General features: G+C 39.4%; 1 long non-coding RNA gene across 2 annotated transcripts; it reads left to right on the forward strand.

Annotated features, from left to right (window-relative positions):
* The first annotated feature begins 20,903 nt into the window (after positions 1-20,903).
* Positions 20,904-46,404, forward strand: LOC122434066. Of its 2 annotated transcripts, none has more exons than XR_006267234.1 (3): positions 20,904-20,972; positions 40,360-40,440; positions 46,142-46,404. It is a non-coding gene; the product is annotated as an uncharacterized LOC122434066 (long non-coding RNA). The 2 variants fall into 2 exon arrangements; XR_006267235.1 differs by lacking the exon at positions 20,904-20,972 and adding an exon at positions 24,898-25,032.
* Positions 46,405-72,089: the final 25,685 nt, after the last annotated feature.

Raw genomic sequence — 72,089 nt, forward strand, 5'->3', positions numbered from 1 at the left:
CAGGTGTGTATGCTTGATCACTCAATTGTATCTGACTCTTTGTGACCTCTTGGAATGTAACCCACCAGGCTCCTCTGTTCATGCGATTTTTCAGGCAAGAATATTAGTGTGGGTTGCCATTTCCTCCTTCAGGGCATCTTCTTAACCCAGGGACTGGACCCACGAGTCCTGCGTTGCAGGTGGATTCTTTATCTGCTGAGCCATCAGGGAAGCCCCTATAAGAATGTCACAGCTGGATTGAAAGATTTCTTTTACATATCTTTCTCTTGGAAGTCAACTCCCAACATACATATAATGATGATGTGCCTAAAGAGCACCAAAGGCATAAAGATTTTCAATGGGTTTAACTAAATAAAAGATTCAAAATGTTCACATTTAAGGACATTCATTCCTGTCCCTGGCCAACATTTCATGCTGATTTGAAATTGTTAAACTACTGCAGAAGTGATGCAATATTGTAATTACTCTGTGGGGCTTGGGTACATTATTTTTGTAATTTCCTTTATGTCATGGAATTATTTTCTTTCCAGGAGTATATAAACACCCAAAGAAAGGCAAGGTCAGGTTGACAGACTGTGGGATTTATTTTGGTACCTAAGCTAATTAAAGTCAAAACTCACTGTAATCTTGAATGTTTGTGTTACTGACCAGGGTTCTTGGACTCTTTAATCAATAGAATTAGTTAAGAGGCCAGATGAAGAATTCAAGCAAGGCTTTATTGGGACTTAGGCTGTAGCAGGAGGGAGCGAGAACAAGCATCAGGTGTCCTTGCTCACAGCTTGAGGTAGGGAGGAGCTGCTTCCTTTAATGTGGTGAGGGTAGGGAGTGGATCAGTGAGTGGGGCCAAAGGGGTCCCAGGTCCCAGCCTGTCTCAGTGGTACCTGTTGTGGACTAAGTCGATGTCCTTAGGCACCTTACAAAGCTCAGTTTGTGGACAAGTGAGAAGAGGAAAGAGGGTGGGAAGATCATTCCTGTACCACCCCACTCGGTCCCTTCTCCATCTCCCCAAAGGGCCACCCATGCTATTCTATTTACATCAATAGCAAAGACACAAGGGTCACCTTCCACTCTTCAGCTACAAATGAAGAAGTGACCTCTGAAACCCACAGGTATGACTGGCACTTAAATACTGACACAATATACAGGCTCTTAGAGTTTAGTCCACATTCTGTGCTACTGCTGATGGTGTGAATTAGAGAGCTGTTCTCCCATGCTGGCCTTTCTCCATGGTAGATGCTATTCTTTGGCTTGAGTGTTTCCCCTTTTGAAATACATGCAGCACTTGCTGCCTCTATTAAGAATCTTGGCATTGTTGCAAATTCTGGAATAAGGCAAAGCATCAAAAATAATGCTTCATTAAAATGATCTCCCTTTTATATTGGATTATAATCAGGTTCACTGGATTTCTAAAACAGGGATGGAAGGGAAGGGTGGGCTGGAGGGAAGTGAGAGGGTGCTGGAAGGAGAGGATATGGGTAAAAATTAGCACAGGGGAGGATTATACTCCCTTCCCCCAAAAGAGCTTTCTTGTCATCTTGCAAGGATTATACAAAACTTGTAAGTTACCATTAAAGTATATAAAATATTTAATTTAGTTAACAAGAAAATGTGCATCCTTCATATGATTATCATATGTCACTGCCAGTCACTGCAGGTGGAGCTAGGGATTTAGAGAGAGAACTGGGTTTCAGGTGCAGCCTCCCAGAGCTACAGTTAGCATTAGAGGCAAAATGAAAGTACTCACTGTTTCTGCTTGTGTTTGCATAAAGGGGACAAGTCATGGTCTCCAAAGTAACTGGAACAATATAAAAAGTTGTTTTTTTTTTTAAAAAAAGAATGATATAACTTGCTGATCATCTTATTGGTTATTTCACTTAAACATATCTACCTCTTCAGGTTACAATTTTAAACTCAAAATCAGGAGGACTGCCTACTACTGCCAGTTTTGCCATTGATCTGGTTAAGATCTTGCCATTTCTTTCCTTCATATTTTTGCTTTCTGATCAGGTTAAAAATCTGTATCTACTTTCTAATTTGTAATATAAAACTTAGATATCTATTTCAACCCTTCTGGAGGAAGTCTGTGGTAAATCATAAAGTGTTCTTTTACTGTAGAATGAACTGCATGTATGCCAATAGAGAATTAATAAAGAGTAGTGATTAATGCCTACCAAAATTTTCAGGGAGCTGGTCTTGTCTAGTTATTTCACCATGCCTGAGCAGAATCACTGAACTGAACTGAGCAGAATCATGATAAAGAGAAGAGAAGAGAAGATAGAGATGGAGCCTGGGTAGATGGGATATAAGATCAAGTTAGCAGGTTCATAGAGGTCACTGACACTTCAAAAGACTGAAAGGCTTTGAAATTTCATGAAGAATTGTCTCAGGTTTGGCAGATACGAAATTGTTGAATATTATCAGAGGAAAATGTAGAAAGGTAGAACTTTGTCTATCCTATCCAAGTTACTCTTTTGAATTACATGGCTTGAGATATTTTGGAAATCATATTAAATCTATCAGTTTAAACCTGTTTTATGTAATGCTTGATATTAAACTAAGCACATGAAATCATGCACATTCAAAAGATTTTTAAAGAAGTTACTGGTTTTATTCTGGGGTAGTATTGGTTCTATGGGCTTCCCTCATAGCTCAGCTGGTAAATCATCTACCTGCAACGCAGGAGACCCAGGTTCCTGGGTTGGGAAGATCCCCTGGAGAAGGAAATGGCAACCCACTCCAGTATGCTTCCTAGAGAATCCCATGGACAGGGGAGCCTGGCAGGCTACAGTCCATGGGATTGCAAGAGTTGGACACGACTTAGCCACTAAACGACTACCACCAATGGTTCCATACAAAAAAAGAAACTATACAAAAAAGAACTTCATGATCCAGAGGAACACGATGGTGTGATCACTTACCTAGAGCCAGATATCCTGGAATGTGAAGTCAAGTGGGCCTTAGGAGGCATCACTATGAACAAAGTTTGTGGAGGTGATGGAATTCCTGTTGAGCTATTTCAACTCCTCAAAGATGATGCTGTAAAAGTGCTGCACTCAATACACCAGCAAAGTTGGAAAACTCAGCAGTGGCCACAGGACTGGAAAAGGTCAGTTTTCATTCCAATCCCAAAGAAAGGTAATGTCAAAGAATGTTAAAACTACTGCACAATTGCACTCATCTCACACACTAGCAACGTATTGCCCAAAATGCTCCAAGACAGGCTTCAACAATACGTGAACCATGAACTTTCGTATATTCAGGCAGGATTGAGAAAAGGCAGAGGAACCAGAGATCAAATTGCCAACATCCGTTGGATCATCAAAAAAGCAAAGGAGTTCCAGAAAAACATCTACTTCTGCTTTATTAACTATGCCAAATCCTTTGACTGTGTGGATCACAATAAACTGTGGAAAATTCTGAAAGAGGTGGGAATACTAGACCACCTGACCTGCCTCCTGAGAAATCTGTATGCAGGTCAAGAAGCAACAGTTAGAACCAGACATGGAACAACAGACTGGTTCCGAGTCGGGAAAGGAGTACGTCAAGGCTGTATATTATCACCCTGCTTTTTTAACCTATATGCAGAGTACATTATGCGAAATGCTGGGCTAGATGAAGCACAGGCTGGAATTAAGATTGCTGGCAGAAATATCAATAACCTCAGATGTGCAGATGACACCACCCTTATGGCAAAAAGTGAAGAGGAACCAAAGAGCCTCATGATGAAAGCGGAAGAGGAGAGTGAAAAAATTGGCTTAAAACTCAACATTCAGAAAACTAAGATCATGGTATCCGGTCCCTTCACTTCATGGCAAATAGATGGAGAAACAATGGAAATAGTGACAGACTTTATTTTGGGGGGTCTCCAAAATCACTGCAGATGGTAACCGCAGCTATGAAATTTAAAGACACTTGCTCCTTGGAATAAAAGCTATGACCAACCTTGACAGCTTATTAAAAAGCAGAGACATTACTTTGCCAATAAAGGTCCATCTAGTCAAAGCTCAGTGGTCATGTAGGATGTGAGAATTGGGCTATAAAGAAAGCTGAGCACAGAAGAATTGATGCTTTTGAACTGTGGTGTTGGAGGACTCTTGAGGGTCCCTTGGACTGCAAGGAGATCCAGTCAGTCCATCCTAAAGGAAATCAGTCCTGAATATTCATTGGAAGGACTGATGTTGAGGCTGAAACTCCAATACATTGGCCAACTGATGCCAAGAACTGACTGATTGGAAAAGGACCTGATTCTGGGAAAGATTGAGGGCAGGAGGAGAAGGGGACAACAGAGGATGAGATGGTTGGATGGCATCACCAACTCGATGGTCAGAAGTTTGAGCAAGCTCCAGGATTTGGTGATGGACAGGGAAGTCTGGTGTGCTGCAGTCGATGGGGTTGCAAAGAGTCAGACGCAGCTGAGCAACTGAACTGAACTGAACTGAACTGAACTGAACTGAGTAATGGTTCAGTGAGGTATTGAGGGAAAAAGATTGGAAGAGGAACAACACTAGAGAATATAGTCTGGTATTTGGGAGCCACTTTCCCCTGAAATGATTGCCAATTTCATTAACAGATAAGCCCTTATAGAGGCTCAAAACCATGTTTGAATCATTCTAATCCATATTTACAATATTTTCAGATAGCAAGTACCTCAAGTTTAGCTACTTGCTAGAAGCAACAGTAAATCATCCTTACATAAAGATGATATCATTAAGAGCATAAAATTACTTCTAAATTTCTTCATACAAAATGTCCAGAACTGGGACTTCCCTGATAGTTCAGGGTTAAGAAACTTCTTTCCAATGTAGGGGGCATGGGTTCAATTCCTGGTCAGGGAACTAAGATCCCATATGGGTGGGGCATGACCAAAAAATTAATAAAATAAAATAGAATTCTTTAAAAAATTTCCAGAACCCAGTCAAAAGTAACAAAGCATTAAAGGAGATCATATGACCAAAAACCAAAGTAAAGAACATTTCATAAACGCAGACTCATATAGATATTGATATGGGCAATGCACCTATCATTCATTTATTTTTAAATACTCCACTTAATATGTCTAAGGAATTAAAAGGCAGGGCTGAAAATTTTGGTAAAGGATGAGAAGAGGATCGGAAGAGAAGCAAATGGAAATTTTAGAACTGAAAACTACAATATCTGAAATTAGAAATCAAAGGATGGATATACAAGATCTTTCCAGGGAAAAACTTACAGTCTGGTCCCAACATTTCAAAAAATTATGGTTCCAATTGTGTTGAAAGCATTTCAGGAAAAGTGTTCAGAGAGTTTCATTTTTCTACAGCTGACTGAATGAAGAATACATGCATTTAACTATATAATTCAACAGAAACAATTTAAGTATTTCAAGGTAGATACAGAAGACACCTATTTGACATGTATCTCTCACCAATGCCTCATTCCAAGTCAATAAATAATTCACGTTATTTTTATCCTACTCAACTCTGGCTTAATGTAACTTTCCTGTCCCTGAGCCCAAAGCTTAGGAATCCTCAAAACTTGGATTTACTTCCCTCTTATCAGGCCAAATGCACCAAAGAAAATACTTGATTAGTATTTAGAAATCTAGGCTGTATGCTTATCTTCACCACTATTTCTGACTGACATTTCCTTTTTTGGCTCTCTTTTCTTCCTTTGAAACATGAAAGATGGCACAGTCTCTTTTAGCTATAAAAGTCATGATGATGATGGTGATAGTGATTTTTAGGTTCTTTAAGGAAGGGAGAGTGTGTATTTTCACAAAAAGAAAGAGAAGACAAGCAAAGCAAAAATTTCAGAAATAAAGGGTAAAACATATGCCTTACCATGGGAGAAAGTTACAGTACACTCAGATTAACTGTGGGAAAAGAAAAAAGTCAGATACTGACCAATTTTTTAATGTTTTCTAGAAGGAGAAAATACCACATTTTACACTACGATTTTTTAAAAAGTCAACCCTGGAAATTTCTGTAGGTAAAAACCTAATACATAATAATAATTATCTCACTTGATATCTGTATGCTGCTTTCAGTTTACAAATTCTCTGTATGTTTCATCTTTTCTGATCTTCATAAGAAATCTATTAGATAGGTTGAACCCTGCTAAACTATGAGGCTAACAAAAACTTTTTGCCCTTTTGTTCAGACCCTCAAGATGGTGTTCCACATTGAGGATGGATTTCTGCTGGATTTACTCTCTCTCATTTATCTCTCTCAGTTCAGTTCAGTTCAGTCGCTCAGCTGTGTCCGACTCTTTGCGACCCCATGAACCGCAGCACGCCAGGCCTCCCTGTCTATCACCAACTCCCGGAGTCCACCCAAACCCATGTCCATCGAGTCAGTGACGCCATCCAACCATCTCATCCTCTGTTGTCCCCATCTCCTCCTGCCCTCAATCTTTCCAAGCATCAGGGCTTTTCCAATGAGTCAGCTCGTTGCATCAGTATTGGAGTTTCCGCTGGCCAAAGTATTGGAGTTGCAGCTTCAGCATCAGTCCTTCCAATGAACATTCAGGACTGATCTCCTTTAGGATGGACTGGTTGGATCTCCTTGCAGTCCAAGGGACTCTCAAGAGTCGTCTCCAGCACCACACTTTGAAAGCATCAATTCTTCTCTGCTCAGCTTTCTTTATAGTCCAACTATCACATCCACACATGACCACTGGAAAAACCATAGCCTTGACTAGATGGACCTTTGTTGGCAAAGTAGTGTCTCTGCTTTTTAATATACTGTCTAGGTTGGTCATAACTTTCCTTCCAAGGAGTAAGTGTCTTTTAATTTCATGGCTGCAGTCACCATCTGCAGTGATTTTGGAGCCCAGAAAAATAAAGTCAGTCACTGCTTCCACTGTTTCCCCATCTATTTGCCATGAAATGATGGGACCAGATGCCATGATCTTAGTTTTCTGAATATTGAGATTTAAGCCAACTTTTTCACTCTCCTCTTTCACTTTTCATCAAGTGAAGAAGTTCCTCTTCACTTTCTGCCATAAGGGTGGTGTCATCTGCATATCTAAGGTTATTGATATTTCTCCTGGAAATCTTGATTCCAGCTTGTGCTTCCTTCAGCCCAGCATTTCTCATGATGTACTCTGCATATAAGTTAAACAAGCAGGGTGACAATATACAGCCTTGACGTACTCCTTTTCCTATTTGGAACCAGTCTGTTGTTCCATGTCCAGTTCTAACTGTTGCTTCCTGACCTGCATACAGGTTTCTCAAGAGGCAGGTCAGGTGGTCTGGTATTCCCACCTCTTTCAGAATTTTCCACAGTTTATTGTGATCCAGACAGTCAAAGGCTTTGGCATAATCAATAAAGCAGAAATAGATGTTTTTCTGGAACTCTCTTGCTTTTTCAATGATCCAGCAGATGTTGGTAATTTGATCTCTGGTTCCTCTGCTTTTCTAAAGCTGGCTTGAACATCTGGAAGTTCATGGTTCACGTATTGCTGAAGCCTGGCTTAGAGAATTTTCATCATTACTTTACTAGCGTGTGAGATAAGTGCAATTGTGCGATAGTTTAAGCATTCTTTGGCATTGCTTTTCTTAGGGATTGGAATGAAAACTGACCTTTTCCAGTCCTGTGGCCACTGCTGAGTTTTCCAAATTTGCTGGCATATTGAGTGCAGCACTTTCACAGCATCGTCTTTTAGGATGAAATAGCTCAACTATAATTCCATCACCTCCACTAGCTTTGTTTGTAGTGATGCTTCCTAAGGCCCACTTGACTTCACATTCCAGGATGTCTGGCTCTAGGTGAGTGATCTCACCATCGTGAGTATCTGGGTCGTGAAGATCTTTTTTGTACAGTTCTTCTTTGTATTCTTGCTCTCTAGTGATCAAAATATTTAAGAATTGTTATTGTCAGGAATGTATAATGGAGACATTTACTTTATTAGAGTCAACTGGGTTATATTCTAAACCATCTGGATTTTTCCACCTTGGATTAAATATTAGATCATAGCTCAAAATATTTCTTAGCATAGTGCTGATGTTAAAAAAAAAATAGAAGGTTATTTTGTGTTCCCTGTTAATACTTGCAGTTGTATCTTCAATGTCTTGCCCAGGACCTTGCATATAGTAGGTGCTCAATACGTATTTACTGAAATAGACTCTTGAACTAAATTGGCATTCTGTGAACATGAAAACAAACCCACCAGGTAAGTTGAAAACAAACATTCAAAGAATTTGTGATTTACTGTCTGTTGTTGTGTTTTACTCACTAAATTATGTCCGACCCCATGGACTGTAGCTTACCAGGCTCCTCTGTCCACAGGATTTCCCAGGTAAGAACACTGTAGTAGGTTGCCATTCCTTTCTCCAGGGAGTTTAATGTCTGTTGCTGCTGCTGCTAAGTCGCTTCACTCGTGTCCGACTCTGTGCGACCCCATAGATGGCAGCCCACCAGGCTCCCCCGTCCCTGGGATTCTCCAGGCAAGAACACTGGAGTGGGCTGCCATTTCCTTCTCCAATGCATGAAAGTGAAAAGGGAAAGTGAAGTCGCTCAGTCATGTCTGACTCTTAGCGACCCCATGGATTGCAGTCTACCAGGCTCCTCCGTCCATGGGATTTTCCAGGCAAGAGTACTGGAGTGGGGTGCCATTGCGTTCTCCACTAAATGTCTAGATATCTCTAAATTTTTAAAAAATTGAATTCGTTCATATTAGGTTTTGCCTAATGTTTTTGTATATACAATGTCACTCGGTAATAGTCTCATGATTCTAAACTTATTGGCTTAGTTTTGCTAGATGTAGTTTAAGCAGAAATTCTCTGAATTTTCTTCGACTTTTGGCTTGTCCCACTGAACTTCAAGGATTGATAACAGCAGAAAAGTAACTGAACTTATTGTAGGTGTTTCTGATTCTATGTAGCACTTACCAAATACATGAGATGAGAAAGAAAGAATTACCTTTTTTTCCTCTGAGAGTGTTTGTGAGTGGTGATAACATTTAGGAGGAAGATGTGAGAATTTTTTTTTGTTGGTGAAAGGAATTTCTATTCAGTAGAGAGAATAGGTGAGAATGGAAATTTAAGAGAAAAAACAAGGCTATTTTTGCAAGAAATATGATATCTGAGCTTCATACTGAAAGCCCATATTTGTTTTTTTTTTTCTTGCACTTATTTTCATTGTTCATTAATTACATGGGAAAATAGTACTCCTATGAAACTTGTAAGTACTTTTTAATGAATAAGAATAATATTATATCTGCACTATTTAGTATGACTTAGATCTAAATAATGTAGACTTTTTGCTATATGGACTAGTTTTTGTTCAATCCAATTCCAATGGTAACTGCTATGCATGTCTATGTGTAGTCTCTGACTGTATGAACTGATTAACACAATAAATCTCTTTTAATAGAGAGCTTTCATTTTTTAAAAAATCATAAATTACCTGGTGGCCAGGGGTCAATGAAGTGTAGTCACCCTGGCACTGATCCAGGTACTGTTTGTCTTATCTTCTCTGGTGAGACTCCTAGCAGAAGTGGTTTGTATCAGGAAAAAGAAAATAAAATTACAATCAGATCACATGAAAATAAAACCTATATGCAAGAACCTAGCTGAATGTTCTGAACACTGGAGGCACTCAGCCAATACTGAAGTCTTGAATTAAAAATTCAAATTTTACCATTTGCAGTAACATGAATGGACCTAGAGATTGTCATACTAAATGAAGTAAGTCAGAAAGAGAAAGGCAAGTATCATATGATATCACTTACAGGTGGAATCTGAAATCGACACCAATGCACTTACCTATGAAGCAGAAACAGACTCGCAGACATTGAGAACAGACCTATAGCTGCCAAGGGAGCGGGTGGAGGAGGGATAGATTGGAACTTTGGAATTAGCTGATGTGAACTGTTTTACGTAGAATGAATCAACCACAAGATCCTATGGTATAGCACAGGAAATTATATTCAATATTCTGTAATAAACTATAATGAAAAAACTTGGATGCGAATCTGAGGCATTTTGCTGTGCAACAGAAATTAACACAACAATGTAAATCAACTATACATTAAGAAATTAAGTTAAAAAATTAATCCAGTTTTTGGTTCTATTTTTATGAAACAAATGAAACAAGAAGCAAGCACCCTTCTATATACTTGTCCAATTTGGGGTTAATTAGTTCATTTTTGCTTACTTGTTTTCAGTCTCTAAATGTTTTAGTTCCTTTATAAGCTGATACTTTCCCCGTGATCTTTCTGCTCTTCTTGGAAATAGCTCTCCTAAGACATTTTCATTGTTAACACACAATCAATACATCCTTACCAGTTACACCGGAGGTTGACTTGCATGAAAAACAATAGTCCTATTTTGGGAGTTCCCTGGTGGCCTAGTCGTTAGGATTCCAGCCTTTCACTGCCATGGCCCAGGTTCAGTCCCTGAATCCCTGGTTGCAGGAACTGAGATTCCGAGAGTTGCAGACAAAACAAAGCAAAACAGAGCAAAAAAAAAACAATAGTGTTATTTCTTCTCCTGCCCCTAACCAGGTACCAACTCCTAGCAGCCTGGCTGGAACCACAGCTGCTGTCCTGACCTGTGGCCTCCACTCCTCAGGGTCAGAGGAGAGCCGGAGGAGGGAAAGGCTGGAGTTAGCTCCTTCTAAATCATGAGAGCTGGTTGTGTGCATCTTTATCCAGCTCTAGGTTCAGTAACCTCAGGTGGGTATAGTCAGTAATCAATAAGCAATCAATAATAAGAACAGAAACGTTTAATTTGTGCCAAATTGAAGACTAGCTCAGAAACCTGCTTCCCAGATTACTCTGAGAAGCTGTTCCGGAAATGCAGGGTTTTTCAGCACAGTTTTATATCTTGTCAAGAATATTAAACAAGTCAGGAATACGCGTCTTCAAGTTAACACACACACACACACACACAGATCAGCATGTACACAGCAAGTCAGCATGGCCTCGGCATCAGGGAGGGGAGTTTTATCATCTAAGGAGTACCAGCATTGGCATCCCAGGAAGGGAGGTGTTTCATCTTTATTTTTAACATGGACATTCTTTACTTCTGGTCAATGTACCCTTTTCTCTGATAATCAAAGCAGATGTACAGTGTATGTCTGATAGGCCACAAACATGCTGTTTGGGTTAGCATAAAATTTAAGTTAACTCTGGGACTTCACTGGTGGTGCAATGGATAAGAATCTGCCTGCCAATGCAGGGGACATGGGTTTGATCCCTGGTCAAAGAAGATTCCGCATGATGTGTGTGTGGAACTAAACTCCTGTACCACGACTACTAAGCCCACACTCTAGAGCCTTAGAGCCACAACAACCAAGTCTGCTTGCTGCAACTTCTGAACCCCACGTACCTAGAGCCTGTGCTTTGCAACAAGATAAGCCACTGCAATGAGAAGCCTGTGCATCACAGTGAAGAGGAGACCCCGCTCACTGCAACTAGAGAAAAGCCCAAGCAAAGCAATGAAGACCCAGCACAGCCAAAAATAAAAATAAAATTTAAGTTAACTCACGTAGAAGCCAGAATAACTTTCCTATGTCTCAATACGTGAACATTTCTTTCATCAGTATCTTGTAATTGGCTGTGCTAGAAGTCTACACCATGGAAACCAGTATTTGTTGCAAATCAGGGCTTCCCTCTCTCCTCCCTCCATCTGGAGAGCCAGTAGTTAAATGTTTACCAGCACACCACTGCCTCATAGGAAGTAGAAAGAGAAGCTGAAGATAGGTAGCCAAAGGGATCACAAAAGACCTAGCTTCCATAGTAAAACAAGAGAGTGAACCAAAGAGACTCCATGTTCTCCGGCCCTCACCAACACCAGCTGGTCTCATGGACAGATGGCGCTTCTCTGGAGTCAGAGGAATGGTGCAGAGGAGCACCAGCCTGGGGATTCAGGGATCTGGGCTCTAGTCCTGGTGCTGCTGCTCACTCCGTGCCTGTGTGACCTGGGCAACTCATTTGACCTCTCTGGGTCTCGGCTGTCACACCTAGAGTACAGAGGTGGCCAGTGGCCTGAAGGCCCCTCACTCACAGTGTGGTTGACGGACATCCGCACGCACATCATCTAGGAGCTTATTAGAGAAACAGCATCTCAGACCACCTGGAGACCTGCTGAAATCCTAACTACCTTCTAACCTGCTCCCAAGCTGGGTGCTGTGCACATTTGGAGAAGTCCTGAGATAGATTAGCACTTCCCAACTTGCCTGGGAAGTATTTGGAAAGATTTTTTTGAAAGGTATTTCTGGCCTTCATTCCTGATCCACTGGATCAGGGTTTCTGGGGATGAATCTCAGAAATTTTATCTTTAAAAAGATGATTTTGAAGATCAACCAGTGATGGGATCCATTAGCCCTTATAGTCCCTTCCAATTTTTATAGCCTGTGGAAAATTGCTGCTTTTAAGATATGCTATCCTTTATCCCTGCTGACAGTTACTAAAATTGGTGAAAAAGTAACTCTCGAAGGGCTTGGAGACTATGCATTCTTTAGCCACTTTTATTTTATGAAATATGAGAAGGCCCTGTAAAAAGATTAGATTTTTGGAGCAGATACAACAATCTTCCAAATATGAAAAAAAAAAATGCTAGCAGATACATATTACTTCGTGGACTTGAGAGAGAAACTAAAGGAAAATAAATGACGCTGTAAAAGGATCTATCCCTTGAAATCCTAGCTGACATTAAATTCACGGTCACACAGAAGGGCTTAGACATGCTCATCTGAGCTAGTGAGGCTTAATGGACTAAATGTGGCTGAAGCTCAGGAAATCTGCTTTTAGCTACAATTATGAAATGGATGTATATATAGAGAGAATTATTTAAGTGCTATTCTTCAACTGAATAAACTTGCAAGCTTTAAAACATTCACTTTTTCATGAAATAAAGTTATGATCATGTGCATCTTTAAGATTTCTTTTACCCAGTACAACTAAAATCTGGGCAATGTCTTCCTGACCAAAAATCCACCTAAGAATATCAAGTAGGAATATGCTAGGCTACAAAAAATAGAAAATGTGCCTTATAACCAAGAGGGGTTATTTTCCCCATGTACAGAGGAGCCAGAGGTGTCAAGTCCAGCGTCTCTGATTCTCTGGCCTTTCCTTCATGTTGGAGGCAAGCAGCTGCAGCTTCACAGATCAAGCTCATTGTATCTTTCCAGGCAGGAATGAGAGGAAAGAAGTTTGTAGCTGCTGTGTCTGCCACTGCATAGAAAAAAGTAAAGCCTTGTCACTCAGGCACCCAGCAGAATTCAGTTAACTTTTTGGCCAGAACTAGGTCATGTGGCCACCTTTAACTAGAAGAGATTTGTGGAGTAGAAAACATTTAAATTTCAGGTTACATTGCTAGGACTTTTGCCTCTCTCTATTCTTTTAATCCAACTCTTCTGCTATAGATCAGAAGCAATTCTCTCTCTACTTTGCCCAACTCAATCTTATCATTCTTACAATGGTCAGCTGAATAATTAACTCTGTAATGAAGTCTGCTCAGATTATTTCCACCTAATGATTTCCTCATTTTCTAAGCATTTGTATACACATGTTATGCCACCACAGCATGTACTTGTGAGTCTATTGTTCTATCATGAGCTTATTTATTTTTTCTTAGTCCTTTTCCTGTGCTTTTCAAGAACAAGTGATTCCTACAAGCCCCTCGGTGCCTAGAACGGGACTGTGCCTAGTAAAGTTCTCTTAGCTGAACTGAGGAAGAACAGGCTGGGCAACTCTTCGTCTCCACTACACAGGATAATGTGCATCATGGTCTTCAGGCAGCAAAAGCCCTCAGTATCTTTGGTGACTTTGTGTATGCAGTGAACTCTTTCTGACACTCTGGAGGCTTATTGTTAATACAAATCACAAGGACCACAAATACAAATCATAATGGTAGACTTGAAAATTTCAGTTATCCCTAGTGAAAGATTAGAACTGAGTGGTTTGTACAGCGTCCAAGAGATTTTCCCAAGGAACCTTATGATTAGAATGAGGCTCCAACTTTCCATCTCTTAGAAGAGTTGCCAGGAAAGGAACACGCTGGATGCATGAATGATCAATGACTGACAAGCCTGAACCCCGAGAGTCAGTGGCCTGGAACTCCACCGGTGGATGCTAAAAATGCGGGCACTAGACAAACCCCGTAGCAGGCAGTGACATGTGGGTTAGTTTATGAGGGGAAAAATCAGCAAACTACTTATTATGTACATTTCCTCTCCTTCCCACTCCTCAGCCTTCTGTTTCAAGTTATTTCTGTACTCATCTCACACTTTCTGTATTTTTTCAGACATGCATTAGCAAATTAGAGAGACGATTTTTACTGGCACTTGCAATTTTCTCCTGATGGATATATCCCTGGAACGTATGTGTGAAACACATTAGTTTGAAAACAATCACAAGTGGTGAAATGGTGATTCAGGAATTATGGGGTCAAAATTGAAGAAAACAAGAAAGGAACAGGGAGGAACACTGAGAAACCTATAGGGAAAAAGCTATGATGACATACATGGAAAGTAAGAAATGCAAATTGTAACTGTTAACTAGAAAAGTCAAAAATATAGCCTGCCTCTTTTTTTGTGGCATAATTTATCAATGTAGCACGTTTCTGAGCACACATTCTGTTCTTCAAATTGTGGTCATGTCTACAAACAAAATAAATTTGAAGGGGGAAGACTACCAAAAATAACTCTGGGTTATCATTTTTAAAAGACTTGATGCTTTGTGGCTGAATTTTTCACTTTCAACTAGTTGGGGTGTAGTCAGGTCAGCTGTCTACAGGGATAAAAAATATGACACATATCTTATTAACCAAGATGGGGTGCTTGCATGGTCACTCAGTTGTGTCTGACTCTTTTTGGCCCTTTGGACTGTAGCCCGCCAGGCTCTTCTGCCAATGGGATTTTTCAGCAAGAAGACTGGAGTGGGTTGCCATTTTCTGCTCCAGGTAATCTTCCCAACCCAGGAATGGAACCCACATTTCCAGTGTGTCTTCTGTATTCCATGCAGATTCTTTGCCCACTGAGCCATCAGGGAAACCCTATCTATGTTTCTATATTTCCCCATTCTTGACCCTATTTAGAAGGAGTGAAGGATCCTTTTGGAGAAAAAAGTGTTCACCCACACCTGCTAAGTTCCTATGCTCATCTTCCAAGATTTTGGTTTTCATGATCTGTGGTTCTAAGAGGAGAGTCACAAAGAACTGAAGTAGAGCACAGTGCCATGTTTCTACTTTGAACCTTTTAAATATTCCTAGGTTTTGTACATTTTAGAAAGAAGGATTCCTAAGTACACATTTTGTTTTTGAAAAGGCCTTTACAGTGAACAAGCTGGGAGAAGCACCACAGTTAATATGATCTGCTGGTTGTATGACTTTGTGAATACAATAAGGAAGACTGAATTTTACACTTTAAAAGGGCGAATTTGATGGCATTTGAATTATATTTCAATAAAAATAATAAAAGACATATCCTTGGCATCAAATGACTTTTTTAAAAAAAATACATATTTATTCGGCTGGGCAAGGTCTTCAGTTCAGTCGCTCAGTCAGGTCCAACTCTTTGTGACCCCATGAACTGCAGCACTCTAGGCCTCCCGGAGCATACTCCACTGAGTTGGCGATGCCATCCAACCATCTCATCCTCTGTCGTCCCCTTCTCCTCCCGCCTTCAATCTTTTCCAGCATCAGGGCCTTTTCCAATCAGTCAGTTCTTTGCATCAGGTGGCCAAAGTATTAGAGTTTCAGCTTCAGCATCAGTCCTTCCAATGAATATTCGGGACTGATTTCCTTTAGGATGGACTGGTTTAATTTCCTTGCTGTCCAAGAGTCTTCTCTAACACCACGGTTCAAAAGCATCAATTCTTCAGTGCTCAGCTTTCTTTATAGTCCAACTCTGACATCCATCCATGACCACTGGAAAAACCAGACCTTTGACTAGATGGACATTTGTTGGCAAAGTAATGTTTCTGCTTTTTAATATGCTGTCTAGGTTGGTCATAACTTTTTCTTAGTTGTGACACTTGGGATCCTCGATTTTTCTTGCAGTATATGGGATTGTTTTTTTGGTTGTGGCATGTGGGATCTAGTTTCCTGGCAAGGAATTGAATTCAGGCTGCCTGCATTGCAAGCATGGACTCTTAGCCAACTGACCACCAGGGAAAGGGAAGTCCCCAAATGGCTTTTAACCTGCAAGTCACATTACCACATAGATGACTCTGAGATGTATCTCCCAAATACTGCATGAGAAGAATAGGACCACGCAAGTTCTAGAAGCAGGCTGGGACATTTATAAAGTTTCGAGCTTCAGGATATCCAAAACATGTTCTAGAAGAAAGTATATTGGCTCCAGGTGGGCATGTCACTTGGCTGCGTAGTCTTCTTGCCTCTTAAAGTATGGGCCTCAGGCTTGGGTCTTATCTCCCTGGGTCTAAGGGATTCCCTGGTGGCTCAGAAAGTAAAGAGCCTGCCTGCAATACAGACCCAGGTTCAATCCCTGGGTCAAGAAGATCCCCTGGAGAAGAAAATGGCAACCCACTCTAGTATTCTTGCCTGGAAAATCCCATGGACAGAGGAGCCTGGCGGGCTACAGTCCACGGAGTCACAGAGTTGGCCATGACTGAAGTGACTTCATTTCACTTCTTTTTTTTTTCTAGGACAGGAGTACCTGCAGACTCCACCCCAACTCCCCAAACATACCTAGCTACAGAGATAAACAAGAATCTTACCTCTGACAGGAAGCTGAGCTTAGGCCATCAACCACTTCCTACCTACACCCTTTTCTCCATAATACAGGACACACAAGCATACAAATCAGTAAGAGGATCCTGGCTCATTCATTTGCTAGAGGAAAGGAAGGAGCCCATGTGACTTGAAGTAAACTAGGTCAAGGTCTAGGTCTTAAAAAGACCTCCTTAAACACATACTCCTTCTTCCCCATGTAATGACTAAGCTCCTGTTCTCTCTCATCAGGACACTCAGCAGGACTCAGGAGCTTAATGGATTTCTCTCACTTTATTGAGCAGCTAAAGTGGTTTTGAACTCTATGGGGTAATTTAGAAATTATTGTGAAATGTAATTGACTTTTATAAATATGCATATATTTTGCACTAATAAGCATTTGCATTGCAATTTGTTTGTGCATGTGTGTCCTTAACCTTCCAGAATGCTAACGAACAGACTGATCGCATGCTTTCAAAAAAGCTCAATTTACTATTTTTAATTTTTAAAAATGAACTGTTTTCTGAAGAGGAAAATAATAGAACTTGCTGGAAAGATTTCTAGGAAGAAAGGTGAACTCAACCCCCTTTTATGATTGTGCTTTTTTCTTCCCAGGATTGTTTTGCAAAAGCCTAAGCAGTTGTCTGTTAGACTCCCAATACTTTCTCTAATTAGTTTTAATTAGAAAAAGTATTAGAATATATATATTATATATATAATACATATTAGAATATATAGATTACATATATTTAGAGAGAGAGAGGTTGAGAGAGAGAAAGAGGATTAGAATGATCGTTTGTACAGCATTTTGTTGTTCAGTCACTCAGTCATGTCCGATTCTTGCAAGCCCATGAACTGCAGCACACCAGGCTTCCCTGTCCTTCACCACCTCTCAGAGCTTTCTCAAACTCATGTCCATTGAGTCGGTGATGCCATCCAACCACCTCATCCTCTGTCGTCCCCTTCACCCCTGCCTTCAATCTTTCCCAGCATCAGGATCTTTTCTAATGAGTCAGCTCTTCACATCAGGTGGCCAAAGTACTCCAGTTTCAGCTTCAGCATCAGTCCTTCCAATGAATATTCAGGACTGATTTCCTTTAGGAGTGACTGGTTTGATCTTGCAGTCCAAGGGACTCTCAAGAGTCTTCTCCAACACCACAGTTCAAAAACATCAGTCCTTCTGTGCTCAGCCTTCTTTATGGTCCAACTGTCACTTCCATACATGACTACTGGAAAATGAACAGCATATATTGATAATTAAGCAGGACTGTGTTCTGGTCTCTAGTCACTAGAGATTCCCTTTAAAGAAAATTATTTAACTACACAATTTGCTGTAAAATGTGATCCTTTCAAGGGATACACCATTCCCGGGTAAATTAGTGTTTTCAGACAGATAAGAAATACTCATTAAGGGAAGAACCTCTTCCAATAAGTCCTCCCGTTTTATTAATATGTGTCCCTTGCTGAAAGGTCTTTAACCGCAAGTTGCTGTGATCAGTTGGGATGGAGGAGCATTTTCCATGAGACTGTCTCCTGTAGGTACTCCTATCACTTACCTGCTAGTGCCAATCACAGGGGACTCGAAGGGTCTGGCCAAGAATTCAGTTGTAATGTTTACAACCATTGTGATTTGTTTTTACACCATTGCTCTGACTTCAGAAAGTACCACGCCTATACCACCCCTGAAAAATGGGCTACTCTCCTATTATAAAAGAGCTTCATGAATGCTCAGCAACTTCTGTGCCAGATTAGCATCCTCTGGCTTCTTTCTTTCTGTCCTCAGTCATCATCAAGGACACAGAGTCACCAGTATGCTGAGCCGCCTGCATTGCCTAATGGATGGCAGATTGCATCTGTATCCACTGGGCAGAGCCCAGGGACTGGAGAAGAGCAGGAATGATTTCCAACCTTATTCTGAATTTATCTTGGCCCACACTCCTCAAGCAGACTTAAATGTCTTCCCTTTTGAGACACAAGTATATTTGCTTTGTGCATTCATGTGTTTACTTTTTATTTTTTTTACTTTATTTATTTTTGGCTGTGCTGGGTCTTCATTGCTGTGTGGGGGCTTTCTCTAGTTGCAGAAAGTGGAGGGGCTCCTCTCTAGTTGTGGTGTTCCAGCTTCTCGTTGCCGTGGCATCGCTTGTTGTAGAGCTTGAGCTTCAGTAGTTGTGGCACATGGCTTAGCTGTCCTGGAATGTGCGGAATCTCCCCAAACCAGGGTTTGAACCCATGTCCCCTGCATTGGCAGGCAGATTCTTAATCCCTGGACCACCAGGGAAGTCTATCAATGTCTTGATTTTCTTATGTTTAAAATTTTTTGTTCATATGTGTCTACATCAGAGTTTTCTTTCCTTAAGTATAAATATGAAGTCCTCATTCCGTAGATCAACGATGCACACACTAAAATGTGGTTTTAGAAATAATACTCATTTTCTCATTGAAGTTACACACATTATGGGAAATGTGGAAAATTTAGAACAAGAAGGCAATAAACAACCAGCAGAATTGCTGTTTTACCATCCAGAGATAATTATTTAGCATTTTAGCGCATGTATTTTTGGTCATCTTTATACGGACATGTGCATGGTTCCTATATTATTGAGATACTGTAAATATTTGCTTTGTAATGCTTTACTCACTCAGTAATATACCACAAATACTTGCCATGTTATTAAGTATTAATTTGAAACACTATTTTCAAACTTCTGTGTGCATCAAGAGTTACCTGGGAGTACATGGAAAGGAAAAATTCTCAGGTTCCTCACTCACAGATTCTAACTCGTAAATCTGAGATAAAGACCAGAGATCTGCATTTTGAAAGGCCTCCCAGGTGATTCTGGTCTAGTTGATTTTCAGCCCTTGCTCTGATAAACACGATATATGATATGATTTTTAATTGCTACACTATTGTTATATTACCTAGACATGCCATAATTTATTAAATCCATCCCATAGTGTTTAGTTAACTCTAGTTTCCAAATTTTTACTACATGACTAATTCCTCTATGAATAACCAACTACATATTTTTTTCTGAACATCTCTGATTATTTCCTGAGGAAAATTCCACAAAGTGAAATTATTGGGTCAAAAGAAATGAAGATCTGAGCAAAGTATTAATAGATGGTATTTTGGGCAGAAAAGTAACTCTGTAAGCTATAATTGTTTAGGCGCTAATTGTGTCTGACTCTTTTGCAACCCCATGGACTGTAGCCCGCCAGGTTACTCTTCCCATGGGATTTCCCAGGCAAGAATACTGGAGTGGGTTGCCATTTCCTTCTCCAGGGAATCTTCCTGACCCAGGGATTGAACTTGCGTCTTCTGCATTGGCAGGCAGATTTTTTACCACTGAGCTATGAGAAAAGCCCTTGATGTAAAGTACTGGACTAATATGAAGTTTATAACAGCTGCCCTTTTGGAGGAAATTTTAATTTCCAGGATAGTGGTTCTGAGAACTTACTGTGCTAATCACAATCACCTGGACAGCTTGCTGCTCTCTTCCCCCTGTTTCCCTCTGATTCATTAGGGTGGGGCTTGGAATCTGCATTTCTAACAAGTTCCCTGGTGACGTTGATACTGTTGGTCTGGAAAACCACTGTACCAGACACAACCCTGGGTGTTTTACGTGGGTCATATAAGTTTCACAGTTGAGGACTGAGACTCAGAGAGCATCTGACGTCATGAGGCTAATGATAGCAGAACTGGGGTTTGATTTGAAGTTTGATCTTTCAAAGGGTGATGTTTTCCCACAGGCAGCCTCGTTTCTCTCTCCATCAAATTGCCTACAAATAAAATATTTAGAATGTCTTCATATCAAGCACCAAAGGTTTCCGTGTAAACTCCCCTTCCAGTCTATTAAGAGTACCCCAGGGAGGAGAGAGGTTAGGAAATATTTGGCTGAGAATTTTTTCAAGGGAACTGGTTCAATGAGTTATGTTCCACCATTCATATTAAACTACAGTGCTGCTTCCCCACCCTCCAGTGGCCTCACTGACGTGTGGACATTAAGAGACTCATTTCTCATCAGTTACTGTAACTGTCTAATAGTTCTTCCTTGGGAGAGAGCTTTAACTTCTCCAAAAAACAATTTCAGGCTTCTTCATACAATAGCCTAAATTACAACCTGTTTGTTCAGGCAACTCAATAAATAAATCATATCAGTGCAAAAAACAAAGAACTCTTGTCAAACTGGTTGGCTAATAATTCCCAGTAGAGCAAACACCCAGTAGACTGGCAAAACATGAAGCCAGGTTGGCTTCTACCAGATAGTTTAAGAGAGGTGAACATTTCCTAACCCACATCCAGCATCACCAGGTAAATCATTCACATTTCACAACTAAAGACATTCTTAAAGTTTAATTATGGAATTTTTTTACCTCCTTGTTATCTTGTGCTCTTGTTATCTTGCTGCCTTTTAGTGTGTTAATGATTGTATGTATAGATCATTATTATATTTTTGCTTGTCATTCTGTCTTAATTTATTCATCCTGTGAGCTGAGTACTTTGCTACAAGGAGTAAAACACGTTTTGCATGACTTCTAGCATAGCTCCATTGGATGTCAATAACCTGAGAAAAATTGGATGTAGATACCTGTGCTATTCAAATACACAATGCAAGTGCATTGCTTCCATTCATGTTAAAAATAAATTCAGTCTGGGATACTCTGCCATGTAAGACAAAGCAATACATTTCAGTAAGTATTTTATTTAGACCTTATAAGGAGTCTTGTACAGCCTCTGGTTTTATCATTTTCAGTAACTCCCTAACTGGATACGGGAAATTCTTGGGCAAAGAACACTTGGAAGTCTTTTTGTGGAAAAGTGAGTGTGTTCATGATCTGGGTTTCTCTAGGTACTGGAACTAGTATCCATGGTTGACTGTTTTGGTGGGAGAAGGATGATAGCAACTAGAATTGTCTGAAGAATGTCCAGTGATGTCCTATAACTATTAATAAAAGAATTAATTTTCAGATTTGATTATAGCCTGTTGGGAATGCTGCTGAAGGCATGTCTACACCTAGGTTAGAAGTTTGATTAGCTGATTCTTAAGGATCTTGTAACACACACACACACACACACACACACACACACACTAGTGAGTGCACCTAAAGAAAACATGTAAAAGTGTGGGTGAGGAGAAAAAGAGAACAGAATCACAACTACCTATCGTTTCCTAGGGAGTATCTGGGTAAGAGACGGGATTAGGATGAGGCAGGAATGTGTATTTTATAAAAGCACGATATCCTTTTTATTAATAACAAACAATACTTTCAGTATTTGTCCTCCATTTAGTGTCTTTTAGTAAATGTAGAGCTTTCTCCAAACCCAGTAATTCAAGACTTACATGTTTGTGGGACTATATGAAACATCAGTGTTTAGCACAACTTTATTAAGTGAAATCCACTTAGCCAGAATCACTTTGAAAATTCTACTTTTAGAAACATGAGGAAATTACCTAAAACAAACTCCTATTGATGACTTAGTATTTTAAAAAAAGAATATTTTCAGGTCCTTTTTTTCAGCTTAACATATTTTTAGACAATGATTATTGATATGGTAATAATTGCACCAGAAATTCTTTTATCAGAAGAAGACTTTATTATTATTTTACTAAGAAAAGAAGGTATACTAACATATTTCAAATGTTTTCAGTAATAAGGATGAAAACAAAAGAAGTTTTCTGTTCATCACTGATATAGCCAGAAAATTTAATTAGCCGGTGTACTCCTGTTACTTATTGTATATGGAAAACACCACCTACAAATTAATAACTAGGAATATCGAGTACTGGTGTCAAAATTTGTTTTATATAAATCAGAAAAACCTAGCCCTAAAATGCCCAGATACAATGACCAAATAATTTTTAAAATGTTTTTAAGCTTCATGTTGCACTGTGTGTGTATACAAGGAGTGAGTTAGTTTCTTTGGGAATGTCATAGGTGTATTTCCAGCAGTCAAGCTCATTTGAATTACAGAGGCTGTGAAGAGTAATATATCAACACATGGATTCCTGTGTCTGGAATCAGAATTTCTGGGCTTCCTCTCCATTCACTGCTTGCCAGCTGCAGGCCCTTGGGCAAATCATTTCATTCAGTGTTCTCTGTGAGATGGGCAGGAAAAGCAGCAAGATTGTAGAAGTCTGAAGATTCAAAGAGATAAACATGCAACACGCTTTTCACAGAGCCTGGCCCTAAGCAGGCACCAAAGAAGTCTTACCTTTCCAATCAATACTTCATATTATGAAGTTCTGTATCTTTTTTTAAAAAATTGTGGTTAAAATATATATAACATGAAATTGACCATTTTAACCATTTCTAGGTGTTCAATTCTCTGTTCTTTTTATTTAGAGGGAAGCTTTGGCCAATATGCAAATGTCTGCATATTAATACTGCGCAATTTGCTTTAGCCACAAACATTGAAGAAAGAATCAAGAATATATAAAAACATTCAGTATGAAAAGCAAAAGTTCTCTTCAGCTTTATAATTTAAAAATGAAGGATAGAAAAGCATGAAATAGCTTCTTCAAAAGGCTCAACAGCATTTCACACACAGAGAATTTATTGAAAACAATCCCTTTCAGTAACTGTAAAAGTAGAACACTTTTAGTAGAAATGATACAGAAAGATATAAACTGAAAGGTAAAAGTCTCCCTTGCTCTTTACAAATTCCTTTCCCTTCCTACAATATTTGCATATCCTCCTAGAAGTGTTTTATGTATCTATAGGCATATAAATTCGTGCGTCCAGCTTTTCAGATGGAATCACACCATAACCACTGTTTTTCATCAAGATGTTTCAAGCTTCAAATAATATCTTTAAATATCTTTAAAATAATTCACTCACAAATGCAATTATGTAGGTATGTCAAAACTTATTTACAAAGTTCCTAATTGATGACATTAGAGTTCTAGTTTCCTTCTTATGGAAAACAAAAACAAAAATACCTAGAATAAGTGCCTTTGTACATAGGTGCATAATTTTGTAAACAATGAAGGTTAAATTCCCAGCAATGAAGACATAGCAAACTATTTTAAAGATTCGTGAAAAACAAGATACACATGAAATAAAATTTATTTGGAGCAGATTGTTGTATTGTGGATCTCCAGGGTTCTAACGACATTTTGTCTTCTTAGAGATTAAATTAAAGCATATAGCTTCCTAGAGGAGTGTTTAAGACGCTGGAATTCCTTACCGGTTAGACAAGATACTTAAATTCTCTGAGTCTAGTCTTGCCTAAAGTGGCTATTGTGAAAGTCAAATGAGATGTTGAAAGTAAGCATTTTGCACAGTAGCATTTAGCATTAGTAACCTCTCAATAAATAATAATGAAGAGTTAATAATTACCTGGTGATAATGACTATTCTTAAGGAGTGCCAGACCAATGCCTCTCAAATTCCCAATTTTTAAATACTAATGTTAGCAATTTAAATTATCCATTTGTCATTTATGTGGTGTGCATTCCCTCTTACACCTGAATAAATGAAAGTCCCTTAGTCTTGTCCGACTCTTTGCAACCCCATGGACTATACAGTCTGTGGAATTCTCCAGGCCAGAATACTGGAGTGGGTAGCCATTCCCTTCTCTAAGGGATCTTCCCAACCCAGGGATGGAACCTAGGTCTCCCACATTACAAGTAGATTCTTTACCAGCTGAGCCACCAGGGAAGCCCAAATGAAGATGTGAAGACTATTATTAACTCTTCTCTGGAACTCTTTTATTCCCAAGTTTCAAATATCTTATTTTTCTTATTCTTCTTGTTCCCTGCCCACTCCCCGAACCGGTCCTCCCCTGCTCCAAAGAACTGTTTCTCAAACAGTGATGCTTCAGGCCTTTATCTGCTTTGAGACAGGCCCAGCTGCACATTCGACAAGAAACTTGGTCTAGAACTGCAAGTAGAGAAGAAAATGATGTCCCTTTTAAGAATAGGTCCACTGAGCACTTAGTAATGAGCAAAGGAATAATTACAAGAAGATCTTGGGGTTTGCGGGTGGTGAAGCCTTGGAATCGCTTTCTGCGGGGAGGGGAGTCTCACTCAAATCCTCCCGCTGGAAACCGGAGCCTGCGGCCAGGTCCTCTGCAGCCGGTGACCCAGCTCTGCCCCTCAGGCGGCCCTTAGCTGAGGAGGGAAGTGAGAAGCAGGAGCGTATGGAATACAGTATTTATTTATATGTTTTTTTCTGGGGAGGGCAACAATACAGCTGGGGCTGGCGGCAGCAGGGGCGCAGCTTCCGGTGTCCGGGGTCAACCTGGCCTCGGGTCTCCTGGGCGGTGGAGCTCGTCTGGGGCTGTGCGTGGGGCTGCCAGGCCTGGCCCTTGGCTCACCTGCATCTACTCTGAAAACTGAACACAGTTCCTTTGCTGCTTAGATAGGCTGCGTGAGTTCTGCTATTTATAACCAGTGCCTAAACCTCCCCCTGTCCCAGAGCGCCGAACCCCTCCCATTCCTCACTTCGTCGTGGAGCACCCGGGTCCTGCCCATCACTCAGGCGTCTGGGAGTCCGCCTTGACTTTGGTCTTTCTCTCAGTTTCTCTCGACAGTTGCGTGGTTGGTCTTTCTACATAAGCTCTGAGCCCCCGTGGTTTATTGTTCACACAGCTACTAGAAAGAATTAGAAAGAACTTTTATTTTTCCTTACCTCCCAATGTTTCAAGTACTAGATTTTTGGTTGTAGTGTTCTGGTTTGATAAATGCTGGTTTTAGTTATGTTTCCTCAAAGCCATATTGAAATCATTCTTCAGGATGTTTGGAATATTCTCCTGCCAGTATTTGGCGATTGGATGAGTTTTATATTTTCTGTCCAGCTGCTTTGTGCAAAAAAACAAAGAAGAAGAAAAAGAAGAAGGGTAGAAGGTACAACTATCAAATATCAAATATCTTGGTTTGTTGATGTTGTTGTTTTTTAATCCACTAACCATGTGACTTTTAACAATCCCTATAGTCACTGTGTTTCACATATTCACCCGAGTAATGAGGATAATATCTAATGTGTATTTTTTCTTAGAAAAAATCTGAAGACTTCCCTGGCAGTATAGATGTTAGGATTCCGTGCTTCCAATGCAGGGGCATGGGTTTGATCCCTGGTCGGGGAACTAAGAACCAGCAGTCAAAAGGAAAAAAAGAAAGAATCTGAAACTATCACTTATGCTCTCAAAGGGAAAATGACTCATTGCATCCAAAGCCTTATCATTCAGTATTGTCTTCTGAACATGATTTGTGTCTCTAAATGCTTTAGTGGGTAGCCTAAGATTATGGGGAAATGGGAAATGCACAAATGTGTTCAACTTCTGGCACAGGACACTTGTGAGAGGAAGTGCTCCCTTCTTTTAGACTTTTTTCTCATTTGCTGGATGTAGTCAGTGTGGGTGGGGCCATATGGTACCACAGGGTGATGTATTACAGCCCGACCAGGGGACTGTGGGTGCCAGACATTGGGCATCTGGCAAGATCTCCCCGATCCACTTCCCTCAGGTCACCTTTCACATGAGAGAAAAACTGATTTCTTCTCGTGTAAGCCACAATCATTTTGGACTTTTCAGGTGTATAGTCAAACCTAACTCTAAGTAATACACACCTGTGATTTAAAAGCTTTTTTAGCACTTAGAAAATACTGTATATATGTTATTCATATTACTTCTTCAACAATGGTATAAAAGACAAGGAACAAGAATTGTTATTTCCATTTTTTAGAAACTTATCTTTCAGGGAGTTAAGTGACCAGTGCAGAATCAAATAACTAGTGAAGAGAGAATCTAGATAAAGGGAAGTTCGATACCTTTATGCAACGAATCACATAAGTGCAGATGTGCAGACAGAAATACAGCACACAGACTTGGAGGAAGACAGACCTGGCTTCAAATTTTTTATTTTATCATCTTAGGCAAAGTATCTACCTTTTCTGACCCTTGTTTATTACCTTCTAAGAGTGTAAACAGTACCTCCTGGGATTGAAAATTCCAAATGCAGTGAGATTTGTGAAGCTTCTAGTCCAGGGTGCAATATACAGTAAGTAGATGCATAGTAAACCAAGCTCTTATTGTGGATAGAGTTTATCGGCCTGAAGATGTTCAGATATGGGAGCAAAGGAATGGAGTGGAGAGACTAGAGAGTCTGCTTCATCTTGAAATCCCAGATGTCTGCAAAGAATTTGAAATATTTTTATTTCTTTCTAGTTCAAAAGACCAGATTAGTTAGTGGGCCTGGGGATGATCATGTTTTTCTGTTTCTCTTCCCTCTATTTGGAGGGAAATGTCACAGGAAAAAATGTCTTTTGCTTTCAAGCTCCTTACAAGTTTCAAGAAGAGGAAAAAGGACCCATTCCCAACAATTTAAAATTTTCCCTTAAAGAAATAGATGTAAGAATTTCTAGAGAAGCATGTTGAATTTTGTTTCTCAAATACTGTTTGAATGCACCCTTTAAATATTTGGCATCGGGTGGGTATTGTGTTGTATAATGGGATTAAAAGGAGATTTATGAGCTTCTGGACTTCCCTGGTGGCTCAGAGGTTAAAGCGTCTGCCTGCAATGCAGGAGACCTGGGTTCGATCCCTGGGTCGGGAAGATCCCCTGGAGAAGGAAATGGCAACCCACTCCAGTATTCTTGCCTGGAGAATCCCATGGACTGAGGAGCCTGGTGGGCTACAGTCCACGGGGTTGCAAAGAGTCGGACATGACTGAGCGACTTCACTTCACTTATGACCTTCTAGAGGGGGCTAAGACTTATGAGTTTCTTAAGTGGGCATTTTAATCAAGATCAATGAAGCATTGGCAGCCAATGTGCTAAGTGATGTGAGCATATCAGGTATGATCTGATCCAGATTCTGGTTTAAGTTAGGTCCAATTCATACTGCAATCAGTGGTGGGTCAAAATAATAATGTGCATCAGAATTTGCTGTGAGATGCATAACATTTGTGAACTTATCAGCCACGATATTTTATTTTCTCTTTTTCAGACTCAACTAGATGAGAAAAATGTCTTTCAAGCCCCTCAGACTTTTATAGAAAATTATTCTAATATGCGGGCTTCCCAGGTGGTTCAGTGGTAAAGCATTTGCCTGCCGTGCAGGAGACACAGATTCAATCCATGGTCCAAGAAGATCTCCTGGAGAAGGAAATGACAGCCCACTCCAGTATTCTTCCTGGGAAATCCCATGGACAGAGGAGTCTAGTGGGCTATAGTCCATGGGGTCACAAAGAGTCAGACATGACTTAGCGGCTAAACAACAGCATTCTAATATATACCAAGACTTGCACTTGTAGTAAGTTGATGTTTATTCGCTCCTATTTTGAACAATTGGCTTCATTGAGGCATCACGTCACTTATTGACACCAGTCTTAGACAGTGTCTGTTTGATGAAAGGACTCTGGTAATTCAACTTTATGTCTGAACACTCCTCACGCTATGACACAGCAAAACAGCCCAGAGCAGCAGCTGTTGGAACGACTGCTCTCTTTTCCTCTCAGGTTTGACATTTCCGAGGTAGGATTTGATTACAACTGGCAATATAGAATTATGGGCATATAGATGAGGTGCAGAGACGAGAAAATATTGAGACATGAAAATAACAAGGCTGTAAGGCAGGCTGTGTTACATTCCCTTATCAGGTTGTGAGAAGTAGGAGAAGAATCCTGCTGAGAAATGCCTCCTTGCTTCCAGAATAGAAGAGACACCCTCTGACCTGGTCCAGTCAGGATACCTCACGGCACAGGCGCCAGTCTGTGTGGTTCCTCTGAAGCAACCAATGTCTCAGGCAGAATCGAATTCAACTACAATAACTTTTCTGAGGAGAAAAAGGAGACACTCTAAGCTTGCGTATACTTATTTATTTATGTGCCATTTGGGGACATTTTGGAGACAAGTCATAAATCTCCTCCCACAGTTTAACTTAAATTTGAGTACTTCCTCAAAGTTCAACATTCTGTAATTCATTTCTTACTCTAAAAAGTATTATTTCTTTCTGCATGTATTCCTTCCTCCATTTTTTTCATTTTACAATTTATCACCAAATTTGTTGTTGGTGATCTCGAGAGTTCCTGTTTTGAAGCCTTAATGCCTAGGAACAGATAAATAGTAATAATAATAATACATGTATATATGCTATAATCACAGAAGCATTTAATAATATATGCATGGATATATTTACTCTTGTATAACCTACAAAGGACTTTTCACAGACATTATCTCATTTAATATTAAATACAACAATAACAAACCAACCGTCCTTCTCTTCCTCCTGGTTACCATGAGCTGGGCAATGTGCTTATATCTCTAGAGATAAACAGTCAGGGGAGAAAAGCAATGAGAAAATATACTTTGATATATGTAAGGGCCCATGTGTGCAAGCTCAGTCTTTCAGTCATGTCCAACTCTTTGTGACCCCCCTCGACTGCAGCCCACCATGCTCCTCTGTCCACGAGCTTCTCCAGGTAAGAATATTGGAGTAGGTTGCCATTTCCTCCTCCAGGGGATCTTCCTGACCCAGGGATTGAACCCATATCTCTTACATCTCCTGCACTGGCAGGCAAATTCTTTAACACTGAACCACCTGGGAAGCCCAAGGGATCACGAAGAGTCATTAAATGCTAAACTAGGCATGAGCAGTCCCTGGAGGGATGGGCCCTTTGCTGTTAATTCTACTTGTCATTGTGCAAGTGAGAATCTCTTTGGTCCTGGGTTTGCTCATTTGCAAAATTATTAATAGAGCAACATACCTATGCTGACTCCCTCACAGAGTTACTTGAGAATCAGATGACATGGGAGAAAACATTAACATTTTGTGATTTGCCAAATGAAGAATAAATATTTCTATTGATTTTTTTCCCCTGCATTTGACTTCTGCCAGCATTTGTAGTGCCAACCTAAACAAAAGCCTGTCTATTGAAAAACAGAAATGATCAACATATTTAGAACTAGATGAGCATGGTCTAATAGGCTCTTGGACATTTTACTTTTCTTATAATCAAAACTTATGGGTATCTGTCTGGCAACCAAGTACCTAAATTACAGTCTAATGAGAATTATTCTTAAAGAGAGCCACGATCTTATAGGATCTTCTATCAATAGGACGTTTCTATTTTTCTCAAAGTAACATTTGCAGACAGCTCTCATATAAATCACATGGCATGGTTATAAACATTTCTGATTTCTGCACTCTACTTTTACCTGCTGAATCAGAAATTTCAGGGTGGGGCCTAGAAATCTGCTTTTTTAAAGGAAAACACACCAGTTGAGACAGGCCTGCTAATCCAAGAACCCAGAATATACTGGCTAAAGTTTGCAAGTTGTGAGAGAACATTTGTTCCACATTTCTTTCCAGCTGTAACAAGATTTATCTATCAACATTTTATTAAAAGCAGATAGTGTGTGTGTATATGAAATAGAAGCAGCACTGCATCAGTGCACAATTTGACATCACTTTCTTGAAAGCACTTTGAAGTCATGTTTTCTCAGCTTTCTTTCGTTGGATGGTGCATTCAGAAGGGAACGTTGGAAAGAGTTTTCTCTTCCAATATTATTTCTGGCCTCTATTCAAGAAATAAACAGTCTCATAAGCTGTTACTGATAACCAATCAGTAACTCTCCACGTGAGGAGGAGGCCTCCACTCATTTCAAGCAAGAAAATTAAAAGTCTCAAAATGTTAGCAATTTGTACTGTGTGCTGAAATAAAAAAGTGGGAATTTTGCTTTTGGTGTTCAGTGATGTGAAATAATGTAATGTTGTTTCAGAAGCTATAGGCATATCATCAATCAGCTTCATGGTACATAAAACTGATAGAGATTGATTAGTATTTAGTCCACACACATTTATTGAACAAGAACTATGTGCCCAGCACTGGTACAGATCTAGAGCTGAGGAGTAAATAAAGCGAACAGGTTCCTTAGCACTTAACCTTCTAACAGGGGAGGCAGAAAAATAAAGAAAAAGCTAATATTTAACAGTTCTAACATCACATTTGAAGATGATAAAGAGTAGTTGAAAATGGTTTGCTCTGCGACGACTATGCTGAATTCTAAAATTCTGAGAAGTGTAAAACTAGAAGACAAGCTACTCCATCACACACACTGATGGTCCCTTTATGGTATAGTCAATACATATAGTTCTGATTGATCTTTTTTACCCTGAGGCACAATCCAGTCTGCTTGTCATTCCTGACCTTCTTTCACAACTGTGCCCTGTATAATGATGCTCAGAACAGCAGCCACTAGGGATATTTGTTTTCTGTTCCCTTTTAGCACTTCTAACTCAGACAACCAAACCAGTTTGAACCAGTTAGAGCATCAGAGCCATTCCCTGGACCCAACCCAGAGCCTATGGACATTCTGTTAGCTTCAAGACTGCAAACTAATACCCAAGTGTACCAGCCAAAACAACATCCTTTTTTTCTCTTTGCTGTGTTTTCCATACTTAAAGTTGTAATATGACCCTATCTGAAAACCTTGCTGCAGAAATTTCTTGGAAAAGAATATGCAATTGATTTGTGTCTATGAAGTTTCCTGCATTGTAAGCAGATTCTTTACCGTCTGAACCACCAAGGAAGCCCCCATGTTATTTTAAGGTAGGAAATAAGCCCACTGAACAAAAAACACCAACAGCCCCACCCTTTTTTTGGTTCAAACCTGACATTTCAGACCAAAGTGGGGAGCCATGTTTTTCAGATATATGGGCAACAGAGAGGATGTTGCTATTGTGGTCTGAATTAGTTTGATAGGTGTGTTTGGTTTTGATTTAATTTTTCATTTTGTCATTCTGCTTATAGGAAAATGTGCTCTAGGAGAAAATACACATGAAGGTTAAATCTCACATGGATTAACTAATTACTTGCAAATTGCAGCCTTCAGCAATTTTTAATAAAAGAACACCATCCGCTTCATGCTAAACTGTAAAAATGGATTTCATTTTCATAATATTAATGTTATTCTATGGAACAGTGCTATTAGAAGAAATCCCAGAAGCGAACAGGGTACAAATTATAGAGCAGCTATGTAGAGATGGCTTCTAATCATAATTGAACATGAACAAGAACAAATAAATCAAGGAAGAAACTCCTCCACTTCTGTTGACCTAGACATGCCAGTTTTAAAGCCAGATAAATATCCAGCAACCTGCAAGGGAAGTTACATAGCAGCTGAGAGAGTGACAGTCAAGCCCATCATGACTGGGGACACTCGGATATAGCAGAAGCACAGGAACTTGATTTTGAAATCAGATTGCATACTTGGAACTGCCACTGTTCCCAACTTAAGCTCCTTGGCAGAGATGCTAGCTGAATGTGCACATCACCGAAAAACATTGCCCAGACGGACGGCAGCAAATACACTCTGGGCAAGCAACTCACCTCCCAGCTGCAGCCGCAGAGCTGTGTCTGCTAAGGGCATCTCATGGGGACGGTGCCAAGGCAGGCAGGCGTGACTCTAGGGGAGAGAAAGGGCTGGAGCCGTGGGGGTTTGTCCTCTCGTGTGTGTTTCTAAATATCAACGTGGACTTTGGAAAGCTGATGGGGCTTGGCTTTTCAGGTGAAACCTCATTATGAGGAAGTGATGTGTTTGCAGTAAATGTCATCCTTAGCTGGTGACCCTCAAAAGCTGAACTGGGGTCAGGTCCCATGTGCGGCTTCTCTCTGTACCCATCCTTGTCTGAGGCTGCTTTGCCAAGCACTTCACCTTCCAGTACTGCTGTCAGGGACAACAGAGACCTTCACCTTGAAGACAGAATAGCTAGCTGATGGAAAGGGGTCAGCTCTGAGGGCAGCTGGGGTGCTCTGAGCTGCTTTGGAGCTGTGGCCACGGCCTAAAATCTGCATCATTTCAGTGTAGACAGAGGGAACTGCTTTAAACTATATGCACTGTTTTCTTGTTGCAACATTAGTGAAGTGAAGTTGCTCAGTCGTGTCTGACTCTTTGTGACTCCATGGACTGTAGCCTACCAGGCTCCTCAGTCCATGGGATTTTCCAGGCAAGAACACTGGAGTGGGTTGCCATTTCCTTCTCCAGGGGATCTTCCCAACCCAGGGTTCAAACCCGGATCTCCCGCATTGTACGTCTGAGCTACCAGGGAAGCCGGTTGCAACATTACCTGAGTCCAAAAAAGCAAAAAAACACTGTGCTCATGAGCACTTAGTTTCAAGGAGTCACTTGAGTGATAAGACAGTGTCCCTGGACCTGTGGCAATTTTAAGAATGTGATTTTTGTTTAACCCACAAGCAAAAGACCCAAGAGTTGTGGCATCAGAACAGTTGGCATGCTTTTCTAAAATATATCTCCCAAACGTGAATTTACTAGTCTTCCATTAAACAAGGAGTCTTACCCTGTCTGAAATGCTAAGCATGTGTCACCCTGAAAGAAATCGTTTATAGTTATCTCTTCCTGAGTCTCATTTTAAAAAAAAATAATTTTCCATTATTTTAAGAGAAAAACTAGGAAATACTAAGTTGTTTCTCATCAATCCAAGGCTTTTTTTCCAAATGTACTTCTGTATCTCAGTTTTGGGAGGGATGCAAGTGTTCACTGTTCATTGCCCTGGGGCTTGGGCCTTAGATGTTTCTATCCCATCATCCAGACAGTTCAAATCAGGAGTGAGGTGCATTCGAGCTGGGCTTCTACTCTGCCAAGAGGATTATCCCTTAATGACCGGTCAGCATTTTCATCCCAGCGAGTTTGACCTTTCAGAAGCAGAGGTTGCTTTGAATTTACACAAAGTAACTTTGGGGACAAATAAAACCAGTTTGGGGTGTCATCCCTGTCCCCCTCATTGCCTGCTGTTCCCAGCTTCTGTTTCTTCATGTGGACATTGCAAATACAGCGACTCTTCAAAGAGGCCTTTAGTTCTGAAAACATTTGGAGTTAGGGCAACATTTGCATAATTCTATTAAAGGCTTATACCTCAGCTTTGAAAAATATTTGCGAAAATGTGATTTAGGGAAAAGAAAATCTTATCTTTTGGCCCAGAAGGTGCATCATGGAACTAAGCTTGTTAATGTTAGGAGTGCATGGTAAGCACCAAAAACTAAAAAATAGAGAGCCTGGAAGGGTTTCTTTGATCCTTCTTCAAGTCCCCAGTCATCTAAAGCTTGAGAGAGAGATGGATTTTCTGTTTCTTTCGTAGAGTCACCAACTTAGAAGCTGGAGTCATATTATGGTGATGGGGGACACTGGTGTGTTTCTGTAGATTTTAAAATACAATTCATTGGTTCTTTTCAACTGAGGACATTTCATTTTGGTGTCATTACAGACAGGAGGAGATCTTCCACAGACCAAGTTCAAGACTCTGTCATCATGCCTGTTTCGATCATATGGTGCGGCCCATTATTCACAGGTTGACAGCCAGTCTGGCAGACAGTTTTCATATTCAGCTCCTAAAAAAGGAACTAAACACCTTCAACAGTGTAAATATTACAACACCAACTGCAATTAGAACCTCTCCTAATGTAGCACATGTCTCCATTAAACTACCTGCTACTCCAGGAACTGAAAGCTGGGTTTCCAGATGGTGGCTTGCTGTCAGGAAAGGTGACCACACCCTCAGAAGCCACCGTTCTAGAACCTTCTAGAGCCTTATGCCTACCCTGGTCTTTCGGGACTCATGTCTCATGCAGAACATGCTAAAGTCTGGGTTTTTACCCTGATATATGTCTTCATTTTTATTCCGTATTCACCTGAATTTTTTCCAGAACTAGAATAAGGCTTTTAGATCTCCTAAACTATTAAGCACATAAAAATACAATTTTATTTTTTAAATAACATAAAATGTATAAGTCTAGCAGAACAACTTGTCTTTTCTAGGTGCTTTTTTGATTATAATATTCTGAATGCATTCATTAAAGTCAAAAATTTCTGAAATTTGTTTATTTATGCCTATAGGGTAAAAGACGCTTACTCCTTGGAAGGAAAGTTATGACCAACCTAGACAGCATATTAAAAAGCAGAGACATTACTTTGCCAACAAAAGTCCATCTAGTCAAGGCTATGGTTTTTCCAGTAGTCATGTATGGATCTATAAAGAAAGCTAGTGCCAAAGCATTGATGCTTTTGAACTGTGGTGTTGGAGAAGACTCTCGAGAGTCCCTTAGACTGCAAGGAGATCCAATTAGTCCATCCTAAAGGAGATCAGTCCTGGGTGTTCATTGGAAGAACTGATGTTGAAGCTGCAACTCCAATACTTTGGCCACCTGATGCGAAGAGCTGATTCATTTGACTCATCACCGGGAGTTGGTGATGGACAGGGAGGCCTGACGTGCTGCACTCCGTGGGGTCGCAAAGAGTCGCACATGACTGAGCAACTGAACTGACTGACTGATAGGGTAAAATCCACAGTAACTGTTGGGCTACAAGCTACTCACTGGCCACAGTCTCCCACAATCTTTCCTGCCCACTAGCACAGCATGATGACTCATAATTGCTTTTCAGTATTGACGGTTTTGTGCTCAGTGGCTTCAGTCACGCTGACTCTTTGCGACTCTGTGGACCGTAGCCCACCAGGCTCCCCTGTCCATGGGATTCTCCAGGGAAAAATACTGGTGTGGGTTGCCATTCCCTTCTCCAGGGCATCTTCCCGACCCAGGGATCGAATCTGTGTCTCTTACGTCTTCACATCGGCAGGCAGGTTCTTTACCACTAGTGCCACCTGTCTGGGAACACCATTGAACATTTTGCTGGGTCCTTATTACATTTCTAAGGAAAAGCCTTTTCCAGATAGTTTTGGATTCTCTCCTTTTGATTCGACCCTAGATTGTACTCCTCTTTCCTGACAAGTTATTTCCCTTACCCTGTTTTCCACCCGTCTTGCTATCTGACTGCAAATTTCATGAAATCAACCTTGAATTTCTTGAGAGGAATAACATTTAGGATAGTTTTAAAATAATTTTTATAAAGCAACTTATGTGTAACTGGTAAATGCTTTGGGAAATTAGACACATCTGGATATCCACACATAAATGCATGTGTAGTGTTTTGTTACATATGTAACAAGATTTATGTGTTGACGATGTTTTGGATAGAAATGGAACTCTGTTGAGTAGAGTTGCCTTTTAGGATTGAGGCCTGAAAATTGTGTCCCAATTATGTAATACACAAGCAAAGTTATGTTTCTGTACCTGACATGGGGCAAAAATTTGTAATGTTCAGCCAAAATCGCCACCTGAGGACACAGAGAACAAAGAAACAAAAAGCCCTAATCAGATTAGAGTTTAATGAACCAGTCTCAGGACAGTTGTGAACTCGCAACTGCCAAGCCATTCCAATGAATAAACAGCGGAACAAAACTTGGAGAACAGAAATTCTCCTTAATTATTTGCATTCTTTGGGTAGCTGTAATTATAATTGTAGGCAATTTTTCATTGCCTGTTACAACTTGTGCCCTGGTGGTGTATTTTTCAGTTGCGGTTGGTTGTCTGTTGCAAGATAGTTATGAGGATGATTAAGATGGGTGTAATTTCTTTCTGAAATATGTAAGGGATAATAGAGATGGATGTTTCAATTTAACTAGAATTTGTAAATGAATGGCAGTTCCAGGTTAGTTTTTATATAATGTAGTAAACTATTGCTAGACTTAAAATACACCACACACACTATATTATAAATTACATACTTAGAATTAAAATATTAGAAGTTCTCATAGCTAGTGAGAATTTATATATTTGCTCCTTTTTTCCCTAAATATGGTTTTTTTTAAAACAATGGTTATTTATTTTTGGCTGAGCAGGTCATTGTTGCTGCACAGGCTTCTCTCTAGTTGCATCGAGTAGAAGCCTCTCTGCATTCAGCTGCACAGGCCTCCCATTATGGCGGCCCCTCGGGTCGAGGAGCATGGGATTTAGGGCTCATGGACTTCAGTAGCTGTGGCTCCCAGGCTCCATAGTTTTGGCACACAGGCCCACATGCTCTGAGGCACACGGGATCCTCTCAGACCCAGGATTGAAATTCCATCCTCTGCAGTGGCAGGTGGACTTTCCACAGCTGAGCCACCAGTCTGTGCGTGCTAAGTCACTTCGGTCGTGTCCTACTCTTTGCGACCCTGTGGACCATAGCCCACTAGGCTTCTTTGTCCACGGGAGCCACCCGAAAAGCCCCTGAACATGGACTTTTAAAATAACATTTCTTTTCCTGATGACTAAAATAATGTGTTTATTTTAAAGTAGATGGAAGATACACACACAAAAAAGTCAGTAAAAATTACCCATAATCCTATAATCCAGTGATATCTATTCTGTTGACTAGGAGTGAATATTAACTCTGTTAACTAGGAACAGGTACCCTTTAGCTTTTTTTTTCTACACATTTTTATTCTACAAAGTTGGTAACATAATATAACTTATTTAATTTTTTATTGAAATACAGTTGATGTATAATATTATATGAGTTATACATGTGCAATACAATGATTCACAATTTTAAATGTTATGCTTCATTTACAGTTATTATAAAATATTGACTCTGTACCCCTGTTGTACAATATATCCTTGTAGCTTATTTTCTACCTAATAGTTTGTACCTCTTAATACTCTACCCCTATATTGCCCCTCCCCATCTCCCCCTCCCCACTGGTAATCACAACTTTGTTCTCTATATCTGTGAGTCTGCTTCTTCTTTGGTATATTCACTAGTTGGTTCTGTTTTTGTTTCCACATATAGCATTTGTCTTTCTCCTTCTGACTTATTTCAGTTAGCATAATGCCCTGCAAGTCCATCCATGTTGCCACAAATGGCAAAATTTTATTCTTTTAAAAATTTAATTATATATGTGTGTGTGTATATATGGGCTTCCCTGGTGGCTCAGATGGTAAAGAATCTACCTGCAACGTGGGAGATCTGGGTTTGATCCCTGAGTTGGGAAGATACCCTAGAGAAGAAAATGGCAACCAACTCCAGTATTCTTGCCTGGATAATCCCATGGATAGAGGAGCGTGGTGGGTTACAGTCCATGGGTTCACAAAGAGTTGGACACAACTGAGCAATTAATGCAACACCTATACTTATATATATATGTATGTATACATATATATATATATCATTTTTCTACCAATTGCTGTTCTTTCACATCACATTTTTTAATAACTGCGTAGTATTTTTTCATATGTGTAGTATGAAAATGACTCTTAGACCTGACAAGAGTTACAAGGGGAATTTACAACTTCAGGCCATAGCTGCCATGGCAGGATGATGAGTGGGGCTGCAGCCTCTTATTTAAGTTGAAGCTATTATTTTCTTTGATTTGCTTGAAATACCTTTAGGTGGTCAAGCTTCCTTCTATTTGTTCTGTTCCAAGTGTGAGGCCATACCATTACCTGTTATTTTATATCTGCCTATTGTAAGCATTTTAATTTCCCACCTGAGTTTGTCACCTTTAGTACAGGATGTATAAGAGTTAAGGAAAATGTTAAAGGGACTAAAGATGATTGAAAATTATTTTTCTAAAATGTCAGTCAAGTTTAAGTGGGAACTACATTTTTTTCACTGTTAAGCACAACTGCTTCATCTCATGTAACTAGCGTGACTTGCCCTCTGTGGTGTCCCGTGGGTGCTTCCAGTGTGCTATTTGGAGGGGAAAGAAACAAGAAATTAGGCAGATGAATCATAATAGCTTGAGTTCAGTTCTCTTGGCAGCAGCTTTACCCAGAAGTCTCACTTTCTGTTTAGTCCTGGATAGGATCGGCTATGCTGTGGTAGCAAATCAACCCTGAAATTTATGTGGTACAGCAAAAAAAAAAAAAAAAAAACTAAAAAACCATGTACTTACTGCTCCCATAGAGACTGATGGAGTCTGGCAGAGACTCCACTTCATCCATGACTCAGCCATCTGTGAGGACGCCATCTCACCAAGTTTGCTGCTATAGAGGAGGAGAGGCATGTAAGCTCACACCAGCCTTTAGGAGCATAATCCCAGAAATTATATGTGTCTCTACTGCTCCCAATCCCTTGGGTAAAATTAGTAACATAATAGAGGGGTGGAGAGCTGGGAACTGTTTGGAGTGCATGGATATTTGATGAGTGTTGTCTCTGCCACCGTTCTTGTATCAAGCCACGGAAGCCAAATTGAGATCTTCTCAGTGAGTGAGGACAGGGAATCAAAAGGATTATTGGGATCAGAGAATCTGGAGTAACCAGTAAGACCATTAAGACCTGAGAATCAGAATAGTCTGAAGAACAGTTATGGTCAGAGTGGGAACAAACTGGCCAACACAGCTACTGGACGGCTGTGACCAGATAGAGTGAGACCAGAGAGAAGACATGGCCCCCAAAGCCAGGACCGTAGGCCTCTGGCTTGGAGTCTTTAGAAATGTGGTTTACGAACCTGGTCACTCTGGTTCAGAAAACTTTAGAAAGAACTTCAGAAAGTGTGGAGTTCCAGCTCTACCTGAGAGCTACTGAATGAGAACCTCCTAAAGAACAGCCTACACGTATCACATTTTAAAAACTATTTCTGATTTATTCTGATAATACTAATGGCTGGCGGCTTGGTGGTAAAGAATCCATCTGACAATGCAGGAGACATGGGCTTGATCCCTGGGTCAGAAAGATCCCCTGGAGAAGGAAGTGGCCACCCACTCCAGTATTCTTGCCTGGAGAATTCCCTGGACCAAGGAGCCTGGGGAGGGCTGTAGTCCAGGCAAAAGAGTCGGATACATCTCAGTGACCAAACAACAATGACATTATCAGAATGATAATAATTATTATTTGAAAAGTTACTGCTTGGAACAGAAGGAGGTAGAAGATGTCCTTGGGAAGAGTTGCCGGTGAGGGAGTGAGCCTTAGAAAAGTGGTGGGAAGAGCCACAACCCTTCCCTGGTTAAGGCATCCCAGGTTGTGGTTCTATTGCTGGGTGATTGTTAGCATCACAAAGCAGAGTAAATTCAGCTCTGAGTCATGGTATCATGAGTAGAACCACTTCAACCAGCTACCTGGTCAGATGCTTAGTATGTAGATGGAGATCACACTTCATGGTCCTGCCATGTTAAATGGTCTGACTTGGCTAGTCCCTGCTTCTTGGTCAATAATATACCATCTAGCCACCAGGGGAGCCCCCAGTAGGTAGCACAGCACTGTTAAATATGCAGAGGTGTCTGAAAAAATCCAATGCAGATAAATCTCCAGTTCTACACAGAGCACAAGAAGAAAATCTTATTTTTGCCTAATGGCTGGAGTTTTTACCAATAATACATGGTTTTGCATCTGACTTTCTCTAGATATATCAAAATACAGCAAGGCCACAACCTGGGGTAAGTACCAAAGAAATAGTAGATAAATACTGTTTACAAAATGAAGAGTGGAGGACAGAACTTGGGGTGATGTCAATGAATGTATGTCCAAATATAATTTCACACAGCTGAGTAACAAATGCCGTAAACTGGACTTCTGAAATGGGAAGCAAAACAAGGACCAGGCAGAGATGTAGGAGTTAGCTGGTGTCATGAACTCAAGGAAGAAATGTGAACCGTTCATCTTAATTCCAGCAGAAGTCCAGCTGGTTTGCAGTTGTTTTTCTATCACCAGAGCATGCCTTCTCACTCCATATTTTTAAAGCTGCTGGAAGCACAACCGACTTTAGAGTTTGCCCTCTTAGGCTTGTTTTTTTTTAAGATTATTTCCATGCTTTATACAACTGCTCTGTTAGTTATAACCACAGTCATGATTCATTAAGACCACAGCAGTGGATTTTGAAAGTAATTCATCTGTTTTCCTTTTATTCCATCTCACTCTGTATTTGCTTAGGAGTCCTGCAGGTGGCTGGCTGGTCAAGCTGGGAGAGTAGGGTTTGGGTGATGTCTGCGCCTGAGTCACGTTCCGGGACATGTGAGTATTTTCAAGCTAAAGGAGAAAAGTCCAGTAGACATGCAGGGAGCCTTCCTCATCTACCTGAAAGAAAAGACCTGCTCTATGTTGTTCTTAAAAGGCCAATATTTTGAAATTCCAAAGGGGCAGGTTCAAAATGAAACATCTTAAACATTTAAGCCATCCAACAATGACATTGACTTCCTGGGGTATTATTGATCTCCTCTTCTGCACTAAGTTCTAAATGTTGGAGCTCCTCAAATTTCAGTTTGCGGCAGTCTTTTCTTTCTACACAACTTTTTTCAGCTCTTCATTGAGTTCCATTGTTCTGAATACCATGAACATGTGATAACCCATTATTTTCTCTAGCCAAGTATCATCTCTGATATCATCTATTCAACCATCTCTGTGACCTTTCACTTGAATGTTTCATGAGCATCTCAATATGTGAAGAATACAACTCTTAATTCCTCCTCATACCCTTATCCCAAAGTCTAATTATTGCCCTTGTTCTGCCCGCGCTCAGTCAATGCCACCATCATCTACCTGTTACGTGCCTCGAACTCCTGGCCTCTCTCTGCCTGTCCCACTCGAAGCACTTCAAATCAGTTGCCTCCACACTTGGACAGAAAACACCAGTGTGTTATTCATTGGGTTTCCTTGGAACACTGGCATAGAGTAATAATATTTGATGAATCAGTGAAACATGTAGAATGTTCATCAAGAAATACTAATAATTCCTATAATCTATTGAGCATCCACCATGTGATAGGTGCTTTAAATATTATAAATCTATCCCCTAACAGCAACTCTTCAAAGTAGGTAGACAAGAAGAAATCTCACTGAACTAAGAGTTTGGTAGGGTTTTGCTTTTATGAATTTTATTGGGCATTTACTGTGGTTGGATGCTTTCTATGGCATTTATCATGACAAATATCAGCATAGTGCTAGGTGTTTTATGTATATTATCTCATCTAATCTTTATCAATACCTCTAGGGTAGGTTTTATGTACCAGTTTTTGTGAATGAGGAAACTGAGTCTAATAGAAATTAATCAACTTGGCTGAGGTCAAACATTAACCAGGAAGTATTGACTGGTATTTAAGCCCTAGTTCATTTGGCTCCTGAGGCTATATATTTCCCAGCTTTATCACAGAATAATCTCCATCAAGGGTGCCAACGTTTTATGAAATGTTTCAGTAAGTGACCTTTTAAGTTTCTTCTAATCAGAATTTTATTAATTATATAAAAATCCTCTATAAAAAAAATTACTCTACCACTTAAAAAATAAAAATAACTGTAAATTTCATAGAAAATCTATAAATGTTCTAAACCTACACAGAAATTCCACCTGATATGATCGTAAAGACATTTCTCTTTTTTGTAAGCTTTGGTAGTTTTCAGAATAGAATTCCCATCTGATTAATATCTGGATGAAATTAACCAGCTTGGAAATGATTCCTAGAGCCACAATAACAGACAGTGCAGGACGCCACCACAGGCTGACTCACTACACAGAACATCTAGTCACTCAAGGACTGTTGCTCTCAATGATCCAAATTTATTGGGAATTATTCTGAGTACCTCTGAACAAAAAGGACCTTAATACAATTAGCATATTGCTAAAAAGAGAAACGTCGATGCTAAAATTCTCTACCTATCTATATTTAGCTCATATGAGTCCTTAACTATATTTATTATAGTTACACAATTATATGGAAATCATTCCATGCCAACTCCTCCATTCCACCATCATGTTAAAGAAGGAAATTAACAACAATGCCCCATATGACAAATATTTGCCAAAAGAAAAGAGTAATGTGAGAGTCAAGTGAAATAATGGAGACCTGGAACACTGGGAATGCAGTGTCATTTTTTTCTGAGCAATCCAAGATGTTCACATGCCATAAACCTATGTGTGAAGTCAGGAGATTGAGGCCGAGGAAGAAACACCAAGAAATCTTGACTTCTCTTTTTGCCCAGCACAAGTGGTCTTGGCATAAATGTCACTTTTCCTTCCTGTTAATCTATATCAGGCTCTAAACTAATCAGGACAAACTGCTCTTTGAATTCACAAGATAAAAGTATTCTGAATAATTTCAAAATTATTTGCATCCACATAATGCTGCTGCTGCTGCTGCTAAGTCGCTTCAGTCATGTCCGACTCTGTGTGACCCCATGGACAGCAGCCCCCCAGGCTCCTTTGTCCACAGAATTCTCTAGGCAAGAATATTGGAGTGGGCTGCCATTTCCTTCTCCACCACATAATGATAGCAGATACTTATTCAATGTTACCAGGTGCTGTTCTAAGTAGAGCCAGGATTAGAACACAGGGAATCTGGCTCCACGCTGGGCTCTTATTCGTCACACTATGATGGGCTATTTCAACAAGTCCCCTAGTGAGAGGACCCATCTGTTTGCATCTTACTCTGGTGTGAAAGTGGAGCCACAAACTTGATCAGGAAGCTTCATCTCCACTACTGACATGGGGACCTTGAGTTTCCCACATCACTCACAGGTGAGCTGAAATCCACAGCTTCAGAAAGAATGTCACAGACCTGACTCATTGCAAGGGGATGAGGAGCATAGTGTGAAGAGTAAGTGAGGGGAACCCTCTACCGCAATGTCCTGGGAGATGGATGGAATTATAGAGGAGGGATCTTGAGGGGTGTGGTTTAAGAAGGTGAGAGTTTCAACTTTCCCTCTCCTAGTTTAGGAATGCTTCTAATATTGTCCTTAAATTGAAAAATACAGATGCTTGCCTTATTAAAACATCTAATCTTTCTGCTCTGGGCCAAGCAAGTGGACAAGATGGCAAGGGAAGGGAGGTATATCCCATCCCATCACTTCAGTGGGTCCCATACAGAACATGCACTTTTCTGAATGAACCTGTTGGGTTCACTCAGACTCCAAGCCTGGGAGGTGTCTAAAGTACAGGGGAAGAGTAGCTGAAAGTGAGAGCTCAAGTGAGAGGGAGATACCATTCTACTTACATCTGCAGGTCGGGAGAGCATTTCTGAAGCTTTAATGTGCATTTGAACCACCTGGAGATCTTGTTAAAATGCAGATTCCCATCCAGAGGGAATAAGGGAGGGCTTGAGACTCTGCATTTCTAACAAGTTCCCTAGTGATACCGATGCTGCTGGTCTATAGACCACATTTTAAGTAGCAAAGAGCTATAGGTTGTGTAAACTGGATGGGAGAGAGACCTTATACACCTGAGTTACACATGTATTCTCATTGCCCTTCCCTCTTTATTCTCCTGGTCTCTTATCCAATTGTTTAGGGAAGAGCTTATATTCCTCTTTTCACTTGTCCTGAAGGAAGGTCATGAAGATCTTTTTGTATAGTTCTTCTATGTATTCTTGCCACTTCTTCTTAATGTCTTCTGCTTCTGATAACCATGATGGTGTGATCACTCATCTAGAGCCAGACATTCTGGAATATGAAGTCAAGTGGGCCTTAGGAAGCATCACTATGAACAAAGCTAGTGGAGGTGATGGAATTCCAGTTGAACTATTTCAAATCTTAAAAGATGATGTTGTTAAAGTGTTACATTCAATATGCCAGCCAATTTGGAAAACTCAGCAGTGGTCACAGGACTGGAAAAGGTCAGTTTTCATTCCAATCCCAAAGAAGGGCAATGCCAAAGAATGTTCAAGCTACTGCACAATTGTACTCATTTCACACGCTAGCAAAATAATGCTCAAAATTCTCCAAGCCAGGCTTCAGTAGTACGTGAATCATGAACTTCCAGATGTTCAAGCTGGATTTAGAAAAGCCAACGGAACCAGAGATCAAATTTCTATCATCCATTGGATCATCAAAAAAGTGAGAGAGTTCCAGAAAAACATCTACTTCTGCTGTATTGACGACGCCAAAGCCTTTGACTGTGTGGATCACAACAAACTGTTGAAAATTCTTCAAGAGATGAGAATACCAGACCACCTGACCAGCCTCCTGAGGAATCTGTATGTAGGTGAAGAAGGGACAGTTAAAACTGGACATGGAACAACAGACTGGCTCCAAATCGAGAAAGGAATATGTCAAGGCTATATATTGTCACCTTGTTTATTTAACTTATATTTGCAGAGTACATCATGAGAAATGCTGGGCTTGATGAAACACAAGCTGGAATCAAGATTGCTGGGAGAAATATCAATAACCTCAGATATGTAGATGACACCACCCTTATGGCAGAAAGCAAAGAAGAACTAAAGAGCCTCTTGATGAAAGTGAAAGAGGAGAGTGAAAAAGTTGGCTTAAAGCTCAACATTCAGAAAACTAAGATCATGACATCCAGTCCCATCACTTCATGGCAAATAGATGGGGAAACAGTGGCTGACTTTATTTTTTTGGGCTCCAAAATCACTGCAGATTGAGACTGCAGCTATGAAATTAAAAGACGCTTACTCCTTGGAAGAAAAGCTATGACCAACCTGGACAGCATATTAAAAAGCAGGAACATTACTTTGCCAACAAAGGTCCATCTAGTCAAAGGTCTGGTTTTTCCAGTGGTCATGTATGGATGTGAGAGTTGGACCATAAAGAAAGCTGAGTGCTGGAGAATTGATGCTTTTGAACTGTGGTGTTGGAGAAGACTCTTGAGAGTCCCTTGGACTGCAAGGAGATCCAACCAGTCCACTATAAAGGAGATCAGTCCTGGGTGTTCATTGGAAGGACTGATGCTGAAGCTGAAACTCCAATACTTTGGCCACCTGATGCAAAGAACTGACTCACTGGAAAAGAACCTGATGCTGGGAAAGATTGAAGGTGGGAGGAGAAGGGGACCACAGACGATAAGACATCATGAGTTGGCATCACCAACTCAACAGACATGAGTTTGAGCATGCTCCGGGAGTTGGTGATGGACAGGGAAGCCTGGCGTTTTGCAGTCCGTGGGGTAACAAAGAGTCAAACATGACGGTGCAACTGACCTGAACTGAACTGAGGGAACGTCCATAAAAATAATACTCCTGCCTTTTTTGTTGGTTACACTCACATCACCTAAACCAACTGCCTTCAGATTTGCACAGGGGACATGTGTGTATTACTCATAGTTCCGTTCAAATCACTGGTACATAAAGAGGAAGGGAAGGGCGATAACCATCCTTTCTCTGTTGTGCAGTGTGAGTCCAGGCAGATGGCACTTTTATCTGGTCCCAGGTGCATTCATTCCTCATCCTGGGATAGTTGTACATTTTGTCAACTCCAATGCAGTCCTCCACTGTTATGAATAATAGAAGGTATGGCCTATTAAAAGGTGATGCTGGGGTCAAAGCTGAAGGGAGACTCCAGAAGCAGTGACTATTGAGTTTGAATGCCCAGAAAGATTAGTCTGCTTGAGCAAGCAGCAAGAGCATCCCCCCTGCCCTGTACCTCTGAGTTTACCAAGGGAGATGGTTGAGAGCACGCATCCATATCCAACTTAAACTCTGGTTAGAAGACTCAGTTCAGAATCGTTGCCTCCTTGAAACATCAGTGGAGAGAATGACTATTTGCATTTTTCAAACTATTTTCATAAGATATGCAATGGAATTAGGAAACCCAAATTTAGATTAGGTGCAATGGAACTGTCTTCCTGAGAGACAGAAGGTAATTATAGAAAGGCCTTTCAAAGAAAAGTGATGGAAACACTTGCTAATGTTTCCCCGGGACCTTCATAGAGCTGGGTTACAGGGAGAGGAAGCTGGTCTGTATAACCTATTACTTCTTTTCCCAGGACAATTCCATGACCGGTTACCACTGAAGAGAGCCAAGACAATGAGTGGAATCAGGCCATGCGTGGGGCCAAGATAAACTGGGCTAACGCTCCAATGTCCAGAATGGCTTGGTGCCTGGACACCACCCCTGTGAACACCAAGCCTCCTAGCCCCTGCCTTGCCTTTCTGGTAGGCGAGATTTCCCCACATGCTACCACGCCACCAAACCACATCTAGCAAGGCAGAAGCTTGAGTATGTTATTGTATTACAACATTCTTATAATATTTCCCTGTGTCTTCTTGAGTTTATTTTCTTTTCAAAAAATTTTCTTTGAACATGGCTCAAAAATCAAAACTAAACAAAGGTGCACGGGGTAGTGTCACTTTTCCCTGTCCCCATCAACCACTTTCTCCCCCCTCACTAAAAGTTATCACTGAATTTCTGTTTACCTTTTATTCTTTTAGCTGTATATTTTTATGCACATACGAGTAAATATTCTCATACTTCTATTTCTAATATGAAAGATCGAGCTTATTCTTCTACATTTCGCTGTTTTTCTGTTTTTTTTTTACATTTAAAAATATATTATAGAAGACCTCCTTGGTTGTCCAGTCATTAACAATCCACATGCCAATGCAGGGGACACAGGTTGGATCCCTGGTCAGAGAAGATCCTATATGCCATAGAGCAACTAATTCCTCAAGCCAAAACTACTGAAGCCCACACACCTAGAACCTGTGCTCTGCAACAAGAGAAGCCACCGCAGTGAGAAGTCCATGCATCGCAACTATGGAGTAGCCTCTGCTCGTCGCAACTAGAGAAAGTACCTGTGTAGCAATGAAGACCCAGCACAGCCAAAAATTAACTAATTAATTAAATTATATATATAGGTGTATATATACCTAAATATTTATATTTGATACTTATATATAATTTAATTAATTAGTTAATTAATATATAGGTTTCCCCAAAGCAGTATATAGAAATCATCCTCGTTCTTTTTGACAGCTGTATAATATTTCAATATATAAATGTTTTCATTTCAGTTAAGCAGTCTCCCAGATGCTGTACTATTGCATAGTTTCTAGTCTTTTTTATTATGAACAATGCCGCAAGAGGCATCCTTTTGCATATTCTATTTTCCTTGGGTACATGTGCATGCTGAGTTGCCTCAGTCATGTCCAACTCTTTGCAACCCTATGGATCATAGCCCACCAGGCTCCTCTGTCCATAGGATTTCCCAGGCAAAAATACTAGAGTGGGTTGCCATGCCCTCCTCCAGGGAATTTTCCCAACCTGGGGATCAAACCCACGTCTCTTATGTCTCCTGTATTGGCAGGTGGGTACTTTACCACTAGTGCCAAATGGGAAGCCCTTTTTTTGTTTGGGTACAGGTGTAAAGTTAGATTCTGGTGTCTGGTTTCCCAACTTAAAGAGTTGATGCATTTGTAACGTTGATATTTCCAGTCTTCTTTCCTTAAGGAATCATAATTTTCTCCCTTTAGTAAAATATGAGAGTGCCTGTTTCTCTACTTCTTTGCCAAGACAGTGTGTCAAACTTCTGGTTTGTCTAATCCAAATGTTATCTTAGAATAGTTTTAATATTTGATCTCATTATAAATGTGATAACATATGTCATAACTTTCAGAGACATTTGAATTTATTTTTCTGTGAACTTTTTGTTCATGCCCTTTGCTCATTTCTGTGATTGGTGGTTTCTTAATCTTGATTTCTAAGAGCTACTATATACTAAGGAGATCAGACTTTACTTATGAAGAGTGAAGCTGGAGGACCCACACTACCTAATTTCAAAATTTATTATAAAGCTACAGTATTCAAGACAATATGGTACTGATATAAAGTTAGACAGTGGAATGAATAAAATTCAGAAATAGACCGACACTAACATGAACAATGGATTTTCAAAAAAGATGCCAAGGTAATTCAATACGGGAAGGATAACCTTTTAAATAAATGTGTTGAAGTAATTGTATAACTCTAAGGACTTAAACATTTAACCCTGACCCTTGCCACATATTATAAGCAAAAATGAATTAAAATGGATCTTAGAACACAGTACAAGAGTAATAAAACTAATGCATAAATGCAGAGGAGAAAATCTTTGTGATATTGAGTTAACCAATGACTTATTAAATAGGTCATACAAAGTACTGGTTGTAAAGGACCACACTGACAAAATGTACAGGAACAAAATTAAAAACTTATGCTCTCAGAAAGATGCACTGACTGAAGGAAATAGGAAGGCAAGCTGTAGATCAAAAGAAAATACTTGCAAAGCATATGTCTGTCAAAGGACTTGTGCCCAGAATCTATATAGAATTCCTACAACCCCATAGCAAGCAGATAAATACAAGGAAAAGTGTGGCAAAAGATTTGAACAAATTCTTCACAAAAGGAGATATACAGATGGCAAATAGGCATATGAAAGTATACTCAACATCTCTAGTCATTTCAGGGAAACAAGTTAAAACCACAGTGAGTGGTTTTACTACCTGCTCACTCAAATGGCTAAATACAAGAGGACTGGCAATACCAAGTGCCAACGAGAAATGCAGAGCAACTGGAACTCTCATACCGTGGACATGCAAAACGTTACGGTAACTTTGGAGAAGAGGATGGCGGTGTCAAATTTAAACAAGCATTTGTCATCCAATTCAGCAATGCCATTCCTATGCGCTAAAGTGAGAAATTAAATGTATGTTCACACTGAGACTTTTACATGAATGTTATAACAACATTATTCATAAACAATAAAAGTAGAAATAATTGAATGTCCATCCATTGGTGAATTCATACAGTGAAATACTACTAGCATTATCATGGAGTACAATATTAATATACATAGTATGCATGCGTGCTCAGTTGCTAAGTTATGTTCGACTCTTTGCAACCACATGGACTGTAGCCCACCAGGCGCCTCTGTCCATGAAATTTTCAAGGCAAGAATACTGGAGTGGGTAGCCATTCTCTTCTCCAGGGGATCTTCCCGACCCAGGGATAGAACCCGGGTCTCCCTCATTGCAGACAGATTCTTTACCATCTGAGCCACCAGGGAAGCCCAGTTAATGGCATCCTCAGTGGTAAAAATAATCTTATTCATGTACAAATTGAACTCATAATTTTTAAATCCCCTATGATAGAATCAGGCTTCCCTCATGGCTCAAATGGTAAAGAATCTGTCTGCAATGCAGGAGACCTGGGTTCAATCCCTGGGTTGAGAAGATTCCCTGGAGAAGTGAATGGCTACCCACTCCAGTATCCTTGCCTGGAGAATTCCATGGACAGAGGACCCTGGTGGGCTATACAGTTCATGAGGTCACAAAGAGTTGGACATGACTGAGCGACTAACACATAAATCTATTTTTATTTATAGATGACATGTAGAAAATATTAAGGGGTTCCTCAAAAAGAAAAAAAAAACTGCTAGAACTAAAGCAAACTTAGCAAGTTCACTTAAAATACAAGTTCAATATTCAAAAATCAATGCTATCTAATAATAGAAAATAATTTACAATAAAATTTAAGAAAGCAATTCCATTTATAATATTATTAAAGAACATAAATGCAAATAGCTGAATTTTCCAAAGTAAAATATAAGATCTTTGTACCAAGAGGGCTTCCCTGGTGGTTCAGATGGTAAAGAATCCGACTGCAGTGCAGCAGACCTGGGTTTGATCCCTGGGTTGGGAAGACCCCCTGGAAGAAGGGAACGGCTACCCGCTCCAGGAATCTGGCCTGTAGAATCCCCATGGGCAGAGGGGCCTGGCAGGCTATAGGCCGTGGTGTCGCAAAGAGTCAGACATGACTGAGTGACTGAGCACATTATACTAAAACTACAAAGCATTGTTGAGAGAAATAAAAGCAGACTTATTTAATAGAAGGATGGAAAAATACGCCATATTTATGAGCTGGAATAGTGGACATCATCAAGGTTTTAATTCTCCCCAAATTGATCTATAGAATCAGTATAATCCCAGTCAAAGTCCAAGGAGGATTTTTTTCCCCCCAAATTTCACAAACTGATTCCAAAACTTAAGTGTAGATTCAAAGTACCAATAGCCAAACAAATTTGAAAAGAAGCAGCAAGTAGGTAAATATACATCATATGTCATGCCTTGCTATAAAACTACAGTAATCAGAACTGTGAGGTACTTGTATAAGACTAGACTTATCAAAACTCAAAGCTCTTGCTCATCAAAAAACTTCTAAAAATATGGAACGGGATGTCACTAACTTGGCTTAATATATATGACTAAGGACTTATATCCATGGAATATAAATATGTCCTACAAAAAGTTTTGAATTTTTTAATTGGTATTGCTTTTTTAAAAGGAGAGGACACAAGACTTGAACACTTAACAAAAGAAAATATACAAAATCTAATGTGTACTTGAAAAGTTGTTCAACATCCTTAGTCATCAAGAAATATAAATTAAAACCATAGTGTGATATCATTTCACTCCAATCCTGAAGAGTAGAAATTAAAAAGTTGATAACCTCAAAAATTTTGTGAGGAATTAAGAAGTAGTTGCATTTCCCATCCATTGCTGGTGGGAGTATATAATGATACAACCACTTTGGAAAACTATTGGTTTTCCTATAAAATTAAACCTGCAGCTATGCCATGACCTAGTAATTCTACTCTCATGTATTTTCCAAGAGAAATACATATGTCTACAAAGATTGATATGAGAGTTTTTATAGAAGCCCCACCTGTATTTGTCATAACCCCAAACTGAAAAAAATTCAAATGTCAGCAGAGGGGCAGAGCAGTGTAACGTTCCCTCCTTAGCTCAGATGGACTCAGGCCACTGCTCCTAATAACTATATGGACAGTTGTCCAAATGCTTTCTCGTTTGTAATTTTGTTGTTCTTCAATAGGAATATATATTAAATATACTCTTAAATATATATATTAAATGTACTTTACATATACATACATATATATTCTTTGATCACAGCACTATTAACCCATTAGTAACCTCTGGTAGGAATTTACCAATTATGGCCACTGGTCAAATGAAGCTTATTGTTTCTTTAACCAGAACCAGAACTATCTTCAGTGGCCAAATTTATTATTAATTTAAGCCATTATTATTATTATTTTAAGAGCAGGAAAACTTGCATACCCAAAAAGACTTGCCCCCCTCTTTTTCCTTCTTTTTTCTCTTCATCTTTTTCTTTTCTTCTCTTTTCTTCCTCCATTTCTTCTCTTTCCTTCTATTTCTCTCTCTTGCTTTACTCTCTCTCTTTCTTTATTTGTTAATCTGGAAGAAATATTTCTCCAAACTTGAACTGATTTCACTGATTGGTTCTAGCACAAACATTCTGAACTCTAAAATCTGGAGTCAGATAGAAATGTGATACTGAGTTTGACATTTCTATGGAGAGTTTCATCAAATATTCCTTTCTTACCACCTCCTGCTCTTCACATGACCCATGGTTTAACTTCTGCAAGATGGATTACATTCTCCCCTTCAGCTGGTATGCAGATACCACCTCATGGAAAGAAGTTTAAAAATAATTGTAAGCTCATTAGATGTGTCAGCATCCGGGCGAGAGGGAGGATACTGGATGAGGGCAGAGCACACACAGTAGATGAGGGAGCGCACATGTTTCCACTTATAAGCTAGAGCTTTAAAACTGTGCCAAGCAAAGCGCTGGTGGACCAATGCAGAGTGAGCACGTGACTACGAATCACTGCATTTGACTATGACAAAATACTTTGGCTGAAGCAATAAAACAATTTTAAGGTAACCTTTTGGGGGACTTTCAATCTTGCTCCATTGCAATCAACACATGATATACAAAGGCTGATGGAAAGAGCAGTGTACTGGGAAGCCAGCCATGAACTCAAAATATGGGTTTTCCATTAACTTGTTATAAGAATTAAAAAGACTTTCATTTCATTTGACTTTCAATATCCTGACCCGTCAAAAAATATAACGATAATTACTACCTCCCAAGACTATGAGAATATACTGAGATAACCTTTGTGGAAAATTTTCTGATATACATTTATTTTATTACTACCAATTATTATGAAGAAACATTTTTCAGTCAGAGGGCATTTAATTTAAAAAAGCAAGAGACAAGAAAAATTAACTTGTGGCCAAAAATGTGTTTGAATGAAATACTGATCTCCCCCCAAACTTTAGGTAAAATAGTGAGCATTGTAATCCTTAGTGGAGATCATTACTATAATAACAACTATATATTTTGCACCAATCATTTGCTTTGGATCTTATGGCATAAGCATCACATGGAATATCAATTAATGGAATAAAATCTGGAACTATGAAAATAGATTTTAGTTTCTTAGAAATATCACAAAAATCATTTTTGCAGTAAAATAATCTTCATGGCAGATATAATGGTATTGGACATTTACTGTGATGAAATTATATCAAGCATTTTAATTAATATTTGCCTTTTTGGAATTTAATTATATTTTCATATCATGTATTCAACTGATGAAAACAATATTACCTAGTTTCATTTCAGCTTCTGTAGCTCATATGTGAAGGTCATAATGCATATGCAAATTTATGTAAATCGAGACAGAAGGTCATTGAGAATCAAGACCTTTTTCTACTTTCATCACTAGATAGGAGCTCTAGCTACATTTTGGTAGTGAATTTGGACAACTTTCAAGTTTCAGGTTTTGCTAACAAGGGTTATTAAAATAAACAAACCAAAAACCTCTGAATAAATGTAGTACATACTAGAACATTGCCTCCAGGCAAGCAAATCTGGTTCACTGGGGATAATGACTTGATCAGTGACAAGTGAACCATGATACACAATCCAATCCATAACTAGAGTCTGAACGTAGCTGTATTCAAACATTAATGGAGTAAATATTACAACACTCCTTTCCAGTAAAGATGACTTGGTCTCAAAAATATATTAGTAATAAACAGCCAGGGTTTAATTTCTTTAAAATCCATATGAAGAGATGCAGATAATTTTTTCCGTAAGACATAACCACTTTTAACTCACTAGAGAGATTAGTGGCTAACTTGGCAATTAACACACAGACACACAAGGAACCCACAAAGAAAGTACTGCAGCTGTTGCCCTTATCATTTAGCCAGCTCGTTGGAACAGAAGACAGTTAGCGACAGAATACTTTGCTGTGTTTAAAGAGACTTTCTGTATGAGATTCCAAACCATATGATCTTTACTTTGAAGAGCTCAGAGTCAGGGAAACCAACTTTCCATCCTTCTCATGTTGCCATCTACCAACCAATAGTTCTTAATACAACAGGATAATTGTGCTAAGGACAAAGATAGTCAATTTTACTACATCTTTTTATGGATAAATGGTTTCACCATCATAAAAAGAGACACAGCAGCACATGAACAAAGCCTGGAAAAAAAGGACATGGGAAAAGGAGGAACAGCTGGTGCTGAAGTAACAGGATTGGGAAGGAACTTCAGTTTTCTATCTTTCATTGTTGTTTTTAATCTTATTTGTATCTTTAAACTCCTGAAAGAGTAACAGATGCTTATTAATCTAGAAAACACTCATGGAGAATTTTAGTTATGTGAGCACAAACTAGTCTTATTTAACTTTGTGCCAGCTGTGAAAGAGATGTGAGCACAAATTATAGATAAAAAGTTTTGTTTGGGGAGAAAGTGGTTTGCTTAATCTGAGAACAAATTATTCTTGAGCATTACCTTTATCCATTTCTATAAAAGTTTCATGATCGAAACACACAATCTAAATTCTTGGCTTCAGCAGATTTGTCAGGCTCAAAGGTGACAGTTCCATTTTTGTCATGAGATCACGTTATGCTAAGTATTTGAAAATGACATCATTGATTTTCTATAAGAATCTTCTATAACTAGATGCTATTTTAATGACCTGGTAGCGTGTCATCAATTCTGAGCTCTCATTCTCTCCCTTCACTCCCACTGCCTCCCATCCTAGTTTTACCAGATTAGCCTTCCTAAAGCTTTGCTCTGCTTATGTCTGACTCTTTGTAATCCCATGGACTGTAGCCCACCAGGTTCCTCTGATCATGGAATTTTCCAGGCAAGAATACTGGAGTGGGTAGCCTATCCCTTTTCCAGGGGAACTTCCTGACCTAGAGATCGAACCAGGGTTTCCTGCATTGCAGGTGGATTCTTTACCAGCTGAGCTACCCAAAAAGACCCTGATCATCACTACCCTCCTGTTAAACACCTCAATGGTTCCCCAGTGTCTACTGTACACTTTTGATTGTTTTTTCCCAAGGCTTTCTATAATGTGTCCCACACAAATGATACAGTCTTCTCTTCTAAATCACCAACATACTTCAGTTTCTCCTACTTAAAAATCCTCTCTCATTCCTGTCAAAGGATCTAAATCTTATCTTGTCTTTCTGTTTAATATCTGTACCATCCAACATGTCTTTCTTGAGAATCACAGCCCCATTTGATGGTTGTTCTTTCTGAATTCCTATGAAAATTTATTACATGCATTTCTATGACCCCACAAGCATAAATAGCCTTGTATTATTTGAAAATACTTAATATTTTAAAATATTTCCTTTTTTTAAAACCAGATCAATGTCCCTTAAAATGGCTACTCTTTGTTATATTTCTTTTGTATCTTTCTAGTGAAGTGAAAGTTGCTTAGTAATGTCTAACTCTTTGCAAACCCATGGACCATAGTCCACAAGACTCCTCTGTCCATGGGGTTTCCTAGGCAAGAACAATGGAGTGGGTAGCCATTTCCTTCTCCAGGGGATGAACTTGGTCTCCTATTTTGGAGTCAGATTCTTTACTGTCTCAGCCACCAGGGAAGCACCTATGATATACCCAAGAATTGGTAAATTGTAATAACATGCCCTAGAGTAGACACTCAATGAATGCTTGTTGAAAGAATGAAAGTGGAGAATACTGTACCAGTCAGGAAGCAAGATTCTGATTCCAACTTTGCTCTGTTTTAACCAGAGTGATATTGGTCAAGTCAATTTACATTGTTGGTCCTCCATTGTCTTGTCTATGAAAGGAGCCAAGTAAAAGAGATGAACTTGCTATTCAGTCTTGTTCTACTTCTTGTGAACATCCATCTCATCTATCACTCAAGTCTCCCCTTCCTTTAAGAATACTCATCAGTGCTGATATAAGAACTTCCTTTCAGTAATTCCTCCCCCAGCATTCACAGGGGAAATTTACTGGACAAGGTGCTCCCTATTACTGTCTTTCCCTTGGTTTCAATGCTTGTCCTGTATCTGGAGATTCCCTGGATTCTGGAAGCACACAAATAGCTTTAGCAAACATGGGGAATAGGCATGAAACGACTGATGTTAGGAATCCTTGCCAGCCTTGCTCTGTGGTGCAGGTAACAGGCCAGTCAAGGCAGAGCTAGAGTTCAGAGCTGGAAGGTATGTACATAGAGCAAGTGTCATTAAGCCTGAGGAGATGAGATTGAATTATAGGGCGCAGGGCAAAGCTCAGACTTCAAGCTAGCTGGCTGCTCCCAGAGCGCCTTGGAGATCAAGATCCAACCGGGGCAAAGGTGGGGGTGTGGTCATGGGGTGGGGGCTGTGCAGGAGGCGGTCATTTAGGATCCAGAGATCCCAGTTGCCCTGACTCATGACCACTTGGAGGGATAAAGTCTGAGAACCTGGCTGTCAGGACTCGGGTCCAAGCTGGCCTGAGAGGTCGGGGAAGGCATGGAGCTCCGAGCGGAAGTTGCGGGGCAGCGGTGCGGTGCCCGAGAGAGCAGCTCAAGCAGGCTGTATGCAGTCTTGTCTCTGGGGAGGATGCTGCCCGCAGTCACAGGGGCCCGGTCACCAGGCCGTGAGTCTGCAGATAGGGATGGGTAGAGCATAGGGCAGGGTTCTGCTGGGGCTGGCGAGGCAGTGCCCTCTCTGTCCTCTGAGACCTTTACTAGTTTTTTCAGGGGGCACGATTTCCCCCAAAGTCCTTACAGAGTTGTTTTCTGCCCGAAGAGGTGTGTGCGTGACATGCTGGGACGAGCTGGCTGCAGCCTTAATGACCCCAAGGGCTTCTTGAGCTAAGTTCTGGATCAGCGTTCCCGAACAGTCGAGATGTCTCTCATGACCGTGGGCTCACCATCTAGACCCAGATGAATGCAGATCGCGGCCCCAGGCAGCCAAGGGGGTCCCACGGCCCCCCTCTTAGACTGCTTATTTCCTGCTTCCTGTGGAGAACTCTAGAATGGAAGAAACCAAGGCTGTGAGGGGGTGGAGAATGTGGCAGGGATCCTAACTTTCTTGCTGAAGGAAGCTCTTAATGAGCACCCATCTGCCTTCAGGGAAGAAAACATGATTCTCTTTAGCCTTTCAAATTCAGTGCTGAGGACCAAATGCTCTCAGCGGCAATCTGTGTCCCATAGCCTTTTCCTGTGGACTTAGTTTCAAATGTTCTTTCCTAAATAATGCCCTGAAGATGACATAGAACCCAGATACTTACCCACCACATTTTATTTCCTTAGTGAGTAATTAATGACATTTCTTCAGCTATTTTAATGTGTTCTCTGAGTCAGGTAAAGGAGACCATAATAGTTAATCAAACAACTAATTCCTGGGTACTTAAAAATATTCTAAGCACTTAATCATACTTAAAATGGACTGTTAATGAAGCTTATAAACCCTTTGGCAGCTCTGAAAGTGAATTTCTCTGAAGGCTTAGAGAGTATTAATCCACTTAGATTTTTACCAAACAAATATTATTCATGCTTTAATTAATGGGAAAAGGTATTTAGAAGGTGAGGGTCATGTTCCGTTGTCCTTCACTGGGTCTAGTAATTGCTTACTCCACGTGGGAAACCCTGAGCATGGGTTAAACATTCTTCAAGTTATTCTCAAACTTAGAGAAGGTTAGTGGCCTACTTTTTTTATTAATAAAGAAAAAAAATGAGAAGACATACTGAAGATAAGAAAGAATGGTTTTGCTCTATTGTTGGCATCTAAGGTAAATAGGTCACATTTGCTTTTTCTCAAGATTACTGGCCCATAAGAAAAAAAAATTAAAAACAGACTATTCCATTTTAGTGGTTTGTTTCAATACGAGTATTAATATAAATCTCACAGAAGGCAATTTATATTAATACTCATATTGAAACAAACCACTAAAATGGAATAGTCTGTTTTTTACTTAACAGATTTTAAAAACAAATAAAGGACTGAATGAAATAATTTATTTAATATATATAGCAATATACTAAAAGTCTTTTTTTTTAAATGATTTTTTTTGATGACCATTTTAATCTTTGTTGAATTTGTTACAATATTGCTTCTGTTTTATATTTTGTTTTTTTTGCCTGAGAGGCATGTGGGATCTTAACCCTCCAAGCAGGGATCAAACCCACAACCCCCACACTAGAAGGCAAAGTCTCAACCACTGGACTGCTAGGGAAGTCCCCTTAAAACTCTTTAGTTTGATAGCAAGGCTAAAGTAAAGGATGAAAGAGGATCAAGATGAAAAAGAGACAGAAAATGAATACTGTCAACCTTTCCCCCGAGACAAGACTGATACTGCTTTTAAAAAGTAAGCAGTTTTTTAGAGCAGGTATTAGAAACTTTTCTGTAAAAAGGCCAGAGAGTAACTCTTCTGTATTTTGCAAACCACATACCTTCTCTGTTTATTTCTCAGCTTATCTCTTCCTTTTTTTTCTTTTTTTAAGACAATACTTTAAAAATGCTTAAAGCATTCTTAGCTCACACTTGTCCAAAAACAGACAGTGGGCTGAATTATACTTACGGTTAACAGAGTTTGCTGACTTCTGCTTTAGGTTTTAGATTGGGCAAATGTTGCCAATATATACTCACTAGTAATTTTATATAAAATTTGCAAGTAAAAGTGTCCTTGACAGGGAAACTTCCTATTTCCACTGGAGAAAGGTACAGTGCTCCTTCTTGGAAAGTGGAAATCAATGTGTACAATTTCACTTTCTCAAGATAAAGAAAAGCTCTTGTTTTGAGGACTAGCTTCTCTATCTTGTGGTCCTTCAATTAGCTCTGATAGCTTGGAAAGCTTTGATAAGCTTGGACATTTCCAATGTCAGGAATAAAAACATCCTTGACCACCTCCTTTGCAGGCAGGCTATTATTTCCTGCAGCTCCAGCCAAGGCTTTCTCCAACTGGAACATGGTATCCTCAACTGGACTCCGAGGGCACACTCTTGAGGTCACTCAAGTTCTCCACCGAATTTTTAAGATTTGCATTTTCATTTCTAAAGCTAAAAAAATAATTGGTGTGATCAAAGGTGGGGTCATCTGGTGATCACTTTCTAAATGGCTACAATCAGGGGAATTCAGTGCACAAAGAATTCAGGCGCTCTGGCTAATAGGAACATGAGTGAAGAACAATGATTTCATCACATTTCATACTTATGAAGGTTTTGTTGTAGTTTGGTTTAGAAGAGCTGTGAGTGAATATAGCCATCTGACTGTGCAATAATAGTGCAGTATCTTCATGTCAAACCAAAAGAATTCTGTTGTGGTAGAGGAAGTTAGGAGTTTGCTGCCAGCAGTGGTTTAACGTCTGGAAAACCACATCATTGATTCAACTATCATAGTTAAATTATATTGAATTTGGTTAATGCAGCTACTTTGTAAATTTATTTCAGTTTTTCACTTGTATAAGAAGTATAAGTACTGCTGGTCTGTGATTATCTGTGTTCTTTAAAATATATATATTTCTTGAGCCCAGGCTGGATGCATGAGACAAGTGCTCGGGCCTGGTGCACTGGGAGGACCCAGAGGAATCGGGTGGAGAGGGAGGTGGGAGGGGGGATCGGGATGGGGAATACATGTAAATCCATGGCTGATTCATGTCAATGTATGACAAAAACCACTACAATATTGTAAAGTAATTAGCCTCCAACTAATAAAAATAAATTAAAAATAAAATCATCTCATAAAAAAATAAAAAATTTAAAAAATATATATATATTTCTTACTTGAGCTTCCCTGGTGGTTCAGTGGTAAAGAACTCACCTGCCAATGCAGGAGATGCAGGTTCAATCCCTGGGTCAAGAAGATCCCTTGGAGAAGGAAATGGAAACCCACTCCAGTATTCTTGCATCGAAAAACCCCACGGACAGGGGAGCCTGGCAGGCTACAGTCCACGGGGTCACAGAGTCGGACATGACTTAGCGACAGAACAACAACAACATTTCTTACTTAGTGAAAATTATTAATCAGTATGGCACCGAAACCCAAAAAGTTACAGATCAGATATTTATTATAATGACTATAGACACAAAAATCTTATTAATGAAAGTATTTTAAGTCAGAGATAATAGCTTATTTAAGGTAACATTTAACAAAACACATTCTGGAAGCTCGATAATTGAAACAATCATTGTTGAAATTTATTGTAATTAACAAAATTTGACTGAAACATAAGCTACCACCTTCACCAAAACATAATCTTTCTTGTACTATCAAAGTCTCTGAAGAAATGGTTGTACTTGACTTTAAAAATTTTAGCTTTATTTTTGCTATCTGAATACTGTACATGAATATGACAATGAAAATAAGATTTCTGTTTAATTCACAGTTTTTAATAACTAAATCTGGTGACATTAAGGAATACATATTTTTTTCAAAATATGAAAGTCTCCTAGTTGATTCAAAATAGATGACATTTTTTCACTTTTAATGATTAAATCTTTCATGTAATTATTGTCTTAGTTTAAATGTAACCTAGTAGCTGACTCTGCATTCACACACTGCTGGATTCCTAGCTAACGTATCAGTATGCCAGAAAGTATTTTGGTTAGGTGGGCCTTTGTCTATTTTACTTTTCATATATGTAACTTGGAACTTTGGTCTCAACCTAAGAACAAAAATTCCCTTTGGGCATTTCTGAAGTTTTTATATTTGATTTTTTTTCCTTTGCAACAAAAAATAAATGTAGTACCTCTTTAGAGTTACCTGCCTTTTCTAAGAAGACATGGAAATAAGAGCAGTAGTTTCTACTTTTTGATCTTAAGTTCTCTTCTAAAAATTATTGAGAAACCCAAAGTGGTTTTTTTTTTGGATTACATCAATTGCTATTTACTGTATCAGGAATTAAAACTGAGAAGCCCTAAAAATATTTATTAATGCATTTAACAGAATGATAATCAGCTCATTATCTGTAAACATAAATAACATTTCTCAAAAATACCTTTACTTTGTGAAATGAAAATAATTAGGGAGAAGCATAGCTATATTTTACATTTTTGCAGATCATTTTAATGTATGATTTTAAAAATTGCTGGATTTTCATATCTGCTTCTGCATTCAATATGTTGCATTATGTTGTTTTGGTTGAAGCACGTGAAGAAAATCTGGCCTCACATAGGCAAGTATTTGCAAAAAGAAGGGGCATTTTAATGTCTTTTCCAGATGATTATGGGTATTCTTCTTTGATAGAATACCAAAACTCAGCAAGTGGTGGTTTCTTAAAGATTAGTTGTGACATGAATTTTGAAATCATATCAGTGAAATTTGACTACTTGGTTATATTAAAATTCACTATTCTAAAAAAGTATTAATTGATCTACCTTGCACTTTAAATGAATATTTCACTTGTGGCTTTTGTAACATTAAGTATTGGTCATCTGGAAAATATGGTTAAGCGAGGTCTTGTAAATGCTGACACAGTATCCAAGAAATCACATGTATTAATATCATCTGTGTCAGAATTTTTTTTTTAAGTGTTTAAGTTTTGGAAAGCTGTCAAGCTCAAAATGGCAGCTACACATTTTCCAAAACTCTATTTTTCACTTGAAAGTTTAAATTTTATCATTCACAACACATACTGCCAGGTCTTTTTTTGAAATGACAGACACACTTTGTTCATTTTCAAGAAAATGTCTGCCAAATACAAAAGTATGAAGAACCACAGTTGGTCTATCAATTGCTCTTTTAAGTAAAAATAAATTGGTTGCACAAGCAATCATCCTTATTCTCAGAGGGCAGAGCTTTCGATGTCAGACCATCTCGAAGGCTGTTGGTCTGACTAGATCACTAGGTCAGAGCTTTCGATGTCAGACCATCTCGAAGGCTGTTGGTCTGACTAGACCACTAGGTCAGAGCTTTCGATGTCAGACCATCTGAAGGCTGTTGGTCTGACTAGATCACTAGATCAGAGCTTTCAACGTCAGACCATCTGAAGTCTGTTGGTCTGACTAGATCACTAGATCAGAGCTTTCGATGTCAGACCATCTGAAGGCTGTTTGTCTGACTAGATCACTAGATCAGGCATGCACCCTGCCCCAGCTGTCTGTGGGAAGCACGTCGGTGTGGAGCAAACATGGCCCCTTGTGCCTGAGGAATTTCCAGAGAAAACTCTTCCTCAGGTGCTGTGGCCACAGCAGTTTTCCTCTGAAGAGGACTATAGGAATGGCAGTCAGGTTAAAGTCTGATGTGTCCCGTAGATGAATCATTTAAACAAACATAGACTTTGGGGAGAACTTAGGCAATAGGATGAGGAAGTCTTCCACCTCTTCTTTTGGGGAATTGTTTTCCTTTTAATGCTTCCTTTCTTCTCATTCTCTACCCATGCCACTCCATCCGCCTCCGAGTGTTCGGTGTCCTCAGCAGGATGCCAGTCATCTTCCTCTCGCTATTCCGTCTTCCCGTATAGTCTTGACCTCTGCTGCTTCATCTGACTTATTTGTCCAGAATCCTGCTTTCTGTGACGGTAACTAACAAATGGCTAACCAATCCTTGAAAATGTTATCAAAAAGAGCTACTGGGAACATGAATTGCCCTTCCCCTTCACATAGGGTGTTCCCCTAACTGATGTCAGTTCCATTGCAGGAGTTGAGGACAAGGAAAGGAAACCCTGAATGGGAGTGTGGTGCTAGGCAGCGAGAAGGAGACCACACAAACATTTCCTTGGTCCTCCTAAGTGTAGAGCAGGCCCTGGGCCCACTGGAGCAAAAGAAAAAGTTAGCAAAAAAATAAAATTATTTTGTCATTGTACCTAAAACAACTAGAGAACTAGTAACTTTTCATGGTTCATTATGGTCCTTAAATCAAATACAAACCTATTCTCATATATCATTCCATATCCAAAACATTCCAATGAGCACCTCACTTTTAGATACATTATTTTCTCCTCTCATCTATTGCAAATTATATGCAATTAAGGTAAGATTTGCTTCATTGATCTGGCATTTATAGAAATTTTCAGTGAAACGTTAAAACTCTAATGGAAAGAAGGCCAAATATTTTTAAATAGATGATTATTTTTCATCATACTTGTGCCATATATAACCCAATCATTCTGTTAAAAATTAATGTGATGATTATTGTGAATATAGATCTTTAATCTACACATCTGTCTTCAAGGTTTGGAGTTACTATAATCATAAGAAGAGTTCATCCCATGGGACATTTGAAGAGATTGAAAGTGATGAAAAGTGAAAGCTTTAGTTGCTCAGTCGTGTTTTGGACCCCATGGACTGTAGCCTGTCAGGCTCCTCTGTCCATGGAATTTTCTAGGCAAGAATATACTGAAGAGGGAAGCCATTCCTTTATCCAGGGGCTCTTCCTGACCGGGAGACTGGAGCCTGAACCCGAGTCCTCTGCATTGCTGGCAGATTCTTTACCATCTGAGCCACCAGCGAAGCCCTCGAGAGTGACAGAGGTGGGGTAATTATATATGTGACAAAGGAGGCTGCCCTATCAAGGAGCATTTAGCAAGTTTTCTTCTGATTCCCATTGTCTCTGCAGGATTCAGAGAAACTCAAAAAGAACATATTTCAATCTATCAGTGGAGCCCTAACTGCTACCTTGTGATTTTTGTGAGACGAATATAGATTCACTTATTAAAAACTGTAAACTTCCATCTATTTTTTTAATCTACAAACAAGATAGGTAAGATAGGGTATATATTAACTATATGATACAAGTTTGGGGTTGAATATCAACATTTACCAGCCATGGAGTAGTTATTACAAACTCTTTGGCCTTGATTTCTTCCTGTGTCAGATTGGATTAATACTTGTCTGGTGTGGTTGTTAGGGGATTAGAGATAATAGTGTGTGTCAAGCGCCTGGCACGTTGCAAGCACCTCTGGTATTGTTATTTGAAGAGGTGCTATGGGTAAACTGTTTACATTTAAAAGACATTCACATTCTCTAGGTTTGATGTTGCTTGAAAGCCTTCTTTCCTGCCTGGTGGCCGACTTTCCCTTTTCTTATTGTTCTAAGAATACTTCTCCATTTGGCCCATTGTAAATAGTAACAATTGTTTAGCTGTTCCATCAGAAGAGAGAAGCCTTCCTGGAGCCTGGCAGACGGAGCGCCCTGTCTGATCTGTCTAATAGCTTTGGAGCTGGAGACAAAGCGACCGGGTCTCTTACTTCCTCCTCTGGGAAGAGAATAGTGTCCCCAACCAAAATAGATCCTCGTCATCTTACAAACACCATCCAGAATAAATACTAAGGAAATGAGGGCAAAAATCCACTGTGGTGGATGTTGAGACAGAATTCTTCCTAAAATAAGGTTTTCAAAGCTCGTAGGAAGCAGTAATGGCTATTACAGAACATGAATCATTGTTGTGCCAATTTCAGTTATAAATTAGTAATATACTAATGCAGGGTGGTTCTATTTGGATTACTTAAACATAGATATTACATCTAGAGAAATATGCCTATGGAGCTACATTTACAAATAAGAATAGCCTAGGCAAAACTCACAAGAACCAACTCACCCATGGAATTTGATGGAAAATGAGTTAAGATCTTGGCATTTAAAGAAACCCCATAAACTGCAACTCTCTCACATCCATAATGAAGCTTGGAATAAAAACCTTTTAAAATTATAGTTGGGTACAAATTAGTGATAAAGATTGAGGGCAGGGGAAAGGACACTAAAAATAAACATTGCATCACAGGAGTAACAGTATTCAACTTTTCAGTTAAATTATTGCTAAATTAATCATTTCCATTTAAACAAAATAATGATCTTTATCAGTCATAAAATTCCCTAGCTTTTTTTTCCTCATTGGCCAGTTTCTCTATTGTCTGGACTTTAGACAGTGTCTAAAACTGAAATAAAATGTGAATTCCAATTCAAATTCAAGGTCAATTCATTGATAATATTAGCAAAATTTGAAGGATATCAGATCATGTGACATAGGGAGCTTCATTTGCCTGAAAAATCTGCACTTCCTCATTCATGAAAAAAAACCCACTTATATTAAGGTAGCCTCTTGGTCTACTGAGATATTATGAACTATCTGAAGAAGGAAAAGTATGTAGTAAACTTTATAGTTCTGTTTTAGAAATGGGGGAGTGTACTTCATTTAACAGATATCTGAATTTACTTTACAGTTACTGAAATCAAAGTGGAATGATACTGAAATTAAAAAAGATAAATCAGTAGGAAAGAATTAGGTCTAGAAGTAGATCCAAGTGTATCTGGGAGTGGAAGTCACTGGTGAAGGAAGTGTAATATGCAATATACAAACAATTCAAAGTTCATACGATACATGGAATTGGGATAATTGGCTATTAGCAAGAAAATAGTATCAACTCCTATTCATAATATCCAAATGTAAACTCCAGCTATATTAAAGAACTAGACATACAACATGTAAAACCATAAAAAAGAAAAATCAGGAAAACATTTGTATAGCTATGGAATGAGACAAGCTTTCTTCAGCAAGATAGTGAACAGAATAAATTAACATTTTATTTTTGAAAAAGCAATTCATACTATAGAGTACTATGCAATTATTTCATAAAGGATAAAATGAAAGAGTCAAATAAATAAACATGTATAACTACTGTGTGGTATAAAGCAAAAGGAGAGGAACTTGTAAGAGAAAATATTTACAACACATATAAAATAGCAGCTTAATACCCCTCATACATGAAGAGCTTTTACAAATTAATTAGAAAATGACAGATGTGAACAGGCAATTCACAGCAGAGGAAATACAAAGGACTAATAATCCTTAGAAAAGATGTTTGACATACACATTAGTAGGCAAGAAAGTGAAAATTGAAATACCTGGTCATCACTTGAGGTGGAGGCACAGTGTTCCTACCGGCATGAAATAACTTTAGATAAGAACTGACACCCACTGTAGTTAAGTCTTGGGGGTAATCCATACTGTTGAACACTAGGAATGGTTCTGTAAATTGCTTCATTCCAAAAGTAATCTGACAGGATTTGTCAAGATATAAAAATGCACAAAGACTTTACCTATAATCTCAATTCTGGGTAGTTATCAGACAGAAATAAAAATAAAGTGTATAAATATATATACAAGTGTGCTTATTAATTGAGGAAGGCAGGATTGTGTGATGGTTAAGAGCATGGCCTCCATAATTAGACTTGGGATTCACATTGATAACTTACCTTGTAAGTTATTCAATCCTATGTGCATCAGTTTTCTCATCTGCAGAAAAAGAAGACAAAAAATATATATCATATCACATGAAATTTTTATAAAGAGTAAATGATAAGATGCATGTTAAGTGCTTAAAACATCATCTACTATATTTTAAGACCATAATGCTACTGCTGCTAAGTCGCTTCAATCTTGTCCAACTCTGTGTGACCCCATAGATGGCAGCCCACCAGGCTCCCCTGTCCCTGGGATTCTCCAGGCAAGAACACTGGAGTGGGTTGCCATTTTTTCTCCAATGCATAAAAGTGAAAAGTGAAAGTGAAGTCGCTCAGTCCTGTCCAACTCTTCGAGACCCCATGGACTGCAGCCCACCAGGCTCCTCCCTCCATGGGATTTTCCAGGCAAGAGGACTGGAGTGGGGTGCCATTGCCTTCTCCAATAAATATTGGTTAATACTATCATTCAGCATTATTTCTAGTAACAAAAACAACCTGGATATCCATCAACAAGGATGATAATTGAATTGTACTATGAAACCATTGAAAATAATGAAGCATATCTGTATGTGTGCATTTGTCCAAGATACATTCAGCGAAAAAGTAAAAGTTACAGTCTGAAGTATAATACCAATTTTAGAATAAGAGCAAAATGAAATAATTTTCCAGATGTGCCTATTTTTGTAGTGGGATATTTTGAGATATTAACCGTTTATTTTTCTTCCAATAGTACACCCTTTACACCCGTCTACCCTTATCCCCATTCAAGCCCCTAAATTGCTCCAGGTCTGTTGTTCCCAATGAGGTATGAATAGAGAGAAGAATCATTCTAGCAACTGGCTTCCAAAAAGTCAAACTTGCAGATATTTGGGGGTTGGAAAAGAGAGGGGTCTCCGACTGCCTGACTAAAAAAAGACAATCTCACAGAAATTAAAATGCAAATATACAAAGCATCTTACAAGGATTCTTATTAAAGTTTGAAAGTAGATGCCCCAGCTTGGGGAGAGATGAAAATGTATTAGAAAGAAAGCAATGAGCATTGGAGGTGAGCCTGGAAAACAGGGGCCCAAAACCAAATGCCTTGATAGAGCTGGGCCAGTGGAAACCTACAGCTTGGCTGGTGGGATCTAAGACCAGAGGAAACTGACCTTGACTTCCAGGTGGAGGCCAGGGAGGCTGGCAAGAGCCCACGAAGGAGATTGCTATAGGGCATCAGATAAGCTGGCAGAGATTGCCGTGGCTCAGACGCAGCCCAGAAACCCACACTCCTGACAGCGTCTAACAATAGGGGCTGATGCGTCTGTGGGAACCGGTGGCCAAGGCCCAGAGAGGGTGAAAGGTGTGTCAGTATTACCATGGTTACCAAGAAGAAGATGCTGCACACACGCTACCTCCCACTCGATTACTTGGTACTGCATAACCTTCTCTCTGTCCCCGCAATGCTAGCCAATTTATAGGAAAAAGGAAGCTATTCCAAATGACTGAGACTGAGTGGCTACCTAACCGATGGGATGGAACCTCAAGCTAGAAATTAATTTGAGCTGAAGAAAAATTGTTTATTTCTCCTCATCAAAGTTGTGGACTCATACAAGTTACATGAATTTTAGTATGTTCATATATAGATGGTGAAAATACAAACGGTTAAGAGGAATCATCTACCAGTAGGGGAGAGGCTGTATAGCTGGAAGGGGAAGGATAAATCATTAGTTTTAATTTAGATATTTCTGTAAATTTAAATAGTTGAGTGAATAGATATTCCTTTTGTTGGTGAATTGACTGGAATGTTATCGAATGCAAAGACAAGCGCAAATGCAACAGCAAGTTCAAAATCATTTTAGAGTACATGGTAAAAGTCAAGATTCAAATGCCTATTTTGGGCAAATTATTAATATTCCTGGCCCTCAGTTTACTTATTTATAAAATGAAGGACTAGGTTAAGTGATTTATATAATCATGCCTGTTCTTAAAAAGGTACAACCAGATGTGGCAGAAAAGAGTTACCTTTGTGAAGGACCTCGTATAAGTAAAGGCCCTTGTAAGTTAATGTTCTAAAGATAAAGATTACAGGAACTATAGTGGAAAAACAGAAATGTTCCATGAAACAGAGGTTTGTCTGTCAATCTCTCAAGTCTCAAGTCTGCCAAATACTATCTGTTTGACCTTGGGCAACGCAGTTTACACACTTTGGGTTTCAACTCTTTAAACATCTATAAAGTAAAAATATCCAAACCTGTCTGTACATTAGAATCAATCAGAGGCTTAAAAAAAAAAAATCACATGCCATACATTCAATAGGAATAGGTATATGTACTACCAAAAACATATATGGGAAGGTTCACAGCAACACTATTTGTATTAACTCAAAACTAGAAACAATCCAAATGCCCATCAAAAGTAGAATGAATAAAGAAATATTGATATACTGGCAATTGAATACTATGGAGCAAGGGTCAGCAAACTTTTTTTATGTAAGATGCCAGATAGTAAATATTTTCAACTTTGGCAGCCAAACAGTCTCTGAGACAACTAAACTCTGGCATTGTTGTGTGGAAGCAGGTGTAGACAAGACAGAAAGAAATCAGTCTGAAGTCTTTATGATCCATGCAGGAGGCAGACAGGAGACCTGGCCTGGGTGCTATCAGTTCTCTCCCTACACCTAACCTTTTATCTTGGTCTAGCTACACTGGCTTTTTAAATTTTCTCTCGCAAGCACCAAATCCATTCCTGCCTTAAGACTTCTGCACATACTATTCCCAGTGTTACACAGTCAGCCCCAAGATCTTTGCCCATCTGACCTCTTCTTATCATTCAGGCTTAACTCCCAGGTACCTCCTCAGTCATGCCTTAACTGACCACTCCATCTAATTGCATCCCTATGACTCTATCACACCGTCTTTATCATATCACCTTATTTTCATCATAATATCCCCTTATCTATGATCTATTTATATTTATTGCCTGATTTCTCTGTGTTGAACATAAGAGAACTTTTCTCTTTGTAAGAGAAAAGATATGTGCTTCTTTTTATTGGAAAAAATGATCCCAGACTCAGAAACAAGAGAAAGAAATTACTGGGCGTACTTCTAGCTTTTAGTAGAGGGCACTGTCTAAAGTGGAGTGGTAAAGAAACTGCCTGCCAAGAAGGAGATGCAGGTTCAATCCCTGGGTCAAGAAGATCTCCTGGAGAAGGAAATGGCAACCCACTCCCGTATTCTTGCCTGGAAAATCTCATAGACATAAGAGTGTGGTGAGTTATAGTCCAAAAGAGTTGGACACAACTTAGCAACTAAAGAACAACAATAAAACTATCTAAAGCAGAGATTAGCAAACCTTTTCTGTAAAGGGCTACAGAGTAAAGGCCAGAAAAAGCAAAACTAAGGCTATTATGTTGGATGTAGGTACTTATAATAACAAGAAAGAAAATAGTTTTCACAATTTTTAAATTAATAACATGATAAACAAAATAATAATTGATATAATTTTTGATAATATGGGTCCATTAATATAAAGAATGAAATGTTTTGGGGAGTATACAGTTTGCTTCATTGAGGCTGAAAGCAAGTCCAAAATCAACTGCAAATGTTTATCTGTATTAAGATTTTTTCTATCTCACCTATCTGCATACATGTTGTTGCTGTTCAGTAGCTCAACCATGTCCGATTCTTTGTGACCCCACGGACTGCAGCATGCCAGGCTTCCCTTCACCATCTCCTGGAGTTAGCTCAAACTCATGTCCCTTGAATCAATGATGCCATCCAACTGTCTCATCCTCTGTCATCTCCTCCTCCTGCCTTCAATCTTTCCTAGTATTAGGGTCTTTTCTAATAAGCTGACTCTTCCCATTAGGTGGCCAAAGTATTGGAACTTCAGCTTTAGCATCAGTCCTTCCAATGAATATTCGGGGTTGATTTCCTTTAGGATTGACTGGTTTGATCTCCTTGCTGTCCATGGAACTCTCAAGAGTGTTCGCCAGCATCAGAATTCAAAAGCATTGATTCTTCAGCATCCGGCCTTCTTTAAGATCCAACTCTCACATCTGTACATGACAACTGGAAAAACCATAGTTTGACTATATGGATCTTTGTCGGCAAAGTTATATCTCTACTTTTTAATACACTGTCTATGTTTGTCATAGATTTTCTTCCAAGGAGCAAGCGTCTTTTAATTTCATGGCTGCAGTCACCATCTGCAGTGATTTTGGAGCCCAAGAAAATAAAGTCTGTCACTATTTCCATTGTTTCCCCATCTATTTGCCATAAAATGAGGGGACCAGAGGCCATGATCTTAGCTTTTTGAATGCTGGAGTTTTAAGTCAGCTTTTTCACTCTCCTCTTTCACCTTCATCAAGAGGCCCTTTAGATCCTCTTCATTTTCTGTCATTAGGGTGGTGTCATCTGCATATCTGAGCTTATTGATATTTCTCCTAAATCTTGATTCCAGCTTGTGCTTCATCCAACCCAGCATTCCCCATGATGTACTCTGCATATAAGTTAAATAAGCTTCATACAGGTAGGTACTGCCAATTTCTGAGAGAATGTGATTCAACTGAGCATACTCATTGCTTGGAAAACATTCATAAAATTCTGTTATATTCTCCTCTTAATATTTGCTCAGAAAATCATAATAAAACTTTACCACTGCTAGGTCATCAGAAGAAGAAGAGAAAGGAGGAGGAGGAGGGGGAGAGGAAACAAATAATTAGCCTGGCCATGCTTCAGTAAAACTTTATTTACAAAACAGAAGGTTGACCCCCTGTTATATAATAATGAGAACAAAAACTGTAACTACATGCAACAACATGGATGCATTTCACACGCATTCTGTTGACTCAGAGAAGCTAGATACAAAAGAACACACACTATGAGGTTCCATTTACATAAATTTCAAAAATAGGGAAAAGTAAGCTATGATCCTAGAAGTCAGAATACATAGTAGTTCCCTTGGGAGAGAGTGACTAATAGGTAGTCCAAAGAGTTGTCTTCTGGACTGGATTGCTTTGCTAATTGATTTGAGATTGTATTCACTTCATGAAAATTAATGAGACTATGCTTACAGGATTTGTACCTCTTTTTTTTCTTTTTCTGATACAAGCTTGACCTCAGTGACAAGTTTACATAAAAATTAGATCTTTCACGATCTCATTCTGCAAGAATCTGAGTTAGGTGGTTGGCAGGGTGGCCCGTGATTCTGTCCTTAACCCAGTCTGGAGAGGTTGGTGACCTGCCTGGGTCACGTCATGAGGAGAGCTGACACAGCAAGCTCTTGCCACGCTGGGCATGGGGTAAGGTAGCTGGACAGAAAGAGAGTGCATGCAGCGCCTGTCCTTGGGAATGAACTGGTGATTAGCTAACGGAAGCCAAGGTTACATTCCAGACTTTAACCTGGACTAATGTTTACTGTGTCACCTGAATATTCTCATTGACTTCTGCCACTTGGGCAGAGCACCAGTTCAGAGTTTCGTAGGTTACTAGAGTTGCTGGGAAGTTGCCAGAAAGCTTTCAGAATACCACATAAGCACAGCAGCCTGCTCTCTAAGCAGATGGTCCCGGTGCTCTTTCTAGTTCCTTGATCCTCTTATCCTTCTTATAAGGGGTTGTGGTATAGCAGACCCAACTGGAAGTTTGGGTTGAAATGGAAAGAAACTTCACATTCTGGTTTTGCAATTTGTTTGCAAATTACTGAATTTTACCCAACTATAATTTTTCTCGTTTGTAAAATAGGTATAAAATCTATTCTCACTTGCTTTATCCTCCCTATCCCTATAACATGCAAAGTTTCTTTTCTTCTTTTTTTTAACTCAATATTCAATTTATTCAATACTTTTTTACTCAATATTCACTTATGTGCCAAGCACTATTAAGGCTTTGATAATTACTATCTCATTTAGTCTTTGTCAGTAAGAAAGGTTCATTTACGAACCACATTTTATACATGAAGAAACTAAGAATCAGATAACCAGGTCATAAGAGGTGGAACCAGTTTCCCACTGAAGAAATCAAACTGGGAGCCTAACCCTTAAACTCTGTTTTGAAAGATGACAGTGCCTGGCAGCTATCACTGTGTCTGGCCCATGGATGACAGTCAGTAGGTGTTAATTCTGTGTTTCCTTTTTCCTCAAAGAGCTATGAATAAGAGCTGGGCCTTGACGGTCAGAAAATCTGGATTTTAGTGGCTTAGTAAGTCACTTTTATTTCCTTACTGGTATAATAAAGACTCCGGATTGGTTAATCTGAAATGTCTCTTCTTAGGCTGAATGAATTTGTACTCTCTATGAATGCTTGCTTCAAACAGAAAATAAGAACCTACTAATCCCTGCAATGTGAAAGCATGTGGCATAGAAGTGCTCCCCACACCTGATGTGAGTTCCTAAAATTCACTTACAATGGAAGTATGCTCTTTTGACATCTTGACAACTTGGCAGATAATGCTGAATTTTCTACAAATTGAAAAGTGTTGATGGCCAGGTGGTTGGTAGAGATGGTGTTGATAAAATATAACCCTGTTTCCATATGGGATGATTTCTTATAAAGGCAAAGTTGGAATATAGATCAGATTTGGAAATCATTCAACCAACAAGTATTGTAGAAGACACGAATGGCAAATCCCCAGGATAAACTAAGTATGACTT

The sequence above is a fragment of the Cervus canadensis genome, chromosome 33 (assembly GCF_019320065.1).
Source record: "Cervus canadensis isolate Bull #8, Minnesota chromosome 33, ASM1932006v1, whole genome shotgun sequence".
Taxonomy (NCBI): domain Eukaryota; kingdom Metazoa; phylum Chordata; class Mammalia; order Artiodactyla; family Cervidae; genus Cervus; species Cervus canadensis.